This window comes from Lactuca sativa, chromosome 8, assembly GCF_002870075.4.
Source record: "Lactuca sativa cultivar Salinas chromosome 8, Lsat_Salinas_v11, whole genome shotgun sequence".
In the NCBI taxonomy this organism is placed as follows: domain Eukaryota; kingdom Viridiplantae; phylum Streptophyta; class Magnoliopsida; order Asterales; family Asteraceae; genus Lactuca; species Lactuca sativa.
Genome location: NC_056630.2, coordinates 283,468,655 through 283,540,743, shown reverse-complemented (window position 1 = coordinate 283,540,743; position 72,089 = coordinate 283,468,655). Strand labels below are relative to the sequence as shown.

Sequence of the window (72,089 nt, the reverse complement as noted above, 5' to 3'; positions counted from 1 at the left end):
GGGAGATGGTGGTGGTGGTGAAGCTGGTGGTGTTGTGGTGTGGGTGGGTTCAGGTTGAGTTTGAGTAGGAGTAGGTTCGGTTGGTGTTTGAGTAGGAGTAGGTTCGGGTGGTTGTTGGTTTTCGGTTGTGTGTATGGGTTCGGTTACTGGTGGTGGTTCGGTTGCATCGGTATGAACCCCCGTATCAGATACGTTGGTTGTAACCTTTGCAGTTGCTGTTGTTGCATCAGTGAAAATGGGTGGTGGTATAGGGAAAGAGGTTGGAGGAATAGTGGTAGTGGGGGTTATGGTGGGAATGGAAGTGGGAATTGTTTGAGTAGGAGAGGGAATTGGTGAGTTATGGATTTCCATGTCAGGGGTAGGTGATCTGGGTGGGGTATTGCCTCTTGGAGGGGTGTTGCCTCTTTGAGAGCCGTCCGAACGCGAACTCGCACCCTCCGACTCGTCGGAAGAGGAAGCGATAATGAGCTTTCGCTTTGGTTTAGTCTTTCGCCTCTTCTGCTGAGGGGACTGAGCAGGTTTAGTAGCCTTCCTCTTTTTGGGAGAAGGGCCTTTAGCCCCTTTCGCCACTTGCTTGCCTTTTTCAGCCTTTTTGCCTCTTGAAAGAGGCTTATCGGCATCATGTATAGACTTGAGCATCTCCTGTGTGAGCTCCCTCGGTCCAGACTGCTTGAACTCCTTGATAGTCCGGATGATCTTGCTGTCACCTGGAACGTCACCGTACATGGTCTCCGGGATGGAGCCAATGAAAGAGAACCTCGATGCATCTGAGACGATAATCTTCGTGGTATGGAATGTACCAATCGAAGACATCGATGCACCGACAGCAGTGGAGACATCGTACTTATCCATCGCCCATTTAGCAACGATGGTCCAGAACCTGGCATACGACACCTCAGAATGTCGTGAAGAGGAGGATAAACTCTGGATGAGTTGTTGCCAGAGAACCAACCCATAATCGAGATTGACTCGGTTGTAAACCCCGTACATGATAGAGAGAAAGAGCCGACTGGAGCCATCTGAACCTGAGCTCCGTTCTGAGAGACCCTTGAAGAGGACAGTGAACATGTCGTTCCACTGTGGCGGTAAACATGACTTTTTAAACTTCGCGATGGAGGTGAGCACCTCCGTGTACCCCATATTGTAGAACATATTGTAGAGGTGCCCAATCGGAATCGTCTCCGGATTAACCCTAGAAGGGTCAGCAGCAAACCCAAGCAATGAGCCAAATTGTTGCCTGGAAATCGAGGCTTTGTGATCAGCAACCTCGAAGAAGATTCTATCGACTGCTTTGTCATAATGTGCAGTCGCATAGATCTGCGATAATATCACCATAGGCACTGTTTCCACCCGTGAAAGTGCAGGAGCGATAGGGGAATACTTCAGGCACTCGATAATCGGGAACATGTAGGAATCGTACGCCTGAGGGGTTAAGTCAATCACCAAACACTGTTGAGGGCGAATGGGAAGAATGTGGGAAGTAGCATGAACTGACGATGATTCTGCCATTGTTGAAGTGGGGAAGAAGATGATGAACAGTTAGGTTTTTAGGGAGTTTTTGCTCTCGTGGAAATTTGGATGCGGTAAAGAGGTAAAAGGGAGATGAGGTCGCCTTTTATAGTGGTTTACAGGAGAGAGAAAAATCTGTTCAAATCTTCTATCGAAATACGAAAGGTTTTCTCCTGATGCGTGACAGTTTAGGTAAGCGATGATCACGCATGAGAGAGAATGTCAGATTCCTTGTAACACGCCGCCCAACAAGCGCCGTTGCTGAAGAAACCGTTTCAAATCCACACGCGCCTTTATGTGCCAGAGAGGAATCACTTCAAATTCGCACACGCATCCATAGTGTCAGTTAAAGAATGGACGATTCAATTTCGCATGCGTTCCTTTTTACCGCCGGTTGAAATTCAATCTAATAGACTCCCGCCTGAGTCAACAACCCTTCGTCTTATCCTTGTAACAACATTTTTTGAATGATACGCCCACGTGGATTAATTTTGACCACGTCTTTTAATTAACCAACAATTCAGTAAAACAGCCTGTAATTATTAGTACCAGAATTTTGTGAAATCATAGATTTTCGTGCTAAGGGTGTAAAAAGAAAAGAAATAAAGCACATCTTTTTAGGAATAAATGTGATGTCAATAATGACACGAAACAAATGATCCCGGGCACGAATCTCTTCCTTCAAAGTCAAGAGAGACCTTAAAGTGTTAGTGTGGTTTCCCGTTGAATAACGATCAAACACTTATTAAGAAGTGTTGAAAGGCTTCTTTTAATTAGGCTCCTTAGGGTGGCTTTAGCTTTGATTCAACATTTCTAATCTTGAAATAAGATAGAAAGTGAACAAAGTACTTGTGAGACTGGTGTAGTCTATTGAACAAGTAGGCATGAAATAATGTTAAAGTGACTGGTAAATAGAAATCTCAAACAAAATTGAAATTGGATCCCATGGGAAGAAATGTTATGGTGTGTAACAATTTCATAGGAATCACACAAAAGAAAAACTTGAGATTTCATGAGGATACAACTGTCAATTCATTAGTGAAAACTTGATCAAATTAATCGTTCACCGTCAATTCAGATTTGGTATTGAATATTGGGTTTCACTCAGCTCGTAGTGGCACAAAACTAAGATCATAAACACAGATTTTGAGTAACCATAAACCTCAGTGGTAATAACTGAGAGTCTCAAGGGTTACATTGATGAAACGAATGTAATGGAGAAAGTAATGGAGATGGTGTGAGAAATCAAATTACCTCTGCTATAAACGAAGGACCAAGCAGAAAACTTTGATCTCATGTGAGAAGAGAGTTAGGTAGCTCTTGATTAGAATAAATGTGATAGCCTAATTGGGAAGACAAGGTTTGTGTATACCAAGTCATTAAGCCTGTTATTCAAAATCTGATGAGACTTTGGTCACATACAACAGCATGCTTCAAGGGACACTTAATTAATTCATTAAAAAAAAATTCCCCATAATCGAACGAACACCCATATAAAATGAAAGACTAAAAAGTAAATAAAGAACGAAATACTTTTGGAATTTTGGATATATAAAATGAAAAATAACAAAAAAAAATAATAAGACGCAGAAAGAAATTAAAAAAAAAAAACTTTGGAAAAATTTGGAACCGAACCCGAGCATTCGGTTGGTTTCGGTTGAGAAAAATTCTGAAAAACCAAACCCGAGCGTTCGGTTGGTTTCGGTTTTGAAAAATTTTGGAAAACCGAACCCGAGCGTTTGGTTGGTTTCGGTTTTGAAAAATTTTGAAAAACCGAACCCGAGCGTTCGGTTGGTTTCGGTTTTGAAAAATTTTGGAAAACCGAACCCAAGCGTTCGGTTGGTTTCGGTTTTGAAAAATTTTTAGAAACCAAGGAATTTTGACATTCAAGTAGGTAATACTTTAGACGAATAGATAAACAACTTTGTACAAGAAATTTACATTCAAGAAAACTACCTTTGAAATGATGAGCGAGTGCAGATGATGCAACCGAACCCGAACGTTCGGTCAATTTCGCTTCTTACGGTTGAGATCGAGAGGTAGTTTGTGGTACTGATTCTGATTCCATCATACCTAGGCCTTGTAGAATTTTGTTGAATGAGGATTCAGGAAGAGCTTTGGTAAAGACATCAGCCAGTTGATCAGTGGTTCTAACAAAGTGTACTTCAACGTTTCCATCTTCCACATGATCTTTGATGAAGTGATACCTCAGTGCTATGTTTTTGGTTTTGGAGTGTTGCACTGGGTTATGACAGATCCTAATAGCACTTTCAGAGTCGCAATATAGTGGGATCTTTTTCATATTGAGTCCATAGTCTCTGAGTTGACTCTGGATCCAAATCACTTGAGAGGTGCAGGATGCAGCTGCAATGTATTCAGCTTCGGCAGTGGACAAAGACACGCACGTTTGTTTCTTTGACTGCCAGCTAACCAACTTCCCGTCAAGGAATTGGCAGCCACCAGTTGTGCTTTTTCTGTCGAGTCCACAACCTCCAAGGTCTGCATCTCAATAGGCTTGAATGAAGAAGCCTGAGTTGGAAGGATACCATAGACCTAGAGAGGTGGTTCGCTTGAGATAGCGTAGAATGTTCTTCATGGCAAGCATGTGAGGTTCGCGTGGATTTGCCTGAAATCGAGCACAGTAACAAACAGAAAACATTATGTCAGGCCTGCTAGCAGTGAGATACATTAGTGAGCCTATCATCTGTCGATAAAGCGTAATATCAACAGCCGGTTTGTCCAGGGATGGGGTGAGCTTGGTGCCAAACGCCATTGGAACTTTGATCTTTGAGTCTCCCATCATGCCAAATTTTGCTAGGAGAGTCTTTGTGTAAGCTTCTTGATTAATAAAGATGCCTTCGGGTCCCTGTCTAATATTTAAACCAAGAAAAAAATTAATAGGACCCATTGAGCTCATTTCAAATTTAGTCTCCATCAGCTTTCTGAATTCAGTTGTGAGGCTAGGATTCGTTGAGCCAAAGATGATATCATCGACATAAATTTGAACGATCATAAGGTGGTTACCTTCCTTCTTGCGAAAGAAGGTTGGGTCAACCGAACCTTGTTTGAATTTGGACATCTTTAAGAATTTAGTCAGCGTTTCATACCAGGCTCTTGGAGCTTGTTTCAGTCCATACACGGCTTTATCCAAAATATAACAATGAGTAGGATACCTTTCATTTACGAAGCCAGGAGGTTGCTCTACATACACAGTTTCTTCGAGTTCACCATTGAGGAATGCACACTTGACGTCCATTTGGTAAACCTCAAAGTTTTTGTGGGCTGCATAGGCTAGAAATATTCTTACTGATTCAAGCCTAGCTACAGGAGTGAAAGTCTCTTCATAGTCAATCCCTTCCTCCTGACAGTATCCTTTCACGACCAGACGAGCTTTGTTTCGAATTACGTTTCCTTCCTTGTCCATTTTGTTCCTAAAGGCCCATTTAAGACCAACAACCGAGGCATCTGGAGGAGTGGGAATAAGACGCCAGACTTTGTTCCTCTCGAATTCGTTCAGTTCATCTTGCATGGCTTGAACCCAATCGGAGTGATCAAGAGCAGTATTAACTGTCTTTGGTTCAACTTTTGATACGAATGAGTTAAACATGCAGAATTCGACTTTAGAAAACAAGGAAGTCTGTTTTGCCTTGAGTTGTGATCGAGTCAGAACCTTTTCAGATACATCACTGTCACACCCCTGAACCAAGGATGGCGGAAACGTCCAAGGATGGAGGACTTCATGTGTAGTATCATAACAACAATGGTAATAGTGATGAAAGTAAATACAACCAACATATATATAATTGAAAAAGTTACATCATTGTATGTATTACATGTTTCAAATTCAAATACAATATGTTGACAAAATAAGATAAGTTTGACGCCTTAACGTCCCATCCTCAAAAGTATTTTGTTACCTGCTTAGCGATTTCCTGAGAATACAAGCAGTTTGAAAAGTGTCAACACAATGGTTGGTGAGTTCATAAGTATTTGGATATCTTTATGAAAAAGCTCGTCAAATAATGGCCTAGTTCCAGAAAAATCCGATATTTTTCTTAAAGTGAATAATGTAGTTTTGTATCCGAAAACTGTAATGTATGAGTAGTCTTCCTTATTTACAGAAAATAATGCATGATTATTTCAATTTAAACGCATATGATATTAGTGAAACTCTCGAAATTTCTTAAATTTGTTAATATTTTCTGTGCGAGTAGTCCTAAATCTTAGGACCAAGAAAGTAACAAGTATTGTCCATACTTAAAATTATAAACGTGGTATCACATGATGTGTAGTCGTAAATACCGAAACCGAAAACGTGCAGTAATGCCCGTACTTATTGAGATAAAAGTGATTTCAAAATCGTCATAAAGCTCGTTTAAGTTTTATAAAAAAAAATCCCGTAAACTTTATGTATTGTTATATCCTTATGTGAGCCGCTATAATCATACTTAAGACTAATGAACCTGCCACGACGTTTCTCAGGCGTCGATTAACTGAAATGACAATTATCACCCGTAGACCTACAGGTCCAACTGTAGCTAGCAGCAAGGTGTGGGGTGTCAAACCCAATATAGATCTATATATAACTATCACGTTCTCCCTCCGGGAGACTCTGATTATAACGTATAGGATTTTATATTCCGCACTCGGACGTACGGAAAGAGAGTGTCTCACAATTTAGGTTAACAAGTTTACTAGTTGTATGCGGGAGTGTAAAACCTTTCTGTATGAATGTACCCTTCTCGTACATGTGTGTTAGGTGATGTATTGAAAACTATACTTATTATAGTTTTATCCAAAACGTTTGTAATATATAAGAACTCTGTTATGAAAAGGTCTTAGGATTATAAAATCCAATAAACTAGGCGTATTATAGTTTATGTGTATGTATACGTGTTCTAAATGAATGAATAATCTTATCATGAGTGACTTATTTTCAGTTTAAGATGATAAAATTTACAACATATCACATTCAATACTTAGAACTTGACAATATACACCTTGCTCAACACAATACAAAGTGTAGTAAAAATTACAAACTGTTAACAAATTTTCAGCCTTTCTACACTGTTTTTGAAACTTTATAGAAAAATCATACGAAGTCGAAAATTAAATCCGTAAATTCTGGGAGTTCCCAAAATGTGTCTAGTTTACTCATAATTTTTACCATGATTTTCAATGACCTGCAACTTAGGTGAAAAAGTCCATAATCACAGACTGGTCCGGTTTGGTGTTTGAAATGATAGGCAGTTTTGTAAAAATCACTATAAATTGTAGAAAAATCGTATGGAGATGTGCAAGTAGTCATTTTAAAGCTAAGAAGTGGAACTACATGCACCTAAAACAGTTTTGAAAACTAAAATGTTTAAGGTGTCCAAAACAGTCCGTGAATGGCGTCCAACGTTTCTGATGAAAGCTGTTAGAAAGTTTTAGTTATGTTCTTGGTGTTTTAACTTGTATTCCCCCCCTAAAAACTTAAGAAAACATGAAAATGTAGGGGTATGAACTCACCTTATGTGATTTCAGTAGATAAGTGTTGAAGAAAAGAAGTGTTCAATCCAAGAACACTAGAAGGATCGCTTGAAGATTCGAAGCTCTAACACAATTATAATGGAGTTTGTGTAAGATATCCATGATTTGAGTGGAAATAACTAAGATAATCATAAAGGAAATGGATTATGCTTACCAAAGGTGGAGGAAACTCTCAAGATCAGCCCTTGAATCTTGGATTTCTAGAGAGAGAGTGAGAGAGAAGGAGTTTGATCTTCTTGTGAAAGTGAGAGCAAATGAGAGAAAAATGGGAAGAGAGGGTGAATATCCAGCTCTCAAAGTATGGGAGGTGGCTTGTGAGGGAGGTAAAAAGTACAAGGTATGGTGGGGAGGAGTGTGGGTTGTCATGGAGTGGACATGGGGGTTGTTTGCGTCATAACTAGGGTAAGGTCAACACTTCTTCTTTTGTACTTTACCAACTCCTTTTTAAATAAAATTTTACCCTTAAAATGTGATTAAATCATTAATTTAGGGGTCCTATAATTAAAAATAAAGTTTTGGGTGAAAATCCCATGTCAAAATAATTAAAAATGGGTTTAAAACGCAAAAATATGCAAAACCGGGGCGAAAAATGCAATTTCCAGCGAGTTTCTTCGGATCCCGGCCGAGGCTCGATCAGCTGGGCTCGGTTCGGACGCGGAGGCTGAATCCGGAAGCGAAGGCGCGAAGGTTGGCTCGGCTCGGACGCGGTAGGCTGAGGCAGGGAGGTGAAAGCGCGAGGCGGCGGCTCGGTCCGAAGCGATGCAATCCGAAGCGAAGGCGAGAAGCGGAAGGCGGGTTCGGTCCGAGGCAGCTATCCGACGCGAAGGTAAGGTTCGGTTCGAAGGGTGGCTAGAACCGAAGCTACTGTGGTGAACAGTAGTGAACAGTAACTTCGGTTCGGACCTTCCTTCCATGTGAGGTTCGGTTCAGATCTCTTTCATGGCCAGGTTCGGTTCGGATGAACAGTACTTTCGGTTCAGCTCATGAACAGTACTTTCGGTTCAGCTCATGAACAGTACTTTCGGTTCAGCTCATGAACAGTACTTTCGGTTCGGACCCTCATGAATAGTGCTTTCGGTTCGGTTCGTGAATAGTACTTTCGGTTCGGAGGGTTCGTTCCCTTAAGTCCGTTTTTCGCGTAGACTTCCGTTCTTGGGCTATTTTCGCCAAATTCGAGGGTCGGGATGCCCCGAGTGATTATAGAAAGTTGGGAGAGATTTTGAGAGAGATTCCTCGTTCTCAGAGAGATTTGGGAAAGATTTGACGTACTTGGAGAGATTTCGCATACGAAGAGATATGTGAGAGAGATTTCACATACTTAGAGAGATTTGGGAGAGATTTGACATACTTGGAGAGATTTCACATACAAAGAGATATGTGGGAGAGATTTCACATACTTAGAGAGATTTGGGAGAGATTTGACATACTTGGAGAGATTTCACATACAAAGAGATATGTGGGAGAGATTTCACATACTTAGAGAGATTTGGGAGAGATTTGACATACTTGGAGAGATTTCGCATACAAATAGATATGTGAGAGAGATTTCACATACTTAGAGAGATTTGGGAGAGATTTCACATACTTAGAGATATGTGGGAGAGGTTTCACATACTTAGAGATATGTGGGAGAGGTTTGACATACTTGGAGAGATTTCGCATACAAATAGATATGTGAGAGAGATTTCACATACTTAGAGAGATTTGGGAGAGATTTCACATACTTAGAGATATGTGGGAGAGGTTTCACATACTTAGAGATATGTGGGAGAGGTTTGACATACTTGGAGAGATTTCGCATACGAATAGATATGTGAGAGAGATTTCACATACTTAGAGAGATTTGGGAGAGATTTCACATACTTAGAGATATGTGGGAGAGGTTTCTCATACTTAGAGATATGTGGGAGAGGTTTCACATACTTAGAGAGATTTAGGAGAGATTTGACATACTTGGAGAGATTTCACATACAAAGAGATATGTGGGAGAGATTTCACATACTTAGAGAGATTTGGGAGAGATTTCACATACTTAGAGATATGTGGGAGAGGTTTCTCATACTTAGAGATATGTGGGAGAGGTTTCACATACTTAGAGAGATTTGGGAGAGATTTGACATACTTGGAGAGATTTCACATACAAAGAGATATGTGGGAGAGATTTCACATACTTAGAGAGATTTGGGAGAGATTTCACATACTTAGAGATATGTGGGAGAGGTTTCACATATAGGAAGATAGAGTGAAAACGTTTGAGAGTGTTTTCGTGTGTGATGAATGAGAGTGTTCGGCTTCGCAATGCAAGGTCTTTAGACCCCGTTGTGCCATGATTTAGGATCTTACGCACTCCCTATGAGTATGCAACATTGTATTATTGTTTTTGTTCATTGTTTAGCACTAATGCTAAGGAAATTTAAACACATGAACTTTCCAAGTGGTGTTTCCCCATTAGAATAGTGAGTTATACAGTAATTACATAATATAAACCCTATCATACAAGGTTTTAATCGAGTTGACCGGTTTGACTCGTTGACCTTGATCGGCTTAGACTTGACCCGATTTTGACTATTGTCACATCATCCCCCCGTTAGAGGGAATTTCGTCCCGAAATTTACGCTTTGGCCAGGGCTTTAAGGGTTTAGGAAAAGGTGTGGGTACTTTTGCTTCATTTGGTCTTCGCGCTCCCAGGTGAACTCAGGTCCTCGTTTAGCGTTCCATCGAACCTTCACGATGGGAATACGACTTTGTTTCGTTCTTTTGACCTCCCGATCCATAATCTCAACTGGCTCTTCCACGAAGTGGAGATTTTCGTCAACTTCGATCTCGTCGAGAGGTATCATAAGTGTCTCGTCGGACAGACATTTCTTCAGGTTCGATACGTGAAAGGTGGGATGTACCTTATCGAGTTCTTGAGGTAATCGAAGTTTGTACGCCACAGGACCAATCCTGGCGAGGATTTCGAACGGTCCAATGTATCTCGGGTTTAGTTTCCCACGTTTGCCGAGGCGTATCATTCCTTTCCAAGGGGAAACCTTTAGTAACACACGATCACCAACCTGGAATTCCAAAGGTTTGCGTCGCTTATCCGCGTAACTCTTTTGTCGATCACGGGAGGCCTTCAGCCTTTCTCGAATCTGAACAATCTTTTATGTGGTCTCCCTTATGATTTCAGGACCAGTGAGGGTGCTATCCGGAATTTGCTCCCTAGCCAACTGAGTATCCCCCACTTCAGCCCAACATAGGGGTGACCTGCACTTGCGTCCGTAAAGAGCTTCGAATGGAGCGACTTTAATGCTGGTGTGATAGCTGTTATTGTAGGAGAATTCGATCAATGGCAAGTGGGTATCCCACGCTTTACCAAAGTCTATCACACATGCTCTCAACATGTCTTCTAATGTCTGTATAGTGCGCTCGCTCTGCCCGTCAGTTTGTGGGTGGTAGGCCGTACTCATGTCTAGCCTAGTACCCAAGGATTTCTGCAGGGACTGCCAAAATCTCGAAGTGAACCTACTATCTCGGTCTGAGATGACAGATATTGGTACACCATGCAGTCGCACAATCTCCTTGAGGTATATTCTGGTTAATTTCTCCATCTTGTCTGTTTCCTTTATTGGTAGGAAGTGCGCAGACTTGGTCAATCTGTCTACAATCACCCATATAGTGTCAAACCCGCTCGCAGTCTTAGGCAGCTTGGTTATGAAGTCCATGGTTATCTGTTCCCACTTCCATTCCGGTATATCAGGCTGTTGAAGTAGTCCTGAGGGTTTCTGGTATTCCACCTTGACCTTGGCGCAAGTCAGGCACTTGCCCACATATGTAGCAATCTCGGCTTTCATATTCGGCCACCAGTATAACTTCTTGAGGTCTAGATACATCTTATCTGACCCAGGATGAACGGAGTATCGAGTCTTGTGTGCTTCGTTCATGACCACGTCTCGGATCCCACCGTACTTCGGTGTCCAGATCCGGTTACTAAGATAACGGGTTCCGTCGTCCTTGACTTCTAAGTTCTTATCCATTCCCCTTAATGCCTCACCCGCCACATTCTCTGGTTTCAAGGCTTCTAATTGAGCTTCCCGAATTTGTGTGGCCAGGTGGGAATGGATGGTCATGGTTAAGGATCTTACTCGGCGGCCCGAATATTCCTTTCTGCTTAGGGCATCAGCCACTACATTGGCCTTGCCCGGGTGGTAGCGAATTTCGCACTCGTAGTCATTTAGCAGTTCAACCCATCTCCGTTGTCGCATGTTGAGCTCTTTCTGATTGAGGATATGCTGAAGACTTTTGTGGTCGGTGAAGATGGTACATTTCATGCCGTAGAGATAGTGCCTCCAAATCTTTAGAGCGAACACTACTGCTCCCAATTCAAGGTCATGGGTGGTGTAATTAACTTCGTGTGTTTTAAGCTGTCTCGATGCGTAGGCGATGACTTTTCCTCTCTGCATGAGCACGCATCCGAGGCCTTGGTTTGAAGCATCGCAGTATACCACGAAATCATCAGTTCCTTCGGGAAGAGACAAAACTGGTGCGCTGCACAGGGCTTGTTTTAATGTCTGAAAGGCGGTTTCTTGTTTATCTCCCCACTTAAATACCACACCTTTTTGAGTCAGGGTGGTGAGTGGTTTGGCGATCTTCGAGAAGTTTTGTATGAATCTTCGGTAGTAGCCGGCGAGACCTAAAAATTGTCGAATCTCCGTCGGCGTTGTAGGTGCTGACCAGTTTTTAATAGCTTGGATTTTTGCGGGATCCACATGTATCCCCTTCTCGCTAACCACATGGCCAAGAAAATTCACTTCTCTAATCCAGAATTCGCATTTAGAGAATTTGGCGTAAAGCTTCTCGGCCCTCAGTGTTTCCAAGATCAGCCGGAGGTGTTGACGGTGCTCTTCCTCGCTTCTGGAGTAGATTAAAATATCATCGATGAACACAATCACGAATTTGTCTAAGTAGGGTCGACACACTCGATTCATCAGGTCCATAAATACTGCCGGTGCGTTCGTTAATCCGAAGGGCATTACCACAAACTCATAGTGCCCGTAACGAGTTCTAAACGCAGTCTTGGGGATATCCTCTTCTTGTACTCGCAGTTGATGGTAACCCGACCTCAGGTCGATTTTTGAAAAGTAGCTTGCTCCTTGGAGTTGGTCAAAGAGATCATCGATTCGGGGTAAGGGATATCGGTTCTTGATAGTGAGTTTGTTTAGTTCCCGGTAGTCTATGCACATGCGAAAAGATCCGTCCTTCTTCTTTACAAACAAGACCGGTGCTCCCCAGGGTGAGAAGCTTGGCCTGATGAATCCTTTGCTTAAAAGTTCATTTAACTGGCTGGAAAGTTCTTGCATTTCTGCCGGTGCTAAACGGTATGGAGCCTTAGCGACGGGGGTAGCTCCCGGGATTAAGTCGATCCGGAATTCGACTTGTCGTGCGGAGGGTACACCTGGAAGATCTTCGGGGAATACATCGGGATAGTTGCACACTTCGGGAATGTCGTTGATATCCTTCACCTCTTGTTTCGTATCTACTATGTGGGCTAGAAATGCGTGGTACTCCTTTCGGAGGTACTTTTGGGCCTTCACGCAAGAGATGACTTGCAAATTCGAACTGGGTTTGTCGCCATAGATAAAGAGGGTTTCGCCATTCGGCAGATTAAGGCGAACGGCCCTTTCGTAACATAGAATGTCGGCCCGATGTGAACTTAACCAATCCATACCGATGATTATGTCAAAGCATTTTATTGTGACCGGCATCAGGTCTACTTTAAACGAATGGTTGTCTAGAGTGAGGGTACACCCTGAGTATATATCATTAGTGTGCTCTTCTTTCCCATTAGCCATTTCTACTACGTATGTATCTTTTAATGAAAGAGGGGTTTGTTTTAGTAATTGTTTGAATTCATGGCTCACAAAACTCCTCTCCGCTCCACTATCAAATAGTACGCATGCATATGTGTTATTGAGGAGAAACGTACCAGAAACCACCGAGGGATCCTTGACCGCTTCTCCGTGTCCCATTGTCAGGACTCTCCCTACACCATCACCATTAGGGGTTTGTGCCTTGGGGCAGTTTCTCCTGAAGTGTCCTGCTTCACCACATTCATAGCAGGTTTGGCTTGCCCCCGCATTGGCAACTTGGTTGTTTGGTCGTGCTGGCGCTCTACAGAAACGAGCGGTATGCCCTTTCTTGTCGCAGTTTTTGCAGTGCAATTCCCGACAAGCGCCCTTGTGATGGTAGTTGCACTTGTTGCACTTGGGGAGGATTCCAGCATATGGCTTTGGCGGCGCTGGGGCAGGAGCAATAGTGGCTGCACGGACAGCAACTGTCCGTTGATTCTTTGCGGGGTCCCGCATCGGTTGTTTCTTTTTAAGGTTCCAGAACTTCCTCTTGTTGTTTCCTCCTTTTATTTAATTGGTGGCGGCGACCATGGTGCCACGACTGGCCCTATGATCGATAAGTTGTTGTGCCAGTTCCTTGGCACTTTCAAAGGTAGTAGGTTTCGAGGCCAGAACACTGTCATGAATCTGGGATGACAGCCCCCAAAGGTATCGCTCTACCTTCTTCTCCTCCGGAGTAACCATTGCAGGGCAGAGGAGTGCTAGATCGTTGAATCGGGCTGTATAAGCTTCGAGGTCCATTCCTGACATCTTGAGGTTCCATAGTTCCTCCTCGAGCTTTTGTATTTCTCCCCTCGGGCAATACTCTTTTAGCATCAACGCTTTTAAGTTCTCCCAGCCGATGGAGTTAGCCACTGCAGGCGTAAGTGACTTAACTCGGCCATTCCACCAAGTAAGAGCTTTTCTTGTGAAAGTGAATGCCGCATACTTGACTTTGCTTGCCTCGGGGCAAGCACAGATTTCGAAGACTGCTTCGGTCCTTTCGAACCATTGCATCAGCGCTATGATGCCCCCGCTCCCGTCGAAAGGATCGGGTTTGCCATTAGTGAAGTCTTTGTATGAACACTCCTTGATGCGCCCTGTGTTGTCCCCCTGATTTGAGTTAGTATTCCCGGATCCGGAACCGCCAGAACCATTTGTACCCATTTGCGACATTGCTGCCGCCACGGCTGCTGTTACTGCAGCCTGAAACATCACCGGATCAAACTCCGGGGGTGGCGGCGGAGTGGGTGGTGCTGAGTTTCCGGAAGGTCTTGGTCTTTTCCTTGGTGGCATGGTTCTGACATAAGAAAATAAAAAGAAAGGCTTGACGGTAAGACTTCAATGGTGAAACGAGTCGAGCGTTACTTGTTTCATTTCAATTGCATTTTGTCCGAGTTTATTAATTTAGAAGGCAATTATTTGTCAAGTTTATGCAATTAATCTTATGAATTAATTAGTGTTGACTCCAGCAGAGTCAAGTGCTTGGTTTGTGTCAGCATCAAAAGAAATAAAATACAAACCACATTCATTGATAATTTGCTAGTACATAATATTCTTAGGAATTTGACCTCATAAGGGTCTACATTACATCATAGTAAAAGATAAAGTTTTGGCAGTACAAAAGTCCATTTGACTAGTGGGATCACTTAGTCGCAAGATCAACCTATTCGCAACAAAGAGTAGCACCAACGCATACTCGAAATCCTAGATTTATAACAAAATATAAGTAGCGCGAACACTACTCGTGGCGTGAAGCATCTGATCCCTGGTGGCCCTGGGATGAGGTCGAGGCTCCCTGAAGCTCCGCAATCCGGCGCTCAGCCGCGATTACCCTCTCCTCGAGAGCTGCGTGTCTCACCTGGTACTCCCTTACCTCCGCTCGAGCGGCGGTAAGGTCCTCGATGAGTCGGTCCAATGGATAGAAGTCCCTCTCCAAATCCCGGGTGCGTGCATCGGTGGCTGCCGTAATAGCGCTGAGATTTCGAATCTGGTCTGCCATTTCCCTACTCTGGTTTCCCAAGTTCGTGATGTGCTGGGTCATAACGGGGAGAGCTCTGTCAGCCGGTCCCCCGTGGCTGAGGTCATAATAACCTCGTTGGTCGCCATAGGGTGACCTCTGGTGCTGTTGCCGACTCCACCTCTCGATCATGGTTGCCCAACGGGGCTCAGGCCCATTGTGCCCCCAGCGGTTTGCAGGCACCCTAGCAATGTAAGGAGGGTTGAAGACTTCCTCCTCTGGCTCTTCTTCACTTTCCTCCTCATCCATGTCCACCTCGTCGTCTTCCTCTTCTTCTTCTCCTTCATCTACTTCCTCTTCTTCTTCCTCGGGCTCTTCTTCGGGATCCTCTTCAATCAGCTCTTCGGGCTCTTCCTCAATCCATCCAGCATTTCCCTGGTTGGGAAAGTATGGGTCTCCTGGTAGGTGAAATCCTGCCATGACGTCTGCGCGAGAATAGAGGGGTAAGAAGCGGATAGTAGTAGATATTAATAATATTGCGATATAGCAACATACAATTACTCCTATAGTATTTTAAATGTTTAGATTTGGTTCTTATAGCACTCTTTGTAGGGTGAAGTTAGGTTATAAGACTTGTTGCCCTCCTACGGCTATCCCCCGGTATGAGTAAGTCACTTTCCGGACTAATATAGTTGATCAGGCTATATCCTTCCCAAAACTGATTACTTATACCAAGGCATACTCGTAGCGTTCAACTCCTCTTCTTTTAGTTTAAGTTCTTCTAGTTATGACACTACGCGCGTATGCAATGCATGTAGGTATACTTTTAAACAGAACTTATTCGTTTTCGAAAAGTATAACCGGTTAGAATGTTTTAAAATCAGAGACTCTTAGTCCCAAATGTGTTTATAGTTTGTATATCCTATGTTGTTTGATATACTTAATTCACTATAAACCGTGCTCTGATACCAATCTGTCACACCCCTGAACCAAGGATGGCGGAAACGTCCAAGGATGGAGGACTTCATGTGTAGTATCATAACAACAATGGTAATAGTGATGAAAGTAAATACAACCAACATATATATAATTGAAAAAGTTACATCATTGTATGTATTACATGTTTCAAATTCAAATACAATATGTTGACAAAATAAGATAAGTTTGACGCCTTAACGTCCCATCCTCAAAAGTATTTTGTTACCTGCTTAGTGATTTCCTGAGAATACAAGCAGTTTGAAAAGTGTCAACACAATGGTTGGTGAGTTCATAAGTATTTGGATATCTTTATGAAAAAGCTCGTCAAATAATGGCCTAGTTGTTCCAGAAAAATCCGATATTTTTCTTAAAGTGAATAATGTAGTTTTGTATCCGAAAACTGTAATGTATGAGTAGTCTTCCTTATTTACAGAAAATAATGCATGATTATTTCAATTTAAACGCATATGATATTAGTGAAACTCTCGAAATTTCTTAAATTTGTTAATATTTTCTGTGCGAGTAGTCCTAAATCTTAGGACCAAGAAAGTAACAAGTATTGTCCATACTTAAAATTATAAACGTGGTATCACATGATGTGTAGTCGTAAATACCGAAACCGAAAACGTGCAGTAATGCCCGTACTTATTGAGATAAAAGTGATTTCAAAATCGTCATAAAGCTCGTTTAAGTTTTATAAAAAAAATCCCGTAAACTTTATGTATTGTTATATCCTTATGTGAGCCGCTATAATCATACTTAAGACTAATGAACCTGCCACGACGTTTCTCAGGCGTCGATTAACTGAAATGACAATTATCACCCGTAGACCTGCAGGTCCAACTGTAGCTAGCAGCAAGGTGTGGGGTGTCAAACCCAATATAGATCTATATATAACTATCACGTTCTCCCTCCGGGAGACTCTGATTATAACGTATAGGATTTTATATTCCGCACTCGGACGTACAGAAAGAGAGTGTCTCACAATTTAGGTTAACAAGTTTACTAGTTGTATGCGGGAGTGTAAAACCTTTCTGTATGAATGTACCCTTCTCGTACATGTGTGTTAGGTGATGTATTGAAAACTATACTTATTATAGTTTTATCCAAAACGTTTGTAATATATAAGAACTCTGTTATGAAAAGGTCTTAGGATTATAAAATCCAATAAACTAGGCGTATTATAGTTTATGTGTATGTATACGTGTTCTAAATGAATGAATAATCTTATCATGAGTGACTTATTTTCAGTTTAAGAAGATAAAATTTACAACATATCACATTCAATACTTAGAACTTGACAATATACACCTTGCTCAACACAATACAAAGTGTAGTAAAAATTACAAGCTGTTAACAAATTTTCAGCCTTTCTACACTGTTTTTGAAACTTTATAGAAAAATCATACGAAGTCGAAAATTAAATCCGTAAATTCTGGGAGTTCCCAAAATGTGTCTAGTTTACTCATAATTTTTACCATGATTTTCAATGACCTGCAACTTAGGTGAAAAAGTCCATAATCACAGACTGGTCCGGTTTGGTGTTTGAAATGATAGGCAGTTTTGTAAAAATCACTATAAATTGTAGAAAAATCGTATGGAGATGTGCAAGTAGTCATTTTAAAGCTAAGAAGTGGAACTACATGCACCTAAAACAGTTTTGAAAACTAAAATGTTTAAGGTGTCCAAAACAGTCCGTGAATGGTGTCCAACGTTTCTGACGAAAGCTGTTAGAAAATTTAGTTATGTTCTTGGTGTTTTAACTTGTATTCCCCCCCTAAAAACTTAAGAAAACATGAAAATGTAGGGGTATGAACTCACCTTATGTGATTTCAGTAGATAAGTGTTGAAGAAAAGAAGTGTTCAATCCAAGAACACTAGAAGGATCGCTTGAAGATTCGAAGCTCTAACACAATTATAATGGAGTTTGTGTAAGATATCCATGATTTGAGTGGAAATAACTAAGATAATCATAAAGGAAATGGATTATGCTTACCAAAGGTGGAGGAAACTCTCAAGATCAGCCCTTGAATCTTGGATTTCTAGAGAGAGAGTGAGAGAGAAGGAGTTTGATCTTCTTGTGAAAGTGAGAGCAAATGAGAGAAAAATGGGGAGAGAGGGTGAATATCCAGCTCTCAAAGTATGGGAGGTGGCTTGTGAGGGAGGTAAAAAGTACAAGGTATGGTGGGGAGGAGTGTGGGTTGTCATGGAGTGGACATGGGGTTGCTTGCGTCATAACTAGGGTAAGGTCAACACTTCTTCTTTTGTACTTTACCAACTCCTTTTTAAATAAAATTTTACCCTTAAAATGTGATTAAATCATTAATTTAGGGGTCCTATAATTAAAAATAAAGTTTTGGGTGAAAATCCCATGTCAAAATAATTAAAAATGGGTTTAAAACGCAAAAATATGCAAAACCGGGGCGAAAAATGCAATTTCCAGCGAGTTTCTTCGGATCCCGGCCGAGGCTCGATCAGCTGGGCTCGGTTCGGACGCGGAGGCTGAATCCGGAAGCGAAGGCGCGAAGGTTGGCTCGGCTCGGACGCGGTAGGCTGAGGCGGGGAGGTGAAAGCGCGAGGCGGCGGCTCGGTCCGAAGCGATGCAATCCGAAGCGAAGGCGAGAAGCGGAAGGCGGGTTCGGTCCGAGGCAGCTATCCGACGCGAAGGTAAGGTTCGGTTCGAAGGGTGGCTAGAACCGAAGCTACTGTGGTGAACAGTAGTGAACAGTAACTTCGGTTCGGACCTTCCTTCCATGTGAGGTTCGGTTCAGATCTCTTTCATGGCCAGGTTCGGTTCGGATGAACAGTACTTTCGGTTCAGCTCATGAACAGTACTTTCGGTTCAGCTCATGAACAGTACTTTCGGTTCGGACCCTCATGAATAGTGCTTTCGGTTCGGTTCGTGAATAGTACTTTCGGTTCGGAGGGTTCGTTCCCTTAAGTCCGTTTTTCGCGTAGACTTCCGTTCTTGGGCTATTTTCGCCAAATTCGAGGGTCGGGATGCCCCGAGTGATTATAGAAAGTTGGGAGAGATTTTGAGAGAGATTCCTCGTTCTCAGAGAGATTTGGGAGAGATTTGACGTACTTGGAGAGATTTCGCATACGAAGAGATACGTGAGAGAGATTTCACATACTTAGAGAGATTTGGGAGAGATTTGACATACTTAAAGAGATTTCACATACAAAGAGATATGTGGGAGAGATTTCACATACTTAGAGAGATTTGGGAGAGATTTGACATACTTGGAGAGATTTCACATACAAAGAGATATGTGGGAGAGATTTCACATACTTAGAGAGATTTGGGAGAGATTTGACATACTTGGAGAGATTTCGCATACAAATAGATATGTGAGAGAGATTTCACATACTTAGAGAGATTTGGGAGAGATTTCACATACTTAGAGATATGTGGGAGAGGTTTCACATACTTAGAAATATGTGGGAGAGGTTTGACATACTTGGAGAGATTTCGCATACAAATAGATATGTGAGAGAGATTTCACATACTTAGAGAGATTTGGGAGAGATTTCACATACTTAGAGATATGTGGGAGAGGTTTCACATACTTAGAGATATGTGGGAGAGGTTTGACATACTTGGAGAGATTTCGCATACGAACAGATATGTGAGAGAGATTTCACATACTTAGAGAGATTTGGGAGAGATTTCACATACTTAGAGATATGTGGGAGAGGTTTCTCATACTTAGAGATATGTGGGAGAGGTTTCACATACTTAGAGAGATTTGGGAGAGATTTGACATACTTGGAGAGATTTCACATACAAAGAGATATGTGGGAGAGATTTCACATACTTAGAGAGATTTGGGAGAGATTTCACATACTTAGAGATATGTGGGAGAGGTTTCTCATACTTAGAGATATGTGGGAGAGGTTTCACATACTTAGAGATATTTGGGAGAGATTTGACATACTTGGAGAGATTTCACATACAAAGAGATATGTGGGAGAGATTTCACATACTTAGAGAGATTTGGGAGAGATTTCACATACTTAGAGATATGTGGGAGAGGTTTCACATATAGGAAGATAGAGTGAAACGTTTGAGAGTGTTTTCGTGTGTGATGAATGAGAGTGTTCGGCTTCGCAATGCAAGGTCTTTAGACCCCGTTGTGCCATGATTTAGGATCTTACGCACTCCCTATGAGTATGCAACATTGTATTATTGTTTTTGTTCATTGTTTAGCACTAATGCTAAGGAAATTTAAACACATGAACTTTCCAAGTGGTGTTTCCCCATTAGAATAGTGAGTTATACAGTAATTACATAATATAAACCCTATCATACAAGGTTTTAATCGAGTTGACCGGTTTGACTCGTTGACCTTGATCGGCTTAGACTTGACCCGATTTTGACTATTGTCACAATCACCAACAACTTGAGAGATAGGATGATCTCTGGTCCATTTGGTGAGAGGTGGGTAATTTGCATCAAAGGTTGGATCTAATTCAGCGTTTATCATTTCTTCTGGTTCGGACTGGCTTTCATAGTTGTAAGACATATCAGCGTGCTCCCCCTCGAAAGATGAGCTTTCAGGAATGTTTTGAGCTTCATATGTTTCTTGAGGTGTGGAGCTTTCAGGCATTGATGCACCTTCGGATGGTGTGGCACTTTCGGTTGGCAAAGTGCTTGGCTCCCCCTCAATTTGTGAGGTCGGCTGAGTTAACGATGGTTGATCCTCCCCCTCGACTGAAGCATTATGTGATGGAGGTTCGTTAGAGCTTGATTCTCCTTCATTCATTCTTTTTGCAGCGTCTTCAACAACTTGCTTCATTTGATCTACCTTGTTGTCTGCTGCGCCTGCTTCTGATAGAGTGGCTTTCTCTGGTTCATCAAAGAGCTCCATGAACTGCTCGGATAGATTAGCGATCGAGACTGTGACTTGGCCAGTTTGAGGAAAGATTTCCCCAGCTGTGTCTTCATTGGCCTTTAGCTTTTTGACATAGCTATCATCAAAAGTCACGTAGTAAGTCTCTTCGATTTTCCTTGAACGCTTGTTTAATACCCTGTATGCCTTGGAAGTGAGAGAATAGCCCAGAAATATCCCTTCGTCGGCTTTGACATCGAACTTGTTGCGGTGTTCTTTGGAATTGAGGATAAAACACCTTGAACCGAACACATGGAAAAACTTCACATTAGGCTTCCTGTTGTTGAGAATCTCATAAGGAGTGAGCGAGAATCGCTTGTTGAGATATGACCTGTTCTGTGTAAAACAAGCAGCAGAAATAGCATCAGCCCAAAAATAAAGAGGTAAGGAAGCGAAACTTAGCATGGTTCGGGCGGCTTCACACAAAGATCGGTTTCGTCTTTCGACAATCCCGTTTTGTTGAGGAGTGTAGGGAGCTGAGAAGTTGTGACTAATTCCCTTGTCCGCTAGGAATTCTTCGAATTTTCTATTTTTGAATTCCAGACCATTGTCGCTCCTGATGTTGCGAACGACCGTTTTCAGTTCAACTTCAATCTGCTTGATGAACACCTTTAGTTTAGGAGTCGCTTCAGATTTAAGCTTCAGAAAGAACACCCATGTAAAACGTGAAAAGTCATCAATAATAACAAGAATATACTTGCTACCACCGATGCTTTCGATAGATGATGGACCACACAAATCAATATGAAGTAATTCAAGTGGTTCAACAACTTTAGTGTTTATTATAGATGGGTGACTTTGACGACTCTGCTTCCCCATTTCACATGCAGCACACAAATGGTCTCTATTGAATTTGAGCAGTGGAAGACCTCGAACGTGACCTCCAGTGACAAGTTTGTTGATGTCCTTAAAGTTAAGATGAGAGAGCCTTCGGTGCCACAGCCAGCTTTCGTCAGATTGCGCTTTTGATAACAAGCAGATTGATGGGTTTCCTTTGATGGGTTTGAGGTTTAGAGGAAACATTTCACCTTTGCGTTCAGATTTGAGAATAACTCTTTTCGTCTTCTTCTCAATTATTTCAGAACCCTCATCATCGAACGAGACTTTGAGACCGGTACCTCCAACAAGCTGAGATACACTGATGAGGTTGTGTTGTAGCCCTTCCACATATGCAACCTTCCTTATTGTGAAATCACCGTTAGTAATCATTCCATATCCTTTTATGGTGCCGAAGGAGTTGTTTCCAAATTTGACGTTTCCACCATTTGAAAGAGACCTGTATTCCCTTAGCTCTTCCTTCCTTCCTGTCATGTGACGTGAGCAGCCACTATCAATGTACCATTCTTCGTCAAACTGCTCGTCACTGATAACCTGCAAAAATTAAGCAGATTTAGGAACCCAAAGTTTCTTGGGTCCTCGTGAGCCTTTCACAGGAACAGGAATAGTAAGAGAGATGTCAACAAGATATGTTCGTTTAATTAGAGTTGTTTCATCTTTCTTTTTGATGGTAAAAACTTTAATGTTATTAGGATTTGGTTCTTTCGGTTTTGACTCTGGTTCAGATGCTGAAACCTTCTGTTTTCCCTTTTGTTCTGCTGATGATTGAGATTTTTGAGAAAGAGCAGAATGGGATTTAGAATGAGGTGAAGAAGAGTTGGAAGAATTAGCAGAATTAGATGAGATAGAATGAGAGATCTTAGATTGAGATGACTTCTTGGCTGGAGACTCTAGGTGACCCTTTTGCTTTTGATCATTGGTGGGACAGACCTTAGAGCCTTGATCTCTTTTGATTTCCGAACCGAACCTCTGCTTTCGGTTGGTGTAGTTCACTGAACCGAACTTCTGCTTTCGGTTGAAATCATTTTCTGAACCGAACCTCTGCTTTCGGTTGATGTGTCTCTCTTGCTATTCGATAGGATTTTTCTCAGACTTTAGCTTCTTGTCTTGATGAGAGAAATAAGCATTCTGGGATTGCCAGAACTATTTTCTTTCAGAGAGATTCTTCCTGTATCTCTGATTCCTTTGACGTTTCTGATTTCTCATCTGCTTCGGTAGATGATGGATATTAGCTTTCGGTTTCGGTTATTCTATGGCTGGTTCACTCTGAGCTGAGGAAGTTTCACTTGAAGTTGTGACTTCTTTTGCTGGAATTCCTTTTTCTTGAGGAATGTCTTTCGTACCGCTTGTGCTTGGCACATTGAAGTTATCAGGTTTATTCAAGGGTTCTGGTACATATCTCCCTTTGCTTTTCCATGAGGTCCTTTCAGACAAACCTACTGTTTCATCAGCATTATCGATTGGAGCTGACCAAAAGAACTCATCGCAGCCATCAGCATTGTCTTCGTTTACAATAGTTGTGAGTTCAGCAGTCTGATGTTCGGTTACGCCTGTGACCTTGTATACCTGATTTGGAGTGGTTCTAACCTTTTGATATACTATGGCCTTCTCTGCAAGAATCGGGGACTTTTGTTGTGACAAACGAGCGAACTCTACTGAATTTTCTGAAATTAGATTCTTGTGGTCTTCGGGTTCGTTTTTTACAAATTCTGAGCAGTCAACCGTGTCCTCTACAGAAATTTCACTCATATTATCGTCCTCATTAAGCTCAGATGCATTTTCAACATCAATTTTATTTTCTGAACTCAAGTTGGCGTTTAAAGAATCAAATTTTTGTATGGTTTCGGTTCTCAATTTCAGTTTATCATTTTCATCCAAAAGGTTTTTAAGCATGTCTTTATGGTCCTTGGATTTAATGAAAGATTCTATTTTGTCCAGTCCATACATGTACGTCAGATTAACGTCCTCAGATGAAATAACACTCTCACAATTATACGCTTCAGCATCAATTTCATCCTCCTTAAATTCAAGGAAAGGTAAAATCATGCGATGAATATTTTGTCCTATTTCACAATCCAAATGAAGCTGAGTAATATTAGTGTAAAGACGTTTGGCAATTAAACAAAAAACATTTCGCTGTTTCAACAACTTTAAATTGTCTCTCTGTAAATAAATGTTTTCATCTTTTGTTTTGATTAATTCCGACTCCTTCAGTTCAATCCACATGCGGCGTTCCTCACTCTTCGAAGACAACCTGCTTAATTGATCAGTTAGGTTAGAATTGGTGACTCGAGTTTGAGTTAGACTACTATCTAAATGAGATATTCTTGAATTAACACTTTTTAATTCCTTTTCATATGAGCTTTGTGGGACTTTAAATGAGACAAAGATGGATTGTACCTGCTTGATCAGTTCGTCAAGTTCATTGAACTGCACGCTGAGTGGCTTAGCTGTAAAGCACATATCCTGTTGCTCCTTCGGTTCATCATTCCCACCATCAGTGTTGTATCCCCTCATCTGAGATACGTCAGACACCATCAAGCATCTTCCTCCACTTCTCTCTTCTTTAGCCACATAAGCCTTTCCATGAGAAGGCTTCCTCAATTCATCATCTTCAGAGTCGGTTGACCAAACTTCTACGCCACCGAACTCGTCATCAGCAACCGAACCCTGCACAATTAACGCATTCATAGAAGGGTTAGCGGTAGATTTCTTCTTCCTAATTTCATCCATCTTTTTCTGCAACAAAGCTTCTTCATCCTTTTCCTCATCCTTTTCAGCCATCTTTTTAAGGACACAATCCTTTGCATAGTGGTTCTTTCCACCACAATAGTAACAGCTTACTCCAGAATCACCTTCTGCCTTCGGTTCCTTTTTAGACTCCTCAACCTTCGGTTCATTACTAACCTTTTCAGAACTATAACTCCCCTGCCAGTTTCGGTTTTTGTTGGAGGGAAATCTCTTTTTGATGAACCTCTTGGGGTTGGACACCATCATAGCATAATCCTCAGACGTGAGGTCATAATCCTCCAAGTTGAGGTCTTCGTCCTCCATTACAGATTTACTTTTGGACAGGAGGGCTAACGAACCTAGGCTTGAAACCACATTCTTCTCCTGCAACACAATCTTCTCCTGAGATTTGAGAATGCCCACCAGTTTCGCCAAGGAATATGATTTAAATTGCTCGTGGGCTTTAACTGTGGACACAACTGCTCTCCACTTGGATCTGAGACCGTTCAAAAATGTAACCTTCTGCTCAATAAGCTTCCTTTCAATGTCATGTTTGATCATCTTGCTAAGAAGATGGTTGAAGTGATCTAACGTTTGGGTCACAGTTTCTTCGGTTCCTTGCCTGAATTCACCAAACTCAGACAAGAGTAATGTTTGAATAGAATGTTCTAGATCTTCGTCTGTAGAGCACAGTTCACGTAACCTGTCCCATATCTCTTTTGCCGTCGTGCATGAACTCACCAGCCTGAAAGTGTCGGACTGAAGGGCAATCTGATCAATCTTAACGCCTTGATATTGCACTGAAATTTATCTTTTTCATCTTGCGCAATATCTTTAACATCTTTTAGAAGATCATTATACTCCTTTTGAGTTTTAATAATCCTTGACGTTGCAGAATGAGAAAACGGTCCATTAATGATTGCTTCCCAGATGAGGTATCCATTATCCTCAGATCCTATAACATAATCTTCAAAGTGATGCGCCCAGACTTCATAATCATGGGTGTACAGGATGGGAATCTTTGTTGTTGATCCAATGTTGTTCGAAATATTGATGGGATTCGATTGCGACTCGTCCATAATGATCGAATAACCTGTTCAAAGATCAGACTTGTAATAAATCAAATTAGGGCAAAACAATAAATATCGAGATACGTCAATAATGAGATGACGGCTCAATAAATATCAGTAATTGCGGAATAACCCTAATCGTAACCTTTTTCACAGAAAAGAAGTGTATCAATTACACAGCCTCCTGCTCTGATACCAATTGATAAGTTAAAATTCTAACTTGAAGATCGATTAGATCTTAAACAGGTAAAATAAAGAGCAAACAGCAAGAACACAAAAACAGTAAACAACTCAAGAATGGATCGAACAATGTCGAATGATTATAAACAATCCTCAGAAGAGCTCGATGAAGAACTACAACTGTAGAGGATTAAAAGGTTTACAAGAACGATGAAAGAAAGTATTCTGTAAGCTATCAGTCGATCTATCAAAACGTTAACCTAATATGCATGCAAGCACATTATTATATAGTAAACCCTACAAGCTCACGGTTGGACAGGCCCAAACCAGAGTGCAAAACTGGACTATAAACTGAGCCCAATGACGCAATACAAAATAATTCATACGCTACCCAACAGGATCACTACGGACTTGCAGCGTCCGCATCAAATTTGGAGGATTGTCCTCGGACATCCTTCTCCAATACTCGCGACCGGTGATATTTAGATCTCAGATCCAATTCCTGAAGGGTACTCCGTTCCTCACGGTTGGTCAGCCTATTCGTCTATGTGAGGTAGATAGTAAAGGTTTCTATTGGAGATATTGCCGAGCCTCTGAAGTCGATGGAACTACGAGCAATTTGCCTCTCTATTTAAAGAATAAGACCGGAGTTTTCCAGGGTCAGAAGCTTGGTTCTTCAATTTCATTGTTGAGTAGTTCGACAGGTTTGACCTGACAGTTCTTGTAGCTCGGTAGGAAGCATGTGGGTTTGGTTTTCGCGACTAGACCTTTTTGGATAGTAGAACATTCACTCGCCCTCCTGGGCAACCTTGGCCCGAAGTTCATGGCAGGACTCGTACGTGGTCCATCTATCATTAACTTGCACATATAGGTCGTATGTGCTTAAGATTGGCAAGACATTTGGATGGGGGACTCTGCCTCAAATCCACAACCAGACATGGAACAGGAATTAGGGCAGAAGCACACATCCAATGTCCGTAGAATCTTAATTATACATTATCCTCGCATATACACGTAGTAGTGGTAGACTAACCGTATCCGTCCCAAGCTTCTGTGCTTGAACCTTGTCTGCTACATGCGTGACATTCCCGAAGGTCTCTTGTCAATACATGTGATAAGGTTTCGGGAAGTATAACACCCTTCTGGTGCGTGTTTTGGAGTTTCGCAGTGAGAGATGACCCGGAGGTCCATGTTGGACGCGTTTATGGGAGACAGAGATTCCGATATTCGGTGAGTTAGGTAAAGGGTCCTTTTGTAGACATTAAATCGGGAAGATGAGGGCTATGTCAATGAAAATTGGATGATGACAACAATATCTTTTTAGATAACATGAGTTAAGCTGTATTCGCAAAAAGAGATCACTAGAGTGATAGAGTATCTTGTGTTTCTTTTTAGGGTGATCCATTTTGTTTGATGTTATCATTATTGTAGATGATTCATACCATAGTGTCTAGCACTGGTAATGGGTGTGTTTCGATAGCCAGTAATGATACTTGATATCATGATCCCTGATAGGTCTCCCTACGATCGAGCGGTATATGAACGTCGTATGTAAGTTGATGTTGGTGAAATTGTCGAGTGGGTGGCCCCACTCAATTCTTACTACTAGACACGAAATAGGAGTCATGATGGACTTATTTGTTTCAAGACTTCAGTATTTTGATTATAATTAACCCCGATGTATGTACAAAGTCATCACATCTTACAGGTAATGATCCTAAGATCATATATGAATGTCTTTGGTTTGATTTGAACGAGAGAGTATTTTAACTACTTTTAGAAAGACAGAGACTTTAGCAAGCATACCAAATTCATTACAAATATATGGTACTTAAACGTTTTTGTCGTTGGAACATTACAAAAGTCCTAATATGGTTCCCTATTACCGTTGCTGGTTCGTTTGCTATACTCCTCTGGTTTCCCCGTCATTCCTCTCAGTTTGACAGTTTCTCTTGAAGTGTCCCACTTCGCCACATAGGAAGCACACTGGAATTACTTTGGTAATGGGTGTTGAAGTGATGTACTGCGTCGGGGTCCTACAGAAACGGGCGGTATGCCCTTTCCTGTTGCAGTTTTTACAGTGTATCTCTCGGCAAGCCCCATGGTGATGGAAACCACACTTGACACACTTTGGGTGTGATCCCTCATATGGTCTGGCCGACGTATGGGTGGTAGACCCCGTGGCTAGTGTCTCAGCGTTCGTCGTGATTGCCGTTATAGTGGCCGGTGCAGCTACGGATTGCTTTCTTCCAGCAAGTTTTTGAGATAGGTTACACTTCTTTTTGGTCCAGAACTTTCGCTTCTTGCTCGTAGGTTTATGGCCCAAGGTATTTTCGCTGGCAGGCACCTGTTGGTGCTCCTGATTGTTACCACAATCTGTATTGTTATTACCGCTTCCACTCCTGCTGGCGTTGTTAGCGTCAAATTGCGCCATGACGGCTGTCACGGCTGCCGTGACTGCAGCCTGAAAAGTAGCAGCGTCTATCTGCAGAGTTGGCGCCTTACTAGTTGGTTGGTTTCCTCTTGGTGAAGACATAGCTCTGTTTCACGATGAAAAACGTCTTCGTTAGTGGAAATGATTATCTTAAGTGCATCCTTACGATTTATATTTACGCATATAAATTTTTGCACATGACTGTACTATTCCTAGTGTTCCCGCTAACATTCTTGAAATGGAGTTACAGCAGTGGGTAGGAGTAGGTTTCATACGGGCGTTAAGCTTTACTCATCTTAGAATCATGTGTGTCCAAACACGCTTGGCTGAGGAGTTTTGATGGGACCCGGTGTATTAGTGTTGGTATGATCGCACCCATAAGTCTATGAAGAAGGAACTTCTCAACAAAATGTTTAAGGGTGAGATGATAATGAGTTTTTAGAATGGCTATACGTCGCGAGTTTCTAACTAAGTTTTATCTTATATCGATTTGTAACGTAATTCGGTCGTTAAGGGCGTTCTGAAAACAATTCATAACGGGAGTCTTTATATGGTAAACCCGTGAATTTTTAGTAGTTCTGTATCCAAGTGAACCCTTATACTTGACCCAAGCTAGGTCCTTATTATGACCAATTGATGTATGCTTAGTTATATAATTAAGGCTAAGTAGACCTTCGAGTCTGTTAGGTATGTCCTAAGCCCATCTTGTTAATATGACTGTAGTAATTCGGGTTTTGGTGAAAATTTTTGACCTAGATGTAGGTTTACCTCACATCTGTGCATGGAAAAGTTTTGATAGCAACTAGATCTCTTGTTTAGTATATCTGCTTAAATCACAATGTCATGCTTACGCCTAGAATAGAGTAGCACCAACGCATACTCACGAACCTAATTTACAAGGTCTTGTGAGCGGTATGAACTCTACTTACCTATGATATTCAACAATCGTTACTTTTGTTTTGTTCGGGAATGATGATGACCTTAATATGTATGCATGCATGTATACTTTTAATAGGAAATTATTTATTTCTAAAAGTATGATTGTTTTGAAAACTTTAAATCAGAGACTTTTAGTCCCAATGCATTTATAGTTTGTATATCTTATGTGGTTCGATATACTGAGTTCACTATAAACAATGCTTTGATACCAATCTGTCACACCCCCAAACCAAGGATGGCAGAAACGTCCGGGGGTGGAGGACTTCATGTAGAGTATCACAACGAGTATAATAGTGCTCAAAGTAAATACAACCATCATAAATATAATTGAAAAAGTTACACCAAAGTATATGTTTACATGATTCGAATCAATTATATTATGATACAAAATGAACTGTTTGACGATTTATCGTCCCATCCTCAAAACGTTGTTGATTTCCTGTTTTCACTGAATTCCTGAGAATACAAGTAGTTTTGAAAAGTGTCAACACAAAGGTTGGTGAGTTCATAAGCTTTTGATAGTAAGAGTTTAAAAATCGGTCTTTGTAAAGAGATGTATGTTGCCAAGAAAAATCCAATATTTTCCTTATAAAAGTTATGTGGTCCTAAATGCCAGTACCGAAAAAGTACAAGTATTTGTCATACTTAAAGATATAAAAGTGTTTTCAAATTGGCGTAAAACCCTTTCTGATTTGAGAAAAACTCTCGTAATGAATGGTGTGTAGTCTTAAATACTAAGACTGAAAATATACAACGATATTTGTAATTGATATAAAAAGTGATTTTAAATGAACATAAAACCCTTTTTAATATGAAGTCGTACAAGTATTTTTCCATACATAAAGTAATTTCAGTGAGCTAAATAGACATAACTCGCTATTTTATAGTTAGAACCCGTAAATCTTATGATTTGTTAATAACACATGTGAGCTATCATAACCATACTTGACTTAGACGGCCTCGCAATTGCGACGTTCTTCAGGCGTCGCGAAACTGAAATGACACTTGTCACCACAGACCTGCCGGTCTAGCTGTTGCAAGCAGCTCTGGTGTGGGTTTGTCAAACCCAATATAGATCTATACACAACTATCACGTTCTCCCTACAAGAGACTCTGGTTACAACTTACAGAACTTTTTGATTTGGTTACTTTGGAAGTAACTCGAAGCGAATGACTCACAAATTTATTCATTAACAGATTTACGTGATCTAAACTGAAAACCTTTGGTAAAAAGTTTGAGAAGTAAATGATACATAAACTATACCTATTATAGTTTATCCAAAACGTTTGTAATGTATAAGAACTCTTTTATGAAACGCATTTGTGCTATGAATCCATAAACTATGCTTGTTATAGCTTAATATACGTGTTCCAAATGAATGAATATTCTTATTATGAATGACAAATTTTCAGTTTATGATGATAAAATTAACAAAGAAACACATTCAATACTTAGAACTTATTATTATACACTTTGCTCAACATAATACAAAGTGTTATGAAAGTTATATGATGTTAACTAAATTAAACCTTTCTGCACTGTTTTAGAAAAGTCATAGAAAAATCATACGAAGTCGAAAACTAAATCCGTAAATTCTGAGAGTTCCCAAAATGTGTCTAGTTTACTCATAATTTTTATCATGATTTTTAATAACCTCCAACTTGGGTGAAATAGTCCATAATCACAGACTGGTCCGGATTGGTGTTTGAAATGATAGGCAGTTTTGTAAAAATCACCATAAATTGTAGAAAAATCGTATGGAGATGTGCAAGTAGTCATTTTAAAGATAATAACTGGAACTACTTACACCTAAAACCGTTTTGCAAACAAAAATGATTAAGTTGTAAAAAACAGTCCGTGAATGGAGTTGAACTTTTCTGATGAAGGCTGTTAGAAAAGTTTAGTTTTGTTCTTGGTGTTTTACTTGTATTCCCCCCCTAAAAACTTGAGAAAACATGAAAATGTAGGGGTATGAACTCACCTTAAGTGATTTCAGTAGATTATTGTTGAAGAATGGAAGTGTTTAACTCAAGAACACTTGGAGATGCCTTGAAGATTTTCGAGAATCTAGCATCATAGTTATGGAGTTTGTGTAAGCAATCAATGATTTGAGTAGAATGAAGTGCAATAATCACAAGGAGGATAAATTATACTTACCAAGAGTGGAAGAACACTTGATGATCAGCCTTGGGATCTCGAATTAGAGAGAAAAGTTTGAGGAAAAAGTTGGAGTTGGATCTTTGGTGAAATGAGAGTAATTGAAAGAAAAATGAGGAGAGAGGTTGAGTGACCAGCCCTAAAAACGTGGGCATGACTGAAAATAATGAGAAAGGACTTATGAAGTGACTAGGGATGGGCTGGTGGTGAATAGTGACATGGAGTGGGTATGGGAGTGGTTGCTTGTGTCATAGAATAAAGGAAAGTCAACACTCCACCTTTGTACTTCACCCACTCTTTTGGATAAGGTTTTATCCTTAAAAAAATGATAATTTAATAATTATGGGTCCTTATATGTTAAAATAAAGTTTTGTGTGAAAACCCCGTGTTAAAACAATTAAAAACGGGCCTAAACGCGAAATTAGTCGAAAACCGGGAGAAAAGGTCATTCCAGCGAGACCTCTCGGTCCTAGGCCGAGGTTCGGTCCCTAATGCAGCTAGGCGCGAAGCGAAGGGGGGGAGAGGAAGCGAGAGGCGAAGGGTCAGTCCGAAGGCTCGGTCCGAAGGGTCAGAAGCGAATTAGACCGAGGGCACCATGATCCGAAATGGACCGAAGGTTCGGGTTCGGGTGTGGCATGCGAGGTTTGGGCCCGAGAGGACCTTCGGGTTCGGTTCTTTGAGTGAGGTTCGGTTCAGCAGCCTTTGGCTCAGAAGGGTTCGGGTCCTAAGAAGACTTTCGGGTCCTAAGAGGGGTTTCGGCTCCTTAAGTCCGTTTTTCGCGTAGACTTCCGTTTTTGGGCTGTTTTCGCCAAATTCAAGGGTCGGAATGCCCCGAATGATTATAGAAAGTTGAGAGAGATTTCGAGAGAGATTTGGGAGAGATTTGACATTCTTGGAGAGATTTCTCATATAAAGAGATATTTGGGAGAGATTTCACATACTTAGAGAGATTTGGGAGACATTTGACATTCTTGGAGAGATTTCTCATATAAAGAGATATTTGGGAGAGATTTCACATACTTAGAGAGATTTGGGAGAGATTTGACATTCTTGGAGAGATTTCTCATACAAAGAGATATTTGGGAGAGATTTCACATACTTAGAGAGATTTGGGAGAGATTTGACATTCTTGGAGAGATTTCTCATACAAAGAGATATTTGGGAGAGATTTCACATACTTAGAGAGATTTGGGAGAGATTTGACATTCTTGGAGAGATTTCTCATACAAAGAGATATTTGGGAGAGATTTCACATACTTAGAGAGATTTGGGAGAGATTCTCGATAAGAAGAGATGGAGTGAAAACGATTGAGAGCGGTTTTGTGTGTGACGAATGTGAGTGTCCGGCTTTGCAATGCAAGGTCCGTAAACCCCGTTAAACCTTGTTTAAGGATCTTGCATACTCCCGATGAGTATGTAACATTGTTTTATCGGTTTGGCTCGCCACGTACCACTGTTTTAGGTTAAGGAGATCTAGATGTACGCACTTTTCGATTTATGATCTCTCATTAGAATAGCGAGTTGTCTAGAAATTACATAACGTAAACTCTAGTACCTACGGGCAAATCGAGTTGACCGGTTTGACTTGTTGACTTTAGTTGACTTTGACTTGACTGAAAATTGACGGTTGTCACAAGGTCAGAGTTCGATAGCGGCTTCTGAGAGCTACGATGTTCAGTTAGGTTTTAAAGTCATACTCAATAATAGTTTTAGACTTATCCAAGTCGGAGATTGTTGGATTAGTGTCTAATACCATAACTATAATTGGTATGTACTTGACCCAACTCGGCATGGTCCATTTGGGTTGCATGGCATCGGAACATTTGGATAGACCGTTTTGTGAGAAAAGGACATTTGTGACATATTAATATATTATAAGTTCTAATATATTAATATGAAATAATGTTATTTAATTAGTATTGATCAAGAATTAATTTGGACTTAATTTAGTGATCAAAAGAGACTAATTAAATATATGGGGATTGTGTCACAACTAGAAATTTTGTGCCTTGTAACTACAACAATTGAGTAAAATTATGAATCAAAGACTTAAGAGCATGTATGATGCTTACTTTATGACAACAAAAATTCAATCAAATACACCATGCAAGCATTTCAAGTAGTCAATAGGCAATTGGAAACCCTAGAAATTCTTGTTTAAGTCCACTTTTGGACTAGGATTTCCTTATTGGGCCCAATGGACCAATAAGCTTCCAATTTGACCATCTTGGGTTTAGAACTCTTAAATGGGCTCTAATTGGACCCATTTCCATTTAATTCAATATTTTGGGCCATATTGGGCCTAGAATGAAATAGATTAATTATATGAACCATTTTGGACCATAATTAACCTAATCTAGCCTAATAAAGCATAAAAAAATCACACTTATATTTTTATAGGGCCAAAAATCATTCAACCTAACTATAACATGGGCTTAAGGGCAAAAAGCCCAAAAACCTCCCCTCACTCTCCCCATTCTCGGTCCAAGCCCAAGAGAAAGAGGAGTTGACTTGTGAGTGACACCTCACCATTATCTATGGGACACCCATTCATGAGAACTCAAACATCCATGCACTCACATACTTCCAAGCTTAGCCATTCCTTTCTCCTTCTCTTTCTCTTGCTCTCGGCCGATTTCAAGCACATACACACACATTTCACTCATCTTTTTCTCTCAAGAAACTCTCTCATTTCTCCTCCAAAAATTTCGAGATCTAAGGAGCTTTCAAGGAGATATCTTCACAAATTCTTCACCTAAGGTAAGATCAAGTTAGGATCTATGATTTTGGTACTTTGTTTTATCAAAATATTTTTCTAATCCATGTAAAAACCTTGATCACTCTCCTAGAAACTCTCTAAGTTCGAGATCTTCCAAGGAGAGGTACTAAGGCCAAACTTTCTTCTCACTTCTTCTAAAGGCTGAAACCACACCCAAACGTGAGCTTCATACCCCCTATTTTTCGGTTTTTATAAGTTTTGTGGGGGGGGGGGGGGAATACAAGCAAATGTGTAGATCTATGAGTATATGTATGCCTTGTGTGATTTCTATGTTTATATATATGTTCTTATGTGATTGTGGTGTTGGATCTAGTCAAAAAGTCCTTAAAACCGAGATTTACATTAGGTTGTATGAAACAAGTATAAATCATATTATTACACACAAATCATTTCTAGAGAAATAACCAAGTTGGTTAATATGAACATTTTTGGGCTAAAAACCCATTTTTGGGCTCAAAATGTTGAAAATATAAATTCGAAGGGCCTAAAATGACAAAATGCAAATTCTGATGGTTGAGATGAGTCAAAACAGTTTCAAAAATGTATTTTTTAGAAATTTACTCTCTTGAAGGATTAAAATGTGAATTTTTAAACATAATGGGCCAAAAATGAATTTTCGGCCCAATAAAGCCCAAATTGCGAGATTTTCAAATTAGAGGGGCTGAAACTGTACTTTTCTGTAAAACAGGGGACTACTAGTGCTCCAAGTCCATTTCAAGGGTTAAAAATACTTTTCATATTTAAAAGGGACCAAAGATGCAAAAAATATCTATTTTGGGCCAAAAGTGTAAAAGTTTCGAAAATAGAGGTTTCAGCTGAGAAAACTTCATTCTGAGGGACTAAAACTATTTTTCAAATAAATTTGAGCTGAAAAATACATTTTCAACAAGTTTTGATACTAAAGTGTCAAGAAAAATGGTTTAAGGACTAAAATGGAAATTATTTTATACAAAGGGTCAAAAGTGTAAATTTATCCACAAGAAAGGGGCTACAAAAAGTAAAATTCTAATGTTTTAAACAATAAATCCGTCATGATGAAATACTAGTACCACGACTACTGACGAAACATAATACACCTTCAACACCAAAAATCGTTACCAAACGAATTGATTCGGTCTCGAATCAATAATGAATCAAAAATCTAGACACGACGATACTACAATACACACGCTGAAATTACGGGAAGTCAATACACACGCGGGAATTCACCAGACGTCGATAAACCATCTTTGGGCCCGAAAGTTTCAAATCGTGCTTGTTGGGCCTAGCTAGCCCAATGACATGATCTTTAAGCCCGAAGGAAACTCGCTTACATGTTGTTGGGTCTTACATGACCTAATTCCATGTAAAAGGACTTTCAATGGCTTTTGTGCTGTTGGGCCCCAAGGGTCTTTTGGTACTGCTAGCAAAGTCGAGAATTCACCAATGCGAGTCGGGCCAAGGGCCTTTCGCATTCACGATAGCCTTGAACGACTTATGGAAATAGCGGGGGCTTCGCACCCTCTTTTCTCCTCGGTTGTGGGGCTATGAGTAGTTAGGGTGGTTGGATTAAGTGAATAGTATGGACTACGCCTAAGGGGTCGTTTGTATAGTTGTAAACTAGTCGTTTTCATTAATGCGTGTTTATAACAATTCACAATCCATAATTAATCCAATGTCACCTGGAATTATCGAATACACACATCACAACGGTATAACAAAATATAAAATGCGTATTTCAAAGTATTAGGAAAACATCGGGTTTTCCTAGGGTTTTCAATTCATACACCTACAAGATGCATACCAAGTCTAGCAATTTTTTTTACATTTATAGAAACAAACAAGCATACTTACGGATCTTCACACTTTTTACACGATACTCTTTTCAGAAAATATCGGATTTTCTGGTGGTTTTCAAAACAATACAAAACATTATATTTCAAACATTACTTATGAACTCACCAACATTTCATATGTTGACGTTTTTCAAAATACTTGTATTCTCAGGTAACAGGTAAATCGAAGGGAAAAATGTACTCATTGATGTCTTGTTGTTTGTTTAACTAGTATCGAACAATCTACTTTTTGGAAATGTAATGTTATGAAACAATGTACTAAATGTAAACACTACCAGTTGTACTATTTCAATGCATGATGATGAATGATGTTATGTTTCATGTATATTCACTGTGATGGTATTCAATTGAGTCACAACAGCCCTCGGATGTTTCCGCCGTCTGGTTCGGGGGTGTGACAGATTGACTGTTTAAATATTCATTCTTATATATGTGGGCTTATGATCCATGATTCTTGATGTTGGGTTTAACCCATGTGGTGACCCATGGATACTCCATGGAGGTTAAAACCATGGAGCATAAGGAATGGGTAAAGTCATGGGTTACATGGTGTAACCCTAATGTGCACACTATATAAGGACCCCTTTAGCTTAAGAAATAGGCACTAGTGATACATATATGAGGGCTAGCCGATTTAAGCATGAGTGTCTTCTTCTCATGGTTCTTCCATGTGTTGGTGATGTTGTGTGAACCATTTGAGGTGTCACACTTGGGGCACTAGGCTCTCGAGCTACATGGAGTCAAGCTACATCAACAAGGTATGTATTCTATCTAGTTTTATATTACCCAAGTATCAAAAGATTGTATGCTAGTTAGAGTAATACCTTGGAATATTCATATTTGCATGTATAATAAAGAAAACATAGATCCAAGGTATTTTGGGTTGCATGTACACCTAGGAGTGTTAGAATGCTTAAAACCCAACAATAAACTCCAAGGTGGGGCCCATTATTGTATAATTGGGTTGAAATAAACCTCATGGAGGGGCCCATTATGGTATGATCGGGTTGAAATAAACCCCAGGACTAGGCCCACTATTGTATGATCAGGTTGAAATAAACCCAGGGCTGGGCCCACATTTGTTTATTGGGTTGGAATATACCCCAGTGTTAGGCCCGGTATATACGTTTGGTATGTGGTATTTTGGGGAAACTCATAAGCTTTATGCTTATAGTTTATGTTTATGATTTTAGGTATTTTCGGTACAAAAAGGAAGAGCCCGACATGATGGCACAACAACCTACCCTCATGATTTCTGCACTTTTGGATACTATTACTCTAATATTTTAGGTATTGTACAATGGATTTATTTGGTGATTGAAACTATTGATTTTTAGATGAAAAAATTATCACGATTTTTGGATTGTTACAAGTTGGTATCAGAGCCTTGGTTTGAGGGATTCAGGCACACTTTCGGGTGTGTCAGAACTCACACTGAGCAAATGATAATCTTTTCAAAAGAAAAAAGAATTTTAATTTCTAACAAGATTTTTTCTAAGAAAAAAGGGTGTGATGCATGCTATCAGCCAAGGTCAAGTAAGTGTTTCCCAAATTACACATACCTATGTATTATGATCAGTATGCTTAATATATGAATTGCATGCTAGATTAAGGCTAAGGATACCTTCAGGAATCATATGATAGAATTACTTGATCTGTGTGATGCCTTATAGCCTAGGACGATTGGATGATGTATTACTTGGGATTGATATTGGCTCAATGAATTGCTAAGTGTATGTTTTTAAAGTTGTATACAATTAGGATCATATAGCCCTAGAATGATTTATTTAGTCTCATTTCATGTTCTTTTATTGGTTGTGGACTTAGGGTAGAATCATCATTTGACACTCTTTATGATTCCATTTTTGTATATAATTTCCATGCGTAAGGCAACCAACGGTGTTGATTGAGGTTCTCGGTATTGTGAGAGGTTAAAGTTGAGGATTCCTAGGAAAGTCTAGGATATGTATGCTATTTAGCATAAGATTGGTATATAGTTCTAGTATGGTGACTTAGAGGAATTAGGACGACTCTTGAGGAAGATACAGATAGGTGTGAAAGGTAGTATTGGATCCGTACTACTAGAAGCATAAGATATGTACTTGATACAATAACATATGTAAAGACTCTATGGAGATCTGTATGTTGTGAAGTTCCCTCGATATTATGCTGATTTTTTGTATGTTTATATTTCAGTATGAGTATGGTGATGATCACTCGAGGATGAGGTTTTGGCTCTGGCTCTGGTTCTGGTTATGGCTCAGGCACAAAACCGATCGATGAGAGACTGTGCAAGTTTATTGCGGCCGAGGTTACTTGTGGTATCTTGGATGCTACTCTTGTGATGTTTGGTACAATGAAGGTGGGGATTATGGAGCTTATGGTGTCTCCTGATTATGTTTAGAGAGAGATACTCCATTGATTTGGTGTCGATTCCTCTGCGAGGATGGAAGGTTATTGTCGAGATGGATTGGTTAGGCCCCAATGGGGAAATGAATGACTGTGAGCACCAGCTAGTGAGAGTTCGAGCCCCAAGTAGGGGAGAACTGGTTATTCCTGGAGAGGGAACTTTGCATGGGCCGACTCTATGTTCAGCTACGAGACCTAGGAGATATATGCAATAGGGTTGTTTAGTGTTCTTGGCTTATGTGGCAGATACTCGAGTTGAGGGCACGATGACATTGAGTGAGGTGCCATTGTTCGGGATTTCCTCGATGTGTTTCCTGAGGAATTGATAGGTGTGCCTCTCGAGAGGAAAGTTAAGTTCTAGATTGATCTGGTTCCTGGAGTGGGTCCAATAGCCAAGGAACTGTATCACTTTGCACCACCAGAGATATAGGAGTTGTCTATGCAGCTTCAGGAGCTACTAGACAAGGGATTTATTCAGCGGAGTAGCTCACCATCAGGAGCACCGATCCTGTTCGTGAAGAAGAAAGACAGTTCATACAGGATGTACATTGACTACTGGGAGTTGAATAAGCTAACGGTGAAGAACCGCAACCCACTCCTGAGGATCAACCACTTATTTGACTAGCTTCAGGGTGCATCTTGGTTTTCCAAGATAAATTTGTGATCAGGGTACCATCAGATGAGGGTCAGGGACGATCATGTGCAAAAGACGACCTTCAGGACTCTTTATGGTCATTACGAGTTCGTAGTGATGCCATTCGGGCTCACCAATGCACCAACAGTGTTCATGGATCTCATGATTGGGTTTTACAAGCCGATGTTGGATTGGTTGGTGATAGTATTCATAGATGATATTCTGGTCTACTGCAAGACCAAGGTGCAACACCAGGAACACTTGTGAGAGGTGATGGAGACTGTGAGGAGAGAGAGGTTGTATGACAAATTCTCCAAATGTGAGTTCTGCTTGCACGAGGTGCAGTTTTGGGGGCACATAATCAACCAGACTATATATTGGTTGACCCGGAAAAGATCGAGTCTGTGATGCGATGGGATATTCCGAGGACCCTATCTGAGATTTAGAGCTTCCTAGGTCTCACAGAGTATTATCAAAGATTTATCCAGGATTTATGCAAGATTGCGGTGTCGTTGACCGGCTTGACGAATTAAAATGTTACTTTTCGGTGGGGGTCCGATCAACATTCGACATTCGAGACACTGAGACTGAGATTATGCAAGGCCCAATCCTCATTCTTCCTAAGGGTATGGATGATTTTGTGGTTTATTTTGACCCTTCTATATCAGTTCTGGGAGTTTTTCTTATGCAGTGGGGGTCATGTGATTGCTTACATTTGAGGTAGCTGAAGCCTCTTGATGTAAATTACCCTACACATGATTTGGAGTTGGGTGTTGTGGTTTTTGCCTTCAAGATTTGGAGGCACTATCTATAAGGGGTTAGGTGTACTATCTTCACTAACTAAATGAGTTTGAGGTACCTGATGGATCATCCGAATTTGAATATGCGGCAGTAGAGATGGTTGGATGTGTTAAAGGGTTATGATCGTGAGATCCTATACCACCTTGGGAAGGCCAATGTGGTGGTCGATGCCTTGATCCTCAAGGCAGTGTGCATACCTATTGGTGACGTATGTCTGAGTATGATGATCATTTCTCATTTGTTGGATTTAATCAAGAAGGCTTAGGTGGGGGATTGAAAAGGGGAATTGGAAGGTGGAGCGAATCAGGGCGAAAAGTCCTTTATTTGTTAGAGAGATTCCAGGATTGTTGACTCAATGTGGTAGAGTTTGAGTTTCAAATATTGGTGGGGTGAGAGGGACAATTCTAGAAGAGGCACATAAGTCAAATTTTTTGATCCATCTAGGGGCCACGAAGATGTTTCGCGATCTGAAATTGGGTTATTGGTGGCCCTGTACGAAGAAGGAAATAGCATGGTTTGTGGAGCGGTGTTTGACTTGTAGGAAAGTAAAGCCTGAACATGAGAGACCCCACGGCAAGACGAAACCATTACCCATTCCCATGTGAAGTGGGAAGAGATCGCCATGGATTTTATCACAAAGCTGTCAAGGATGAGGTATGGAGTTGATTCTATCTGGGTCATTGTGGATAGATTGACCAAGAGCGCGAACTTCATACCTATTGTCGAGAGCATATCGGTTGAGAAGTTAGCCGACATTTACATTCAGGAGGTAGTGGTCCGGCACAAGGTGCCATTTTCAGTGGTTTCAAACCAAGATGTTCGTTTCACCTCCACGTTTTAGAGGAAGTTTCACGAGGAGTTGGGTACTCAGTTGCACTTTTGTTCAACATACCACCCACAGACAAATGGAAAGAGCGAGCGTACGATTCATACACTCAAGGATATGCTCCGAGCATACATGTTAGATTTTGGAGGGAATTGGGATAAATACCTTCCACTAGTCGAGTTCCCCTACAATAACAGGTATCATGATCGTATTGACTGGACACCTTTTAAGATGTTGTATGGGAGGAGGTGCAGGACCCCGGTTTCTTGCGGAAAGGTTGGGCATCGGGTCATGGGGAGTATTGAGGTGGTACTCAAGACTACTGAGTTGATTCAGTAGGTACGCGATAGGCTGCAAGTCGCACAAAGTCGACAGAAGAGTTATGCAAACCAGCAATGTTCAGACCTCGAGTTTCAGGTGGGGGACTTGGTGCTTCTGAAGGTGTTACCTTGGAAAGGTATCATCCGATTTCGGAAGCAGCGCAAGTTGGGCCCCCAATTTATCGGTCCCTTCGGGATTACTGCCCGGGTGGGAAAGGTTGCATAAAGGCTGGATTTTTCTAATGAGCTCAATAAAATCCACAACACCTTCTATGTTTCTCAGCTTTGGAAGTGTGTGGCTGATGATTTCGCGGTTGTCGCTTTGGATGATATTCAGGTTGATGATCGCCTGAATTATGTTGAGAGACCAGTGTAGAGCTTGGATAAGAAGACAAAGGCCTTCCTCAACAAGATGGTGTCTTTGATCAAGGTCCAGTGGCAGCATCCGAAGGGTTCCAAACGGACTTGGGAGCCCAAGGTAGAGATACGAGAGCAGTACCCTAATTTATTCGTGACAGCGGACTTCGAGGACGAAGTCTAGTTCAAGTGAAGGAGAGTTGTAACATCTTGTTTTTCAGGTATTTCCATTTGTGCCCTTAATATGTAATTTGATTGCAATTTGGCCCCTTGTATTATTTTTAGATGAAGCGTGTTTTCATCACGTACATTGGGCGTACGTAGTCTGGACCAACATCCTAATATTTAGGTTTTGTGCGCTATTTAAACACCCTTGTTGCCCCAAAACCATTTCTTTCATCAGCCTCCACCCCTCATATCGACCCTTGCAAACCCTAATCCATTTTTAGAGCATGTTTGAGCCTTAAGTGTGTATTTTGGTGATCTTGAAGGAGGAAGAAAGAAGAGGAGACCATCTTAGAAGTATAAAGCACTTTGGATCCAGAAGCACATCATTCTTTTGCACCATTTGGAGGTAAAAAGCTATGACCTTGATGAAGTTTTTCTTAGATCTTGTTTATCCATGTATTATGTTCATTTTGGTCCTATAAGCTTGATGTAACTGAGTATGGGTTACTCTAATTCATTTGAGCTGTCCTTTCAGATGTTTTAGAGTGTTTATATGCATAAAAATGTAATTTTGGTCCTTAGTTTTCCTCCATGCATGGACTAGGATGTCTTAATGAGTTAAGAAGTTAGGGTTTTTTATATTGAGCACTTAATAGCCATGCAAGATCATAAAGTCGGAAACTTTATGCTGAAAGACATCATTTGAGGACTAGATACGTTGGGCGTATGTTAGATTACGTTCTGCATACGTGGTCAGCTCATTGACTTTTGGTTAATGCGTAGCACGCCCTACGTAAGAGCTGAGTTTGTTGGGCATACTTAACTGAGTTGACCCTATTGACTTTTGACTTTGACTAGGATTTGACCAAGTTTGACCTAGGGGTATTTTGGGTATTTTGAATGATAGTTCAGTTTATTCATTTCTCATTGAGTATGTGTCTGGTAGAGTTGATATTTGGAGTAGTGTCCTGTTCAGCTATTTACTCTGTCTGTGGGGTGTGTCTCCTCACTATATCCATGGGTCGAAGGCACCAAATCTGACCAATTATTTTGTTATGTAGAATGCTAGTTGTTATTTGATTGTTACATATATGTTTGTATGATCGGGTTGAAATAAACCCCAAGACGGGGCCCACTATTGTATGATCAGGTTGAAATAAACTCTAGGGCATGGCCCATTATGGTATGATCGGGTTGAAATAAACCCCAGGGTGGGGCCTAGTTTTGTATGATCGAGTTGAATTTATTTATAGGTTTGGAATATACCCAAGGCTAGGCCCAATATATATGTTTGGTATGTGGTATATATTTTGGGGAAACTCACTAAGCTTTATACTTATAGTTTATGTTTATGATTTCAGGTACTTCCGGTACAAAAAGGAAGAGCCCGATGTGATGGCACAACATATTCCCCTCATGACTTTCGCACTATTGGATACTATTACTCTGATATTTTGGATATTGTACACTGTTATTGACTTGGATTTATTTGGTAATTGAAACTATTTATTTTTAAATGAAAAAATTTATCACAGTTTTAGGGTTGTTACATGATACTCAATATATACATGAAAGATATAGTATGCTCAAGAATCATATTAAAGTGATATTGTTAATTAACATATGATACTAATGAGTCACACTAGCAACAACTTGATACAATTTATTATTTATTAGAAATTGGTTTGAATAAATACTAGGTTTAAACCTGTGGAAACCATGGTTGAGAAAAAAAACACTTTTCATTATCTGAAGTCATATAGACTAATCAAATATTTTCAAAAAATGTCATTTGCTCTTAATTTAAAGTACAATGTTAACCCAAACGTAAAAAGATAAAATCAAAGAAAAGGGATACATACATGAAAATGCAGAGTCTATAAAAACGTAATCACGGTTGGAAGATACTATTGGAAAACACAAACATATACTATTTAGAAGATAAAATTTGGATATTTCATAAGAGTTCTCGATTACGCCTCCACCATATCAACACAATACGAAACAATATATACATGAAAGATATAGTTTGCTCAAGAATCATATTAAAGTGATATTGTTAATTAACATATGATACTAATGAGTCACACTAACAACAACTTGATACAATTTATTATTTATTAGAAATTGGTTTTAATAAATATTCAATAAACTCTTATAATTAATTGGAAATTATTTATTTCATGGAAATAATAATTTTAATTAGCAAGTAACATAACAAAATTCATATGGTATAAATTATTAAGTCATGAACAACATTTTGAACTAGATAAATTCTTTTGTCTTTTACCAAAAACTTAAAGTTTATATTTTATAAGTTTGGTTTATAAAAATTGATACTTTTGTTTTTTTGTTTTTTTTTTTTTTTTTTTTTGGGGGGGGGGGGGGGGGGCTATGGACGAAACTATTTTAAGAGAGAAGGATGATCGTCTTTTGACTATTTTATTCAAAAAGTTAGGTATGGCTTAAAGTATGGGGAACACTTAGGCATTAGGTGCATGGGTTCTTAAAGTGTTAATGACTTATGGTCCAAGGAAGAGATTTATTAAGTGAGGCTTTCATCTTCTTTGGGTTAGACATGCATAAACCGTAAGTGTGCATGTGTGTGTGTTTCTCTCTAGTTTTGGTTGAAGATTTGAAGATCACACACTTGCCTTTTGCTTTTTTTAAGTTATATTTTGATATGAACTTAAAGCTTAAGAGTCTTAAGAGTTTTCTTACAAAGAGCTAGCATTCTACATCAAGTTGAGTCATTGTTGGTGTCTCAAAAGTTTATCATTCTCCATCAACTTCCAAGCCTCCTAAGAGGACCCAAAGAACTAAAAAGGTTGTTATTTCTTCATCCTTTCTTTGGTTGGTATTTTAATATTTCCATAACTTGCAAGATGATCATTGATGGGTATAATTTTTTATGTTATTTTCGAAAATCATAATTCTTTCGTTTGCCATTTTACTAGTTTATGCAACTAATTTTTGAAATAAAACCCAACAATTGGTATCAGAGCCACCTTGCAAGTTTGTTTAGATTTTATTATTTTTGGAAATTGTCACACCACAAAACCGAGAACGGCGGAAACGTTCTGGGGCGGAGGATGTCATGTATGTATCACAACAATGTAAAGTAGTAAACAAGCAACAACATCATCAATTGCATTAATAGTAATAGTTTAATACATGTGAGTTCTTTCATAGAAATAAGACATTACAACAAGTAATCAAAATAAAAGACGAGTCTTGACTGCTCCGTCTTCTCTAAACCTTGCATCGGCACCTGTCTATTTGTAACCTGAGAATACAAGTTATTTTGGAAGCGAGTATCAGCAATAAAGCTGGTGAATTCATAAGTATTTTAATGTTATTGTTTTGAAAGGTTGTTCATGAAAGACTGGTGAATGTTTGATGAAACATTTAGTATAAGTATGAAAACCCTAGAAAATTCCATATTTCCTACTAGTATAAAAAGTAGTCTTCTACCAAGACCCAACCATTTTGAAAGTAGTCTTCTACCAAGACCAGACTGTTTTGAAAGTACGCATCACTTGAAAATGTGACGGTTTTTCCCTGTTTAACTATTATGATAAAAGTATAAAAGTAATAATTTAATAACTTATGTTCTATCCTTTGGTACTAAGATACACACGGCATGGAAACTCGCCGTAAACGGATCAACCGTAGACATCCGTAGATGTGCATTTACCTCTGTTGCTAACAGTCAGGTTTAGGAATAGTTAGTCCCTTAATGTAACAACCTGTCCTTTCAGGTCCTTGAAATTCGAGTCTTATTCATGTAAGCGGAATCTCTGCCAACGTATTCATGTATGCGAAATCTCTGTAAGAGTATCCCTATAAATATATCCATGTAAGAGGAATCTCTGTAAGAGTATCCCTTCATATAGCATGTAGTCTAGACTCATGAATGAACTGACTCTGGTGTAATTTCTTGTAATAGGGATAATGTTTTGTATACCCTAAACTATTCCTATAATAGTTTACTAGAATGTAACTGATGAGTGTCCAAGTAAGTTTGTACACCCTCGCCACCCAAGAGTGTCGGAACTGAATTAACTGATGGAACATTTATAACTATATATGTACACATGATATACAACTAATATTTAAACGACCTTTGGACGAGTACCCGATATCCCACCAGACCACATCCAAATCGAGGAAAAGGAAACAGGGTGGATAGCCTTCCTAAGTCTTTTAAACATTTCTTATATAACTATACATATAGAGGCATGCAATTTATAATATAAAAGCATAAAAGAAGTTTTGTAAAACCTTTGAATAGTTTAATAAATAAGAATTTATGACGTGATGTCAGTTTATAAATCGTTTCGAAAGACCGTTTGACAAAACAATTTAAGTGTGAGAAAACCTTTGCTTGAAAGCACAACTATATAGATTCAAAAAGGAAACCTATAGTTTGTAAAACAGTTTCTAAGAGTGTTTCAACATGTAAAAACGTTTGTGAAAACTATTTGAAGTACTTATGAAAATGTTCGTTTGTTCTTGTATATGAATGTATCTCCTTGAAATAGTATTTCTAGTATGTAATAGTTCGTGATGTTCTCGTAAAACTATACCTATTATAGTTTTCTAAAAGTGTGTCTCGTTTGTATAGTAATCCCTAGTGAAATGCTCACTTGTTATGAAAAGTATGATTTTTATAGTGCCTAAGATGAACACATATACATACAATATAAACAGAGTGTTTGACTTATGCATATATAACAACATTTTTCATTTCAAAAGATATGATGTTATCATGATATATTTTGCATACGAAAGTTTCCCCATACTAGTTATAAATCACATACGATTCCGTTGATAAAAAGTGTAAAATGAAACTTTATATAACACTCGATAATAATCGTGTGTTTTACTTGTCTTCCCCCCTTTATAAAACATTTAAAAGTGCGGATTGTAGGGGTATGAACTCACTTGATTGATTGAAGAAAGCGTGACGAAACCCGAGCAGAACTTCTACTCGAGAAAGCGGATCTCTCGAGATTCTCGGGAATCTCGGGAGTCTCGGGAGTGTAAAACTTCCTTCCCAACTTGGATATGAAAACCGGGCATTTGGGATGACTCCGAGGGTTGAAACGCAGAGCTTCGGCGTGAGAAAGGAAGGAAATTAGCAAATATGGCCGGCACCCTCGCACCCTTTATATAGGGGCTGAAAAACCTCGGTACGCGGGGCGTACGAGACGTCATGGATGACCGCATCCTCGGTCGAAGCATCGGAGCGACGTGGACGAACCAGAGCCTAGCACTCGAGTACGCTGGGCGTACGAGGGTATGCTGGGCGTAACTTGGATTGGTCCGATGACTCCTTCTTCGGATAATACCGGATTTTAATTAAATTTATATTTTAATTAATTAGTAAACTTCAAAAATTCATATCTTCCTCATACGAACTCCGTTTTTGACGTTCTTTATATCCACACGTAGGTGAGACTACGATCTACAACTTTCGTTTAGACTCCGTCGGCAAATCTTGACTTTATTTTTAATATAATATTTTAATAGGTTGGGACGGGAAAAGTCCGTTAAAGTTCCATAACTTCTTCATCCGACATCCGTTTTCGTCAGACTTTTTACCGTTGAGCTAGTATTGTTGAGCCCTTCGATTCTCATTTAGATTGTGTCGGCTAAAAGTCTCTCGATCTCTATTTCGAGTTTTTAGCTGTCTACTGTTATATCTGTAACTTAGAAAAATCACAACTTCCTCATACGAAGTCAGATTTGGACGTTCTTTTTATGTACGTTTACGGTTTAATGATATCTAAAACTTTTATTTAGATATCTAAGGCTAAAAACTATTGTATTGAAACTTCGTATTTTACGTCTATCAGTATTGCCGGTTTTGCCGAGAATCTTCGATTGGTCATAACTTCTTCGTTATAACTCGGATTTTAGGGTTCTTTATATGTATGAAAACCTTGATATGATTCCTACTACTTTATTTAACCCAAATAAGGTTTTAGGAAAATTAAATTTTGACCTAAATTTGACTTGCGTTCCATCATATTGCCTCGAAATATCGGGTTGTCACAGAAATGTTAGTTTTTGGAGAATATGGATAACTTGTTTTTGTATAAAAATAAGTCCATACATATTTTTTTTTTGACAACTTCTTAATTGTTATTTTATGTGACAAAAACTTACACGTATTTTTGTCACTTAAAGTTGTCTTAGAAAAACAAAGGTTGTTATATGTTTATATGTATTTTAGAGTGCATAAACAAGCGACGGACCATTTGTGTTGTTGTTTGTGTGTTTTTTTTAGAAAATGGTTTGTAATATTCTTTTATTCATAAAGTATGTAATAAAAGTAGCTACTTTTTATTATTGTTATTTTTATGTAATAGATTAATTTTAGACTAGATTTATTTTATAATGTATGTAACAAGATGAATATGGAGACCCACAATATTATGAGCATTTTATAAAAGTTAATAAATTTTATAAATCACAACAAATTTGGTTGCATTGCAAGTGGGAACTTGAAGATCACATTAAAAGCAATTTGTAATATTTGGTTCCTTTGTTCCTTAGGAAGGACTTAACACTTTTGTGTTGGCTTACAAAAGTGTTAACTAGATTAATACTTGTTTATGTTAAATGCATGCTTGTGTTGTTTATTTATTTAAGTAAATATTTTATGTGGTTGATAATTTAGCTTTTCATAAACTGAAACTATTTTTCGGACAAAATAAACATCAAATGGATTTTGGTTTTCAATTTTCAAAATGAGAACATAAGGTGTAACAAGTTATAACTTTAAAATGAAAACTAGTTTTATAAAACATTAATAACGGCAAATTTCGAAATTATAAAATTATAAGTCTAAAATGGTGATTTTATAACTTATTCCAACTCCAAAATATTAATAATAAAATGACATTTTATTAAGTACATGGTAATAAATATGGTTTTCTATGGCTCAAACTCAAACTTAATATTGGATATTATCGTTAAAACTGGACCACATTAAATTATAAAACCAGATTTTATATTTGAACCTTAAATGTGATTTTTTTTTTTGGAAAATTGATACCATGATCAATTGGATGCATGTAATTATCATGATATCATACGTTTTTAAAAATAGAATTATAAAACATAAAAAATGTCTTTCAAACCTCAAATCTATGCAATCTATTTTGAAGAACACTCACACATCTCTTGTATGCAATAGTGGAATAAATGATACTTAACCGCTTAGTGTTATCTTTTGATGGTTGGGGTGTATTTGCAATTTCTATAACCAAGTTATAGGTTGATTACACAAGTTTTTCAAATTAGATGATTTGATCGGAAATCTTTTGTGATAAAGGATACCTAAGCAAGAAAGTTCCAAGGGATAGATGAGATCAAACATGTCTAATTAAATTTGTTATTAGCGATCCTATAAATCTAGGAATTATAGAGAAAGATATAATTGATAACCGATATTTACCTTGTTGGATTCAAATTGATGGGATAAATGATACCTAACCATTTATTTGTTTTGCAATGTAGATCCTAGACTTTGATAATTAATGTTTTTGGAAACTAAAAGGATATTAATTATTAAATGTTTAAATATTGAAAACACAAAAATAAATTTGTTAAAAATTTGTAGACAAATAATCCATTCTCATAACCATGAATTGTCGTTTTTTTCTTTAATGAGTTAATGAAACAACAACATTCAATAAATACAACTTCAATGAATGAGCTCATGTCTTGAGAAGGAAAACCTATTAATGAAATTCATATCCATTTATTATTAAATTTATTGCAATTGTTACATTTAAATCATATGTTTACTTTAATAAAATGGAAAAAACAATAAAATGACATGTGGAAAAAAAAATTAATTTAAAATAACTATCAAATGACATGTGACAAAATGAAAAAGAATGTGATATGTTGCAAAGTAAATGAGAGTATGAGATGTGGAAAAAAAATATCTTCATTTATTAGAGTGTGTGTGATATATACACACAAAGGAGAGTATGAGATGTGGCAAAAAAAGATCTTTATTTATTAGAGTGTGTGTGTATACACACACACACAAAGAAAGAGAGAGAGAGAGAGAGAGAGAGAGAGCTAGGTTCAAATATTTCTAACAACTATTGTGTGCGTCCAATGACTAATGAGAATTCATGAAAAAAATAAATATTTAAATAAGGGCATAATGGTAATCTTAATATCTCTAGTAATGATAAAAGAATAAGTCAATTAATATCTCCTAAAATAATTCAATATGGTAAACCCTACAAAACTAGCATCCCTTTATTAGTCGTCGACCATAAAATAATCATGTATCCCGTCTCAAAACCCTACGCCCCTCCGTCGAAGATGTGATGAAATTATAGAGATTCATGGTCAAAGTTTGGCGATTTTGAAACCCAAACCACCTTATATGATGTTAATTATCGCCTATGCTTCAAATGATTCGGTTCAACCTCAAATTAAAGTGAGAAGTTTACCATCAACCCTCATCACCGCCAGTCCTACATCCCTCCTTTACTCTCGATTATACCAACGACAACTATAACACTAGTAGACTCAAATGCCAGGGTAATTCTTTTCTTCGATTGATAGAAACACAAATTCATGTTGTTGGGATTCTTACTTTGTCGTCTCATTGAAGATATTTGGGCTTTTTAATTTTATTTGTGACTAAGATTCTTGAGTCGTTTATGTGACAATGTCTTTCCTTTCCGTGTGTGCTTTTAAAAAGCTTTTAATTTATTTTAAAAAGATTTCATGTTTTTCATTGTTAAAAGTTGTTATCTTTTGTTCATTGTAAAATGTTTATCGACAAGACCATTTAATGTCTATTTGTTTCTATATTATCCTTCTTTGACTTCATATATTCCATCTCCTGTGTTTGTCTAATATGATTCTGCCATGACCTCCATGTGTTCGATAAAATGTCTCAATGAAAAAATAGTTAATAATCTTTAATGTTTTTACTTCGCTTTGTTCTTAATTCGTTTCAGAACTATATAACTTAATTTAGATTGAGTTGGATGCCCTTTTCATAACAACATGTTGATGCTAGTTGATTTAGATTAAGTTTGGAATTGCATTCGGTTTCTTCAATCCCATTTCACGCTCTTTTATTGTTGGTATTAAATTAGATTAGATAGATTTTGAATTTCGTGTTCCTACATGATTCAATATTGTTTGATTGAGTTTTGACAAAGTGGATTTTGCTTGCAAATTGCAATGGATTTTGCTTATGTATCATGTTTACTATTTTACTGGAATAAGAAAATAGTGGTATGTATTCTATGTATTTTGTCAGAATGTATTCTATGTATTCTGCCAGCATGTATTGTATGTATTCTATCATATTCTATGTATTTTTCCAGAATATATAATATGATAGGAATTGCAAGTAACATGTTTTTAACCATTCTTAGTTTTTGTTTTATTTGTAATATGAATAGCTAGAAGGGGTTGAAGAATTACATTCTTACGATAATACATCACATTTCGTAAGAATAGTTGGAATCAAGTCGATCATTTGGACCATTGAAGAAGATCAAGTGCATTTGTTCAATAATTATTAATTTAAGAATGTAATTTTGTAAGAATTTTATTAATTTTTTATGACATTCTGTTAGAATATGTGTAATTATATTAAAATATATAAGGATGTTATTCTGTAAGAATATGTATTAATTTATATTTAAGTTCGGCTGTCTATGAATAAATATAAGAATGTTGTTATTGTTCAACTGGGGTTCAAAGAAAATGATTTTTTAATAATATTTTAATAGAATACCATTCTGACAGAATCACAAAACATCATTTGACAAAAAAACATTCTGATAGAATAAAACCAGTTTATGCTTACAAATTACTTTTGAAATTGATATAGTTAAAAAAAATCAGATTTTTTAAATCAAGGGCATTAGTTATCCCTTAAATCTCGAAGTTTCCTTTTTCAAATTTGTTTTAATTAACTAAAATACCCTTATAATGAATTTAGATGGTATTTTTATGTTATCTTTAATTTAATAATATTTATTAATTAGTTACTTAAAATAACTAAAATGATTGGTCAACAATCAACTATATATACACACAATACTTATCAAAAACACAATAACATAATACTCCCTTCGTTCCAAAATTATTGTCTACATTTGACTTTTGAAGTCTTTTCATGTCAACTTTGACCATAAATAATTTTATTTGTATTATATAACTTTTGATGAAACTTATGACAATGAAAATACATTTAAAAAAATCTATTCATATATCTTGCATAAAAAACTATATAACAAAAAGTAATTATTTAAGGTCAAAGTTGAACAAAAGAGACTTAAAAAGTCAAACGTGGACAATAATTTTGAGACAGAGAGAGTATATATATATATATATATATATATATATATATATATATATATATATATATACTTTTATTTTAATTAACTTTGGACTACTATATTTTACTTACAAAACCTGGAATTAAAAAAATGTTGTGAATGGATAAAAAAAATGTAAACATTTTGGTGTTTGGAAAAACATATGTTTGACATGAAAAACGTCCCACATCGTTGCGAAAGGGGAAGTTTATACAAATAGATAGTGGGAGTTGAATACAATCTATTTGAATAAAGCTAGTTAATCAATTTAATTGATATGATTTTAAATTAAATTCTTTTTTCTTTGTTTTCTCGTTTCAAATAAAAATCGAGTTGTAACTGGAAAATAGAAAAATTAGTTCAAAATGTATAATTAGGGAGCCAAGTCTCATCTTTTGTAGGTTTGCTTCAAAAAGTCCGAGTTCGGACTCCTGATCCGAGCTTTGCTATGTTTATGCTTGTTTTGTAAAACGAGTCCAACATAATCGAGTTCGCCTCCTGAGCCGAGCTTTGATAATATTCACAAGCCGAACTCAAGTCCTTTTTTATAAGGCTCGAATCAAGCTGAACTCGAGCTCAAAGTTTTATAATTTTAAAAAAGCTGAGATCAAGCATTGCTAGACTTGGGATCAACTAAGCTTGTTTGCATCCCTAGTGGGGAGTCCTCAATCTGCCATTGTAATATTTTTTTTTAAGTAATAAAATTTACCGGATGTGCGGCCCTACTTTACTAAAATAAATTTTTAGTGTCAACGGCTTCATTTTTTATTTTGTCTAGGCTCAAATCTATTTGGACCAGCCTGCATAAATACCCTCATCATCAAAACCCGGTTAGAATAAACAAGATTGTCTAATAAAATCAATCCATTTAGTGTCGAATGATTCCAACTTCTTAATGGTTAAAGAATAGGTTGTATCAAACATGTTGAGTATTGATTGATTCAGATTGATTAGAATAAACAAGATTGTCTAATAAAATCAATCCATTTAGTGTCGAATGATTCCAACTTCTTAATGGTTAAAGAATAGGTTGTATCAAACATGTTGAGTATTGATTGATTCAGATTGATTAGAATAAACAAGATTGTCTAATAAAATCAATCCATTTAGTGTCGAATGATTCCAACTTCTTAATGGTTAAAGAATAGGTTGTATCAAACATGTTGAGTATTGATTGATTCAGATTGATTAGAATAAACAAGATTGTCTAATAAAATCAATCCATTTAGTGTCGAATAATTCCAACTTCTTAATGGTTAAAGAATAGGTTGTATCAAACATGTTGAGTATTGATTGATTCGGATTGATTAGAATAAACAAGATTGTCTAATAAAATCAATCCATTTAGTGTCGAATGATTCCAACTTCTTAATGGTTAAAGAATAGGTTGTATCAAACATGTTGAGTATTGATTGATTCAGTAGTACGTACCACTGAATAAAACCATTAAGAGGTTATCAACCAGCCGCTTAAGCATTCCAACGGAACAAAGATTATGTACTATTGACAAATAAATTTCAAGCATCAATCTATCGAGCACAGATTTGAAAACAAAAAAAATGCGACATATTTTCGTATACAAAACCTCATAAGCGTGTGCTTTGCTTGTAAAGCTGGTATGGTGAGTCCACATTTCCCTCTTCTTCTTCCTTCACGTTCAGGTTTTGACCCTGTTGACCATCGGTGGTAAAAATATTTTTTTGTTATAATTAAACTTTGGTGGTTTTGTTTTACTTAAGAAACTTAATAGAGACAAGTTCCAAAGCTTTCTACAAATTTGCACCTATTTATTTTTTCTATCTCGCTTCCTTAAGTGTCCTTTCATTTTTAAACATCATTTATCCAAATAAGACTAACTAATTATAAGACTCACTTGGGTTTATCAGTGGCCTTTTCCTCGGACTCTGTGTCAGATGTCGAGTTTAGTTCAGTCAATTTCCCAAACGACTCTTTGGCATCCCCAAAGAAATCTATAACTTTATCCAACACGGTTTTCAATTCGGCTTTTGTTGGGAGCTGAAAATGATTAGATTTCAACTGTTAGAAAGTTATGATTCAAGACTTTCCTTATAAATAGATCTTTCTTCGTTAAGTATCATTATTTATAAAAAATATATATATATTTTCAGTATTTGAGCTTTTCTTTTTAATTTTTATGTTTTTAACTTCAGTTTATAACATATAAATAATCATTTCTAGAGAAAAGGGTAACATCATTTATTCATTCAAGATTTTACCCATACAGAACTTAATGGGATTAAAAGAAACAAGCCCTAGTCATGTCCCTATTAAGTTCATCAAGTTAAAAAGACACTTCATTTTTTTCATATAGACACCCTATATGATTTTTAAAATTGTTTTATTGGTTGAATTTGCATTGTTTTTCGGAAAAATAAATTATAAACAGTTTATTATAGATTGACTTTAATATGGTGTCTTAATAGCAACACCCTTTCGTTTTTAGAAAACTTTTGTATTATTTTATGCATAAATACCTCAATAACATCATTGCTTGCAAGTGCTGCTCTTATGTTGGTACCTTCCTGCATAATCATACAATTATTAAGAGTACAATTTGACAATGATAATTTAAAATTTTTTTAAAATATTTATGTAAAGAAAAACATACCACAAGTTTGTATCCATATCGAAATTCGGTAGCTGCGCGTAACACACGATGCTGTCGAATTGCTGTCTTTTGAACTTCCTTCTCATCCTTTTGCAGTTACAAAAAACAAGTAGAAATTTGCCTTTTTTTTAATAACCAATATATTAAATATGATTACAAAAAGTATACCACTAAAGCAACAATGCAATGCAGTTGTTTTAATAAATGGAAATCTCCAGAAAAGTCCTAATATTTTACCATAATTTATGAAAAAGTCCCAAACTAAAATATGTTTACGAAAAAGTCCAAATTATCGGTAAAAATGACGATTTGACCCATTCTTCCCGGTTTACTTGTTTGATTAGAGTCCCATTATTTTACCATAATTTACGAAAAATTCCCAAAATAAAATTAAGTAATGATTTAACCATTTTCTCCATTTAACATACATTTTACTAGGTTAATTGCTGATCTGGACGTCTAGTCATTAAATTAGCTGAAAAGATGGATATAATGTGTTATATAATGCTCCGTTTACCATAAAATTTGATATCCATATCAACGGCTCATTTATGATTGTGTATCCAGACGTCAGCAATGAAACCGTTAAATGTGCGTTTTTGTGAAAAAGGGAGGGAAATAAGCTGATGAGATAGATATACCAGGCTACATAAGATTAGATAGACAATCTGAAATTTCTTATAAACTGAAAAATGATGAATTTGCTGCTAGTTTATGTAATTATTGCAATTTTCGTTGGATGCATTTTATATTTCAAAAAATAAATAATAGATCATGATATCATTTTTTTATAGTAAACATAACATTATATAACCCAACATATCCATATCATCAGCTTATTTAATGACTATGCGTCCACGTCAGTAATGACACTGTTATAGGGAGAAAAAGGTTAAATCATCACTTAATTTTAGTTTGGGACTTATTCGTAAATTATGGTAAAATAATGAGACTTTAATGGAACCGGGTAAGTAATGAAACTGGTAAACCGAGAAAAAAGTGTCAAATGGTTGTTTTTACCGGTAATTGGGACTTTTTCAAAAACAAATTTTAGTTCGAGACTTTTTTGTAAATTAAGGTGAAATATTAGGACTTTTCCGGAGATTCCAATTTTAGGAAGTATTAATGGTTGTAATAAAATGTTGGTTATGTAGAACTTACTTTGTAAATAACTCCTGCAAGATTTTTTGATAGTGTGTCTTTGTATATGTACTTCCCAACAAAATTATCTTTACCAGCAATCAGGATCTTTGCGGTTGTCCCACCCGCTACAATACTCACGGGGTACCACAAATAAACCTGTGAAGATATATATATATATATATATATATATATATATATATATATATATATATATATATATATATATATATATATATTCTTATTAGGACATTATTCTGTGAAAAATATATTCGGTATTTGAAACAAAATATAATTTGTATTTCAAAGTATAAGGCTATGGTAGAAAGAAATGGAAGTAGAATGTTGTAATAAACAAATTAATAAAAGTACATAGCTATTTATACTTTCATTTTTTCGAGCGAGTTAAAAGCAACAAATAGCACATGACATTTTGAAAAATCTACCAAAAAATACAAATTAAATTTTACTGCTATAATTGGGTTAGATTTTTCAAATTTTACTGCTATAATGGGTTATATAATGCTATTAAAACACCACCTAACACTTAAAATGTTGATTTAGGTGGAAAACTATGAACAAGAACTTGAAAAAATGAAGAACATGTTGCTTATGCTGATCTACCTTCTCAGACCCTCTTGGAAACATTCCTAAAACAATACAATAAAATACAAAAAGAACAAAAATAAAATCAAATCAAAATACAAAAAGAAGAACGAAAAAATACAACAAAATATCGCCTTTAACAGCTTTTTTTTATGTGGAGCATATGAAATTTGATATTCTAGCTGAATCGTTTCGATAATGGTTTGAAGTGAAAGCATCTTGTTGTTTATTGCAATTTTTCCTAAAATAAACACTTGGAGTTGACCAAAAAATAGTAGAAATCACTCATAATTACTCATAGCAATTTTGGATATGAAAAGTACTGTTATGATTAATGTCAAAATCAAAAGTGTAGCTCCTCTTTTAGTTGTGATTTTAGCTACAACAAATTCGATGATGGATTTTGATACATAGGGATAGCAAGTAAGGGACGATAATACTAACATTGGCCATACGGATGAATATGACGAATCTAGGGTTGCCATCGTCTTCGATTTTGGGCATAGCAGGCATTGGGCGTTGGAACTGACGAGCTTGCATTCCTTTTTTCCCTTTTGCTTCAACCACCATTAATCTCTTTCCTTGATTCTGCTGCTGCTTCCTTTGAATTTGCGATGAACAAAACGAGTGTCTGATTAAGTTGGAATCATCGATTGTTCTTAGATTCTTGGAGTTGATGGAGGTTTTTGGAACCAGTGCGTGTGCTTTCAGAGACATACATACCTCCATTGTTGTAGTTAGAGTTATCTTCTTCTCTGTTATCCAGAATTATGTAAATTTGTTGAAGAAACACAACGAATATATAGTTACTTTATCCACCAAACACGTGGAGGAAGCAAGACCTCAAGTGGGATGACTCGGAAAAAAAAAAAAAAAAAAAAAGGCAAAAATTAATCTTTTTTTTTCTTCAAATTTAGCCACCTAAATTGTGCTAACTGCTAACAGGTGGACATCTAGGGGTTTATTAATCAGATAAAAGAAATCCATATATTACTATAAAATTTTGATTTTGGTCGAGTTTTTTTTTTTTTTAATTATATTATTATATTTATAATTTTATTGCAATATAACAAAATGACTGGTTGGTTTTCCAGTAATAATTTTTTTCAAATTACAACAAAATCATTATATTTATAGAAATTACGATTTTGAAATTATTTTTTTTCGTTTATATCATTATATTTACAATTTTGTTGTAACATCAAACAAATGACTTGAAAAATAATATGATAATATTGTGACGTGAAAGTCACATCACACCATCAATCCATCATTGCATATGCGAAAGAAAAGTCAACACATGAACACGGCACGACACTCTATAGGGTGCGGTACAACGAGGCAAAAACCTCCCTATAAAAGAAAGGTCTCATATCCTCATTTCTTTCCATCAACTCTCTCTCTCTCTCTCTCTCTCTCTCATATGAGTCAGCTTCGCATTCTATAATATGGTTAGCAAGGCTAGGATTCAAATGCCAAGAACGAGCCGTCAAAAAATGTCATAACGTGTAACAAATTAAATTATATACTATTTTTTTTGTAAACAACGATAAACTTTAACAATCTTCCCAAAAGGTACATATCAATGTCTTAGACAACTGTCAAGTATTAGTTCTATGACAAGAAGGTGGTTATAGTTCATTGTGCTCCCAAGTATTAGTTCCATGACAAGAAGGTGGTTATAGTTCATTGTGCTATTTGGTCATTCCACATCAGAGGTGAAGATCAATTTTAGAAATTGAAAATATACTACCATACAAATATTTTTATTTTTACTATTTCAACGCTTCATTATTTATTAAATCATTTTATTGTTACAAAAAGATGGAAAACCCAAATTCTCTCGGGAGAATAAATTAATTATGATATTATAAACTTAAAAATTATGTTAAAGATGTAACACCTTGTTGACATACCATAAAATGATGTGGTATAAAGGTATTTATCATCAGCTTCATTTGCATGGTTGTAAACAACATCCAAGATTACCTGTATGGTTGTAATTCCCATATAATCTACAAAAAGTACTTAAAACACTAATGACCTAACTAAATATATAATCAAGCTTCATTACAAGAAAAGTCAAAAACCTCCATTCCTACAAGGTACAAATCTTTAACCATTTCTTTGAACTTTAAGCAAGCACTGATAGGTCCTCCACCGCTACTCGCATAATAGTATACACCACCTTGATGAACATATGACTAAAACTAAAATAACCATCTTACCCTTATATTCCAAAACATAAATACTAGAATAATTGATTACCAAATTAGCAGGACTCGGGAGGGGATGAAAACGACTGGTAAACGAAAGATTAATCGACCATCACTACTCGTTGAACTGATGATTGCCTTCCCTTCTGCCGACTATCATTTCCTTTACATTTGGTCCTGGGTCATGGATGTAGTATTAAAAAAATGGGTCTTGTGTATATACTCATCTTGCCTATGCTTATCACTAGCCTTGTTGGTGTCACACCCTCAAACCAGACGGCGGAAACATCTGAGGGATCGTGTGACTATCAATTGAAATATCATCATAATGAATATACATGAAACATAACATAAAAATCACCATGCATTACATAATACAACCATCATTGTTCACATCAAATACATTGTTTAACGTTACATATTTCAAAACATAAATTGCACGACAGTCAACATTACACAAAAGAAATTTCCAAAACACACTTGGTGATTCTTCCGCTTAACGGCTACCTAAGAATACAAGTTATTTTGAAAATGGTCAACATATATAATGTTGGTGAGTTCATAAGCATGTTTGATTGAAAGATTTTTGTAATGTTTGTATAACCCAGAAAATCCGATATTTTCTGTAAAATGTATGAAAATGATGTAATGACGGAGTATAAATGTATGTGTGATCTCTATTGTAAAAACATGTACAAGTAAGCAATTAAAAATTTTCCTTGTATTATATCTGTTGTAAGTAGAAGGTAATGAATAATAGTATTTCACTAGAGAATCCGATATTTCTTGATTTATGAAAGTGGTGTAATACTTGTATTATCGTATGAACTGTTTCGTATTAATATGATTTAAGCACTTTGATTCTCGTAATGTATCGATGGTAATGGATCTCTATGTGAGTCGTTATAACCATGCATAATATTGACTAATTTGCCTGTCTTGGCATTTTCCAAACACCGGTTTTGATGAAGATTTTGTCACCCTAGACTGGCCTAGTCTAACTGTAGCGAACAACTCTGGTGTGGGGGAGTCACCCCCGTATACGTCCGAGGGCTCGTATGACTATCAATTATAACTATAGGCTACGACCATACACTTAATGGTGTCAACCGACAAGTCTCACTAGATCCTAATTATTGCTACATGAATATGTTTAATGTTATATATATTTAGATTTACAGACACCAAATGATACTCGCATGTGAAAAGTTATGGCCCAACAAACATGAAGAAGGACAAATATGTCCCATTAGACATGTGAGTTATTTTCAGGCTTGATAGTATGCAAATGGACACGTTAAAGCCAATTAAACATATGATGAATTTTTCCAGGCTAAATTAGAATGTAAAAGGGCCACTAAGGCCCAATAATAAGTAAGGCTAATTTAGGCCCATTAAGCATGTAATTGGGTCACTAAGGCCCAATAGAGATGTAATGAATATATTGGGCCTAATAAACATGCTAATGGATCACAAAGGCCCAATAAGCATGTATAGCAAGTACTAGGCCCAATATTCGTACCATTGTTGTATTTCGTTTGTTTGTTATAATATAGATTCTTTTGGTTGAAACATTTACCCTTGTTAAATAAAATGACATTTTTTGTCCTTTTTGGTGAAAATAACATTTTTAGCCTATTAAACCATTAAACTTAACATTTTCGGCCCAATTATAAATTGGTTTTACAATTTCGGTCAAAATACGTTTATTGACATTTCCAGCCCTTATTTTGTAAAAGTTTACATTTTTGGATCAATTTCCGAAAACTTTACATTTTTGGCCTAATTTAGAAATATGTGTCATTTGTAACATCCCGTTTATTAAGTAGATAAATAAATAAAATAATGAATTAATTATAGCCCTAAAATAAATAATTATATATCAAAGGTTGGTCTCGAGGAGCTAACTATCATAATTTTAGAGATTGGGGGTTAAAAGTGTAAGTTCCGGATTGGTTTTGTATGTATTTATGAAGGCAGGGACTGAATGGTAACTTTTGGGACTTTATTTGAAGAGATTTTGGAGGAAAAGGGGTTGTTTTGTAAATATTGTACCTAGATTGCAATGGATTTTTAATATTGGGGTTTAAAAGGTTAATATGGGATTTATTTTGAAATGATTTCTGGATGGAGGGACTAATCCTGACATTATGGCACTTAGTTTTACTAGGGCTCGGGTATATAGCCATACAAACCCTAACCCTAACTAAACCCTTCCAGCCGTCACCCCTTATGTCTCTAACCGGCTACCACCCATTCTCCATTGCTTCTCCGATCGACCAAGCCACTGAAGAACCAAGATGACCGGCAAACCGCTACTTCTGGCGAGACCATCCACCAGTTTTGTTTCACAGCCAACGGTTGCCACTACTTCGCCATCCAAACGTCGCAGTCGCTGCCGGTGACGTTGTTGGGGAGGGGGCTCACTGTCTCCATCGTTGCTGCTTCACTCCGTCTTTCCTTTTTCCCTTATTTCGTCAAAGTGTTATCACCCCTCTATGTCTTCTTCTTTTTCTTATTCTGTCTGCCGTCGCCGCCTGTGCAATGCATTGCGCTCCGATCATCATTTTCCACCCGAGAGGCGGTCGAGTTTGCGTTTCACATGGGTTCAAGGGTGCTGCTGTTTCAGATTCGTGTAGTGTGTGTTGTTGCATGACGGGGAAACAAGAGAAATCACCGCGGTGGTGGCTGCCATCCCAAATCTGTTGATGCCGCCTCTATGAGCCACCAGGTGGGTGGCTGGACCTTTTGAGCAAATCAAAAATGTGTGGGTGTACTTATGTTGAGTAGGTGTTGTGCATAAGGCTGTTTGGGTGGAAACTGCAAGAACAGCCACCACCACATGCTGCCACGGTGTAGTTGTGTGTGTGTGTTTATTTAGTATGGTGTATGTGTTTATTTCGTGAGTTCATTGTAAATTGTAAAAATTGGAATTATGAAAGGAAAATCAAACCACCACCGTAGGGTGGTAGCCGCCTCCTGACGCCATCGGCCGCAGTGTCGGGTGGTGGCGTGCTTTGATTGGGTTTGGACCTCGTTTGGGGATGTTTGGACAATGTGGGACCAATGAAACCCTAATGGGCCCAAAGAAACCCTAGTGGGCCCAATGGAACCCTAATGGGCCAATAAGGCCCAATGTGACCTAAAAGCCCAACCAATTGACTAATGAACTAGTATTAGGTTGGAAAACCCTAAAGGCATAAAACCCTAACTTGTGGAAATTGAACGGGACACACACACGAGAATTATTTAATTAACTTGAAATATTAAATAATAATCATTGGCAAACTAACTTAAGTCAACTGTTGGATTAGCGTCTAAGCCCGTAACTATATTTGGTATGTACTTGACCCGACTGTGCATGATCCTTTTGGGTTGCCTTCGCCAAAGCAACTTGACAAGGTAATTTAAGAAGAGAGAGAGAATATTATGGTTTATTAATATATTATAAGAATAATATATTAAAGGAGAAATCATATTTATTTAATTAGTATTAGTCATAAATTAATTAGGAATTAATTTGGTGACTAAAAGAGATTAATTAAATAAAGGGGCATGAACTGTCAAATGTGTGATAGTTGAGTTTTGGGATAGGAAACCTAATGGACTAAGGTGGAACAAAATTATGATGAAGGATCATCATATTTTCATCCAAGGCCTTAATTCCAAAAGGTTCCTTGGGCTGCTTGGTGGCTAAGCTGTCCATTAGGGTTTAAACTGAAACCCTAACAGCCTATAGTATAAATATGACCCCTAGGCTATGAAAATCGGCGACACTTGATTCCAAGGGAACCCTACGGCTGATTTTAGCATCTCTCATCCTCTCTCATATTGCCTTCTTGATTGTGGGGTTTGTGAACCATTAGACGAGTTACAATTGTGACTCTAAGCTCAAGATTAAGAAGACTACAAAGATTTCAAGCCAGTTGAAAGAGGTAAAACACTTAGATCTGGTTTTATGATGTTAATTTCGAATTATATATGATAGATCTAGGGTTGCAAGTCTTGGATTCAAAGCATGTACAATAGATAAACCTAGATCCAAGCATCAGGATTTGTATGAGCACATAGGATTGTTCTTATGCATAAAACCCATCAGTGGTGTCAGAGCCATGATGTAACACCCAAAATCAGAAAGACCAAGAAAGGAAAGAAAACCCTAAGTCAAGGGGGTCAACTCGTCGAGTCCAAGGAGGAACTCAACGAGTCCGAGCGGGATCCGGGTCGAAGAGTAAGTGACCGACTCGACGAGTCGGCAAGAGGACTCGGCGAGTCCGGTCTGAAGTGGAAAACCCTAAATTCGGGACTTTGTGCACTACATAAACATCTCATTCTCTCCCTTAGGGTTCTCTATAGCCTCTCTTATCCAGAATACAAAACCCTAAGCCTCTATTGTTGCACATTCAAGCTTTCTTGCCATTTTGGGTGATTTGAAGAAAGAGGAGGAAGGGAACCTCTGGTGATTCAAGGATTGGCTATAGATCCAGTGTTGGTATGGCTTTTCAGATCTTCTGAGGTAATAAGCTGACCCTATTGCATTTAGATCTATCTTATGGTAGACTTTTGGGCATTTTGAGTATGAAGGAGGTTTATTCCGAGTTTGGAGGAGATCTGAGGTTGCTACCTCAGATCTAGGCTATTAAGGATCTAGGAAGCCATAAAGTTTATGCCAATAAGTTGTTGGTGAAGCCCTTTGGTCACAAAACCTAGCCCTAGAGTGTTTTAAGCCCATTTCTCTTTGGTTTCACGTAAAGTTTGCAACTTTAAGTGAGGAATGGACTTGGGAAGAGTGGATCTATGAGTTGGAGCCCCTGCAAGGCTCGAAAATCCACTGTATGGTTTGAGATCTGAAGAGACTCGGTGAGTCACATGGGTGTACTCGGCGAGTTTGATGAACTTGAGCATCGAATCGGCGAGTTGGAAGAACAACTCAGCGAGTCTGTTGAAGATTGTCTTGGACTCGGTGAGTCTGTTCTTGGACTCGGCGAGTCAAGTCATGAAACCCCAAACCCTCTGAGTTAAGACTCGAATCAGTGAGTCGAGTGGAGACTCAGTGAGTTGGACAAGTCAGGACGCGAAAATCGATGGACTCGGCGAGTCATGGGCTGACTCGGCGAGTCGAGTCACGAATGGAAGGACTCTGAGCATATGAACTCGACGAGTCAGTAGGCAGACTCGGCGAGTAGGGTTGACCTGGAAGGTTGACTTTGACCAGGACTTTTACTTTGACCAGAGTTGACTTGGTTGACCTTTGAGAGGCCAGTTAGACTAAGTGTTATATTGATATTGGTAGCTCGGGGAGCTAGTGGAGCAGTAGTTCAGAGAGTTGTCAAGCAGCAGCTAGAGGGGTTATCTGTAAGTTCAGCAAGTGCAGGTGAGTTTCCTTTTTGTGTGGATGGGTCTACGGCCACAATGCCGGCCCATGTAGTTATGAGTATGAAGACCCGGGGGTTAGCCCTAGGCATTGATTGTCAGTATGATATTTGGGACCAAGGTCCATTGATAGCGGGCGGGTGCCCAAGGAACGGCTTGCATGATAGAGTATACTTGTTGTCTGTGTGATACATGTATGAGTGTGGGCGAGGTCCCGTATCTCACCAACAACACAGTATGGACGGTGTTCCATATCTCGTTAGCAGCAGAGAAGGGGCAAGGCCCAGGTTAGGGAAAGAGTGAGTGTGGGTCGGGCCTGTATCTCACTATCAGTAGGAGCGTAGACGGGGTTCCATGACTCATCAATTGCAAGATATGGGCGAGGCCTTAAAACAGGATTTCGGTAGTATATGTTTAGTGTATGTGTTGTGATATGTTTATGTGTTAGTATATGTTGGCGGGTGAGGCCCAGTGACAGGCGAAGCCTAAGTGAAACAGATATGTACCCGAGCAGGGCTCGAAGCCAGGCGAGGCCTGGAGCGGCGGGGCCGTTGTAGCGGGCGAGGCCCGAGGTAGGGGCGAGGCCCAAAATAGAGGGTGTTGCCCAGTATGTGCAGTATGTGTTTATGCATGGTATGTGGTAGGTTAGGGGAACTCACTAAGCTTCGTGCTTACGGTTTTCAGTTTTGGTTTCAGGTACTTCCGGTAGCGGAGGGAAGAGCTCGGGGTGATCGCATGGCACACACCATAGATTGGACAGCCTAGGATGTTTTACTCTGATAATGAACATATGTTTTGGAATATATTACTCTAAATTAAGTTATGGTTATGATATGTTTTTATGAATATGGTTTTAGTAACGATTTAAAGGAAAATTTTTGGTATGGATTTTTGGGTTGTTACAAGTTGGTATCAGAGCCTTGGTTTCAGGGATTCGGACAAGCCCTCGGGCATGACTGAACTCAAACTAAGGGATTGGTATAAAGGTTTTCAAAATGAAATGGCAGTTTTTGTAAAACAGTTTTAGAAAAGTAAAAAGAATTTAGAGAGAAAAAGAACTTTGAAAAGAGAAAAGGGGTGTGGTGCATGCAATCAGCCGAACTCAAGTAAGTACCCCAAAATACCCATACAAGTTTTTGTTATGATTATCAGTTAGTAGAACAGTATGCTAGATTAGGACTAAGGATCTGGGGAGGATGCCTTATGTGCCTGTTATATGTGCTTTCGAGCTACATGATAGTACTGGTTAGACAGTAGTAGGATAGCCTGTTTAGGCTATGCCTGAGTTTATGAGCTTATGTTGCATGCTAGTGCAAATTCTTGATACGAGATTATGATTGCTTGAGTATGTTATGGTTAGATTTTTCCCTTGTCTGAATGCTGCTTGCTTTGTGCATTGTGGGATTCCAAGTGATGGGAGTTAGCCAATGGGTGAATATGTCACGTCACATGTGATCAGGGTTGGATAATCTCAGAGTGCTGGATTTGACCCTACTGCACAACTCTTGTTTGAGTCCAACCGTTGTAGGGATGAGTCTTTTAGTCGAAGGATTATCTGAGCCTCGTCACATGTGATGGTATTCAGGTGATGGATAATTGGAATTCCAAGGAGGCCTTCAACAGCTGAGGGCTGGTTTAGGTTGAGTTAGAGGTTTCCTTGGGGTAAGCCTAGGATGAGGTAGTGCTGGGAGCAGTAGTAGTAGAAAAGGGACCTGGTGGAGTTGAAGCAGTTCTTGAGGAAAGTACGGATAGATGTGGAAGGTAGTATGGGCCCGTACTACTAAAAGCAGAGGACGTACTCGATTCAGGAAAGGCCGAGACGAGACCAGGAAACAGGTAGTGCGTGTGTTTGGTCTCGCAGCAGTGATAAGTATTCGGATAAGTGGTTGTATTATATTTTCAGCATGGTGACGTTGCGAGAGAGACCAGTAGGCGGATCAGGCGCCAGAGAGGGATCAAGCTCAGGTTCAGGAGTCGAGCAGCTCGAGGAGCAGATGAGGGAGTTAATATCAGCTGAGGTTACGCGCAACATACCAGACCAGACTCCTGTGATCTTTGGCACGGTCAAGGAGGGTATATTGGAGATCTTGGATGAGAGGCTGGGAGCCTTTTGTACCGAGATGATGGCTTTGATGGGAGCGTGTACTTTGACATTCCGAGAGTTCAGGGCTTGCGGGTTACCAGATTATCATGGGGCTAGGGACCCCATCGCTAGCAGCAGATAGTTGGCTGATGTTGCCAACGTATTCCGTACGGGCCGGTGTCCCGAGGGGGACAAGGTCAGACTCGCCTCCTGCCTTCTGAAGGACAGAGCGAGGGATTGGTGGGAGGAGTTTGGTCACGTCATCGGTGATGATGCCACGTTGGACGCGATGACATGGAGCGATTTCTCGACCAGGTTTAGGGCTGAGTTTTCACCAATTATTGAGGTGCAGCAGTTGGCACGGGAGTTTCAGGATTTGACGCAGACTACTGAGACTGTGGCGGAGATCACCACCAAGTTCAAGGAGAGGGCCCTTCTTGTTCCGCAGTATGTCACGGATGAGGAGATGAAGAAGTCCCAATATCATGAGATGTTAAGGGATGACATTAGGCAGTTTGTGAGCAGATCCAACTGCAAAACGTTAGAGGATATGATCTCTCGGGCTAGAGAGAGGGAAATTGATTTGGAGCAGACCCGGAAGAGGGAGCTGGATGAGGTTCAGTTAGCCATAGGTTTGGGCAAAAGGCCCAAGGGATCGGATTCAAGATCGAGGGATTATCAGGACTACAATCGATGTGGGAAGTGTGGCAGAACACACGGGGGTGCGTGCAGGAGTGGTAGCGGTGGTGAGTCTGGCCGCTTCAAGTGCGGTCGGACTGGTCATTTTAGCAAGGATTGTACTGTTACCACCACATAGGAACTAGACTTGATATGTTTTCACTGCGATCAGCGGGGCCACAAGAAGGCCTAGTGTCCCAGTTTGCTTTCGGTAGGACGGGTGATGGCACCTGCCCCTGCAACCTTGAGGATCACAGATGGCTGTCAGGGCCGGGCAGAGGCACATGCGGTAGGAAGAAGGGCTTTTCAGATGACTACCATGGAGACGCGAGCAACGTCGGACGTTGCGGGTATGCAACTTCCGTTTTCTGTTTTCTTTATGCATGATTATATTGTTATGGTTCTGCATCATTATTGGTATGAGTATTTTAATTTTGTGCGGCTTGCTTGTGATTTAGTTATATGCCATCTGCATACCTTGGATATCTAAATGGTACTTAGGGGATGTGCCCTATCGGAGAAGGTCACTTATGATGCAGTAACTGTAGCATGCCTGTGTGGGACTTGGAATGTCTCGCTAGTTCGGAAATGTATCGTTTTAGAGATGGACTTGTTAGATCCCTAGCTATGGTAAGCTTGGGTTCCTCAGCGGATGGATTATGGAATGGTAGCAAGGATTGGGAATTCTTTTCGAGCATTGAGCAGTAAGGGGTAAGCAGCATCGAAGTGGGGGAGAACCCTCCGAGTGTACAAGGGTAAGAGCACGCAAATCCAAGATGAGTACACGATCTCTGAGAAGGAAAAAGAAGTAGCACAACGTTTGATGGATTGAAGAATTTAGGGTTGGGAGTTTGAGAAACTCCCCATCAGTTAGTGCATGTAATGGTGATGGTTAGTACGTGGTTGGGAATTCAGGTTAGGGGATCGCCTGTAGGACTCAAGTGGTTCAGAATGATGATCTTGAGGACAGATAGCATGGGATGCTTTTGTATTAGTAGTCAGTGGCAGAGACAACATGTAGAGCATGGTAGAGCGGCGGGAGAGCCGCAACATTATCCAGCAGCAGTCAGAGATGGAAGGTTTTGTAGGACTACGGGGTAGTCGTAGCATTCACTAGCAGTCAGTTAGCATGGAAGGTGTTGTAAGACTGTAGGTAAGCCGTAGCTTTCCCTAGTAGCTTAGTTAGCGGAGAGTGGGCAGGGGCCCGTATCTCCTAGTTAGCAGAGTTGGAGTGAGGCCCTTATCTACTAGTGACCAAGATAGGAATCAAGAATGGGTAGTAGTTGAGGAGAGTAGGGAGCTTGCCTGTATAGCCCTAGAGAGGTGAGACCTTGGGAGAGGCCGCTCCAGGATGTAGTTGGGTGATATGTGAGTAGCAGTATAGGTGAGACCTGAGAACAGGGTTGCTCAGGAGTGTGGTTGGGTGAGACTCGTGGGCGAGGCCCGTGCGAGAGTGGTTAGACAAGTGAGACTAGAAGAATAGATCACTTAAGGTTATAGGCGGGTGAGACCTGTGGGCGAGGCCCGTGAGTTTTAGTAGCACAGGTGGCACCTGGTAAGGACCTTAGGGTCAAGTGAGGGGATCGAGGATCCCAGGGCTTGTAGCACCAAAGTAGCAGAGTAGAGGAGGGCAGTATTCGGTACCCTAAGTTTCTGCAGAAGTCGCGAGGAGGGATTAGGAGTTGGTGTTGGGGCTAGCGACCGGTGGGAGCCGGTAATCCAGATATTGATACATCAGTAGGGACCAGGGTGGTCTCGGTTCATCCAGAAGGAAGATAAGGGATAGTAGGATTTTCAGTCAGTGGCAGTAATGGTAAGCAGACTATGGTAGAATACAACTAGTCGATTGATGAGTGCTCAGCACTAAGTTATAGTCGTGAGAAGTGTCCAATGGATACTAGTGGTAATGAACCGTACTGGAAGTAGCAGGAGTAGTGGATTCGGTGAAGGATGGGTCCTTCACAGCGACAGAGCGAGTAGTTGATATGGGACGTTGCTTTGGGAAGGCCAGATAACGCACAAGGAAAAGGGGGCGAACCCCTAGGAGGTCCAGCATAAGTACTCGGGGAGTACCAGAAGGATTGTCAGTTGAGTAAGTTGTGTTTCCAGGAGGATCATGGTTAGGGTGAACCCGAGGATACTATTCGAAAGGATTAAGGGTCGTTAGGATGACCGGGCGGAAGGCCAGCGAAGGTAGGCAGCTGGTGTTGGATTAGTTAGCAGAGTATAGAAGGCAGATTGCAGGGTGGTTGGCAGTAGAGAAACTTCGAGGACGAAGTTTAGTTTAAATGGGGGAGAGTTGTAACACCCAAAATCAGAAAGACCAAGAAATGAAAGAAAACCCTAAGTCAAGGGGTCAACTCGTCGAGTCCAAGGAGGAACTTAACGAGTCCGAGCGGGATCCGGGTCGAAGAGTAAGTGACCGACTCGACGAGTCGGCAAGAGGACTCGGCGAGTCCGGTCTGAAGTGGAAAACCCTAAATTCGGGACTTTGTGCACTATATAAACATCTCATTCTCTCCCTTAGGGTTCTCTATAGCCTCTCTTATCCAGAATACAAAACCCTAAGCCTCTATTGTTGCACATTCAAGCTTTCTTGCCATTTTGGGTGATTTGAAGAAAGAGGATGAAGGGAACCTCTGGTGATTCAAGGATTGGCTATAGATCCAGTGTTGGTATGGCTTTTCAGATCTTCTGAGGTAATAAGCTGACCCTATTGCATTTAGATCTATCTTATGGTAGACTTTTGGGCATTTTGAGTATGAAGGAGGTTTATTCCGAGTTTGGAGTAGATCTGAGGTTGCTACCTCAGATCTAGGCTATTAAGGATCCAGGAAGCCATAAAGTTTATGCCAATAAGTTGTTGGTGAAGCCCTTTGGTCACAAAACCTAGCCCTAGAGTGTTTTAAGCCCATTTCTCTTTGGTTTCACGTAAATTTTGCAACTTTACGTGAGGAATGGACTTGGGAAGAGTGGATCTATGAGTTGGAGCCCCTGCATGGCTCGAACACCCACTGTATGGTTTGAGATCTGAAGAGACTCGGCGAGTCACATGGGTGTACTCGGCGAGTTTTATGAACTTGAGGACGGACTTGGCGAGTTGGAAGAACAACGCGGCGAGTCTATTGAAGATTGCCTTCGACTCGGTGAGTCTGTTCTTGGACTCGGCGAGTCAAGTCACGAAACCCCAAACCCTTCGAGTTAAGACTCAAGTCAGTGAGTCGAGTGGAGACTCAGTGAGTTGGACATGCCAGGACTCGGAAATCGGTGGACTCGGTGAGTCATGGGCTGACTCGGCGAGTCGAGTCACGAATGGAAGGACGCTGAGCATGTGAACTCGGTGAGTCAATAGGCATACTCGGCGAGTAGGGTTGACCTGCATTGTTGACTTTGACCAGGACTTTGACTTTGACCAGAGTTGACTTGGTTGACCTTTGACAGGTTAGTTAGACTAAATGTTATATTGATATTGGTAGCTCGGGGAGCTAGTGGAGCAGCAGTTTAGAGAGTTGTCAGGCAGCAACTAGAGGGGTTATCAGCAAGTTCAGCAAGTGCAGGTGAGTTTCCCATTTGTGTGGATGGGTCTACGACCACAATGTCAGCCCATGTAGTTATGAGTATGAAGACCCGGGGGTTAGCCCTAGGCATTGATTGTTAGTATGATATTTGGGACCAAGGTCCATTGGTAGCGGGCGGGTGCCCAAGGAACGACTTGCATGATAAAGTATAGTTGTTGTCTGTGTGATACATGTATGTGCCTGGTAGGGAGGTGAGTGTGGGCGAGGTCTCGTATCTCACCAATAGCAAGAGTATGGACGGTGTTCCATATCTTATTAACAGCAGAGTAGGGGCGAGGCCCAGGTTAGGGAAAGAGTGAGTGTGGGTTGGGCCCATATCTCACTATCAGTAGGAGCGTGGATGGGGTTCCATGATTCATCAGTTGCAGGACATGGGCGAGGCCCAAGATTGGGGAGGCCTTAGAACATGATTTCGGTAGTATATGTTTAGTGTATGTGTTGTGATATGTTTATGTGTTAGTATATGTTGGCAGGTGAGGCCCAGTGACCGGCGAGGCCTAAGTGAAACAGATTTGTACCCGAGCGAGGCTCGAAGCCAGGTGAGGCCTGGAGTGGCGGGGCCGTTGTAGCGGGCGAGGCCCAGAATAGAGGGCGTGACCCAGTATGTGCAATATGAGTTTATGCATGGTATGTGGTAGGTTGGGGGAACTCACTAAGCTTCGTTCTTACGGTTTTTAGTTTTGGTTTCAAGTACTTCCGGTAGCGGAGGGAAGAGCTCGGGGTAATCGCATGGCACACACCATAGATTGGACAGCCTGGGATGTTTTACTCTGATAATGAACATATGTTTTGGAATATATTACTCTGAATTAAGCTATGGTTATGATATGTTTTTATGAATATGGTTTTAGTAATGATTTAAAGGAAAATTTTTGGTACGGATTTTTGGGTCGTTACACATGATTGGTTTAAGTTGTATGTGATGCTTTAACTGTTTGCTTGCTGAAAATAATGTTTTATTGCCTCTGGCCAACTCAACTCGGCGAGTCAGTATCTGGACTTGGTGAGTTTGCCCTACTCGGCGAGTCCAGGTCTGACTCGGCGAGTCAGTATCTGGACTCGGCGAGTTGGCCCTACTCGGCGAGTCCAGGTCTGACTCGGCGAGTCTATGCGTCTGGCAGAGGATATTTCGAGATTTTTTTGCTATTTTGTCATGGGATTAATGCCTAAATCGTTTTTGAAGTATAAAATCCGAATTTTATAATATTTGCATGATTATCCCTACCAAAACACTAGATAATTTCAAATCTTTTAAATATTACTTGTTTATATGATAAATATGGATTATTTAAATTATTTGGTAATTATCTTATGACTAAAATTGGATTAGGTCAAATATAGATAATTATGAAATTAATTGTTTAATTAAAATTATTTGTTATTTGATCCCTTTTGTTTTGAAAAGTTCAAAACTTGTCCTTAAGTTTTGAAATTTAAATTTTATGATTAAAAGTTTAATTTTGAGTAATTTAAATTTCAAACCCTTAGAATTTTACAAGTTTAAAATTCAACCCTATACTATTATATTATTACAAGTTTAATTATATATATATATATATATATATATATATATATATATATATATATATATATATATATATGTATAACTTAAAGTGCTAGTCTTACTGTTAGTAGGCCTCATTCACGAAGCCGGTCTATAAGGTGGGTATAAGGTTGCTGCCTGTAAAATGATGCTTAATGAGTGTACACTTACACCCACCGCTTGTTTGATTGTTGGAGGGTTGTTAGCCGAACGGGTAGGATAGGGCAATACTCTCCTCATTAAAAGTATAATGAATGATACAAAGTAACTAACATGTTTTTCTTTACAAATTCCCAATCTTAGTTACTTTAGGTTAAAATGTGAAAATGATGCAAATCCATGGAATTACACTTTATACCCTTGTCAAACGTTAGTGGAGCGCGTGTGGTTAACCGGCACACTAATTTGGGGTTGACATTGGTAGCAAAGGGTGACTCGATGTTTGTCATAGATCAATGGAGTGTGTGTGGTTTACCGGCACATTGATTAGGTGATACAGAAATTGAGTGCACCATGTTGATTCACATGGTTATTCACAACTTGTTTGCGATCCTCAATATCCCAGTCGCAAATTTGAAGTGCATATCGAGATTTAAACATGCCATTGAAAAGTTCAATGAATCTCATAGATCTGGGAGTTTTCAAA

At 38.9% G+C, this 72,089-nt stretch overlaps 1 protein-coding gene across 2 annotated transcripts; it reads right to left on the bottom strand.

Moving 5' to 3' along the window:
• Nucleotides 1-53,081: 53,081 nt before the first annotated feature.
• Nucleotides 53,082-56,752, bottom strand: LOC111887616 (protein HHL1, chloroplastic). Of its 2 annotated transcripts, XM_052766050.1 has the most exons (6): nucleotides 56,417-56,750; nucleotides 55,388-55,525; nucleotides 54,227-54,313; nucleotides 54,093-54,140; nucleotides 53,471-53,613; nucleotides 53,082-53,267 (listed from the first exon to the last, which is right to left on the bottom strand). In XM_052766050.1, the coding sequence occupies exons 1-6, from the start codon at nucleotides 56,699-56,701 to the stop codon at nucleotides 53,255-53,257; spliced, it is 714 nt and encodes a 237-aa protein (XP_052622010.1). In that variant the 5' UTR covers nucleotides 56,702-56,750; the 3' UTR covers nucleotides 53,082-53,254. The 2 variants fall into 2 exon arrangements, with proteins under 2 accessions (XP_052622010.1, XP_042752954.1); XM_042897020.2 differs by lacking the exon at nucleotides 55,388-55,525 and having other exon boundaries at nucleotides 56,417-56,752.
• Between the last annotated feature and the right edge of the window lie 15,337 nt (nucleotides 56,753-72,089).

Bases quoted from the DNA above. Each gene is read 5' to 3' on its own strand.
- LOC111887616 (XM_052766050.1), bottom strand. From the start codon at position 56,701: ATGGAGGTATGTATGTCTCTGAAAGCACACGCACTGGTTCCAAAAACC. The intron at 54,141-54,226 runs GTATGTTTTTCT...ATGATTATGCAG, and splicing joins GATATGGATACAAACTTGTG to GAAGGTACCAACATAAGAGC. The intron at 53,614-54,092 runs GTATTTATGCAT...AATCATTTTCAG, and splicing joins CAAGCAATGATGTTATTGAG to CTCCCAACAAAAGCCGAATT.